Source organism: Haliaeetus leucocephalus, unplaced genomic scaffold, assembly GCF_000737465.1.
Source record: "Haliaeetus leucocephalus isolate CR32 unplaced genomic scaffold, Haliaeetus_leucocephalus-4.0 Scaffold871, whole genome shotgun sequence".
Taxonomy (NCBI): domain Eukaryota; kingdom Metazoa; phylum Chordata; class Aves; order Accipitriformes; family Accipitridae; genus Haliaeetus; species Haliaeetus leucocephalus.
The window spans coordinates 2,432,711-2,503,634 of record NW_010973307.1 but is presented as its reverse complement, the minus strand read 5'-3'; the positions used below and the strand labels follow the sequence as shown (position 1 = coordinate 2,503,634).

Here is a 70,924-nt window from a genome sequence, read left to right as displayed (position 1 = left end):
AGTGTGGTCTTGGTGTCTGCTTGCTCCTACGCTTGTAAAGAGCACCGGGGCCCATTCTCCATCCCTGAAAACAGCTGCCCTGATCTGGTCATGTCCACCCTATTGACCTCGTGTGGCCTTCAGAAAAGATGTGCTGCATCCACGCTTCCTCCTGGGAATTATCCCTAGGCTGTGCTGACTCCTGAGCTGGGTTGAGAGCTGCTTGGGTCAGCACTAGTTGGTCCAGGCCAAATTTGTACCGAAGACCATGATAGCAACACAAGATATAAAAGATGAGCTTCCAGCACCCATGCAGTGGCTCTGTGTATTTTCCTAGCATAGGTGTGACATTTTTGTCTTCCTCTCTGTGAAACTACTAGTTCATAACTACCAGAAATAAACATATGTGTAAGATAGGGCCCAAGGCTGGGGTAGGAGGATGACAGAAATGTGGACCAGCTTCTAATGAGGCAGGAGCCAACAGACGATGAAGATGTAAGAGCTGGATGAGGAGGGGCTCTGAGATGAGGTTCTGGCATCATGCATACAACAGAAAAAGGAATATTATTCATTAGATATTACATGGTCAGAACAAGGGGTTTCCACAACAGTTGGAAACAAAAGGAAGCACTTCATCTCACCGTGCAGAAATTACTTGGGGGAAGCAGGTTAGCACAAGACCTTATAGAGAGTTATGAGTTTAAAAAAAAAAAGAAAAGAAAACGGGGGAATTAAGCAAACACTTGGAGGTTAGATCCGCTAATGACTGTTAAACGCAGCGGTCAGTATACAATCTTCCGCTGAGGGAGTTCCTAAACCACCACCAGCCACAAGCTGCAAGGGCAGATCCAGAGGATGGATCTAGTCATGCTTCCTTCCTACAGCCCTGACGAAGCGTCTCTTCCCGATCCCCGCCAGAGACGGGCTATTGCACTAGCACTGCCCGTGTATCATGGTGTATTCATACCTGCTGTATTCATCTGAGTGTTGAGATATAATTAGAGAAGCAGGGGACGGAGCAAACTGCTAAAGAGTCCTGACCAGTGCAAGCTACCATATTTCCCCAGCCTGCTGGATGCCAGCAGGGATGCTGAGATGGACCCAGCTCCTTCTCTGAGGTTATGGGTGCTCTGACATTTGCCTTTTCCCTTCCCTGGGCTGTTCCTGCTCCCACCAGCCATAGAAAAAGCAATGATTGATTGTTGCCTTTTCACCTGGGGCTGAAGGCAGGTGGGAACAAGGAGTCACTTGTTTCCTCATTCTTTTTTTTTTCCCCTCTTGAAAAAGTGTGCTGTTTAACAGGGACAGGAAACCACTTACCAGTTCTTTCCTGAGCCACGTCAAAGCTTCGTCGATGCTCTCAAAGCCACCTATTCTTCCTGAGGTAAGAGTCACCTTGTCCTGGGCAGGGCTCCCATTGAGATGCATCTGCACCTTCCTCAAGGGGACAGTGTCCCCCAGGGACTTTTTGGCCTCGGTCGCCTCCTCCTCTCCCGACGGCTGGGGGCTCTTCCATGCCTGCTCCTCCAGCTTCGCCTTCCACTCCAAGTAGGACGGGCGCCTGGTCTCCAGTCTCAGCTTCTCTGTCAATGCCTTAAGGCTCCTTAGGTGGTCATCAGGAGGAGCAACACTTCCAGAGCCAGTATCTGTGCTGTCCGGAGCCTCTTCTATTTGGATTTTGGGTAAAGACATCCTCTCTGGGAGTCAAACAGCATAGGGCTGTGCTGCAAAGGGCCAGCGATGGAGGTAGGAAACCCTCAGGGCTGGACCAGCTCCTGCGGCGTGACAAACGCAGCCCCTCGGAGGACAACCACGGTGGTGGTGGCTTCTGCTCAAGCACTGTGCCAGCCCTGGACGAACACCTAGAAGAAAAGCAGAGGCTTGGTTTCCAGTTTGAGAAGGAAAAGGGTGCGAGGAGGGAGAGACTGCTCTTGCTGCAGTGGAGGGAGCGAGGGCTTTGGGAGAGGCACAGTGCCAAGGTACTCCTGGGGAGTGTTACCTCACCTCAGCTATCTGACGGCTTTTGGGGCAGGAACAGACAGGCTCTGGCTTTTAGGGAAGCTCTTGTTACCTACATCTCCAGTCTTAGCTCAAGGGGCCATAAAAGGGTTGCCAAAGAGGCCGGGATGTGTTCACAGACCCCTCTGGAGCTGTATCACATAACCCGAGGTCCTCTGGAGACAGCAATGGCTGTTGCTGGGTGTCGGGGTGTCTCTGCGTGCCATTTTTCTGATTTCCTGGCTGGCAAACCTACCTCTTTCCACTTGGGCAAAACAGGACCAGGTGAAGTAAGACAACCCAAACTTCTCCCAAGAGTTTGAGCCAAAAGGAGAGCTGGGAAAAGTGGCTTTTTCTTTTTTCTTTTTTCCAGTTTTACAGATTTGTGGTTAGGTCTAGGTTTGCCAAAGATGCCAATCTGCAGCCATAAGATTCAGCTCCCTCCTGTCCACCAGGCTGAGGGCAGGAGCATGGTCCCCAGCCAAGTGTGGGAGTAACTGGGATGCTGGCATGGTTTGGGTTCAGATGCTTGTGCTGAGGGAGACTCGGACTTGTGGTTTCCATCACTGGCCATGTCCAGTCTTCCCTCTGGGACTGGTCCCAATGGTCCCCTTGAAAACACGCTGGTGGAGGACTAGCACAGAGAAGCCAGGAGCTTCCTCCCAGCTTCTCCTCCTGCCACCGCATGGGGACTCAGAGAAGCCGTGCCAAAGCTGGTTTACCAAACCATGGGACCTGGAGGGACAGAGGACTCAAACAACTTCGCAAGAGTTAAGCTCAGGCAGCTTCTGCATTCATTTGCTGATGGGATCAGATAAGAGACTTTCTCAAGGTCATATGCTCATCTATGGCTGAGCTAGGAAGAGATTCAGAGCTCTCATCTACTCGTCCAACACAAAACAAAATATTTTTTGCCTGCCTGGTAACGTGCCCAGAAAGGCTGGCCAGGACATATGCAGCTTTCTATCTAGATGCACTAAACCACAGCAATAGGAGTTACTCAGCCATTCTTTTCCCTGCTATTTGCGCCCACAAAGATGTGTGTGACTCTGAAATCCAGACCATAATTATGCCTCTCCAACCTTTTCAGTAAGAAGATTCAATTTAAAATAAACACCAACAGAGAGCAAGATTTATCCCACAATTGTGTGCAGGCACATGAGCTGAACAAGGAGTTGATAATATACACACAGACAGTCTGGGGGTAGAGAATTAGTCATGTTGCGGTCTTGTTCCCGCTCCTATTTATGTTAATGAGAGTTTTACAGTGAGCCGGAGCAAACACAGATACTATAGCAGGTTGAAGCCAGCAGCTCTCATGCCTGCAGCAGCAACAATTTTCCTTATTCTCCTGAAAAATAACTCATATGGAGGGGAAAGCAGAGGGCTGCCCTGTCACAGACTCAGGTCCTGCACCAGCTCTTGCACGGGTGCTCTGCAGAGCTGAGGGCACGTCAATGAATTTCACATACCTCCAGCTCCAGCCTACCAAAATCAATAAAGGCAAGCACCTAATGACTTTAAAGACCTCAACTCTGAGCTTTTTTTCTGTCCATTGAGGTGGAGATTGCTAGGGGCGACCAAAACCAGCATCCCAATAGAGTCTGCTGCAGCTCCACACTGGGCTACTGGATTTGGTAAACCCTAGCAAAGATAATATTTTTATTGTAAGGCTGACTTTTCTGAATGCCACAGCTACAAAGCAGAGCCCCCGCAAACTCTTTTGTCTTGTGTCTTCAGCATGTGTAAAATCCTCAGGGTGGAAAAAGCCTTTGCTATTTGAGCCCTGGGTACGCTCAATTAGCATTTACAGCACTGGACCATGAAAACAGGACAGCAGTTTGGAGCATCCCCTTTGTCATGACCCCGCTGCAATCTCTGCCTCCCTGTCACTGCCTCCCAGCAGCTTTGGAGGGATTAGATTTTTCTGCCCTGAAAGCGGCACGGATCCAAACCCATCCTTCACCTCCTCCCAGGTGCAACACGAAACCTCTCATTCACTCTGTAGGGACACCCCCTAAATAGGCAGTCAGTTCCCCAGCCTGTCCAAACTCAAAAATGAGAGAAAGGAGCCACCTCTAATTTCCTATCAATATCTTGGACTTGGGTCAAAGATCTGCTGTAGAAAAAGAGATCTGAAATTGGTAAGCGTGTGAAAAATGTCTGTGTGTGAGGCTGTAATACAAACCTGTTTGCTGCCTGAGAGCTACCTAATTCCCAGGAATAAGCCTGGCCTCTGGCTCAAATCAACAGACATCTCCCAGTCTCCCTGCCCCAGGCTCAGTTTCCCCCTAGGCTGGCCCGTGCAAAAGAATTTAAGTGATTAACCCTTGATCTGTCTTCATTATCACACTTGCCAGGGTAAGGGCATTCATGCTGTGCCTAATTAGGGGTAGCAGGAGTTCAGCACCAAAATGGGGTGAGGGGCTGCTCCCACCTCTACTAAGACCCTTTGCTCAGGGGTTTCTCCCTTCCCTTGCATGAGTCCTATCGATCCTGAAGGTACAGGGCACATCATGTCACTGAGACAGCAAAAACCCCTTTAATTTCTTTCTTGGGTTAGGTTTCCATTGGAGAAGTCAGCTTAACTGACCTACCCTGCAAACTGTAATGCAAAGGGATTAGCAGAAGCACACGACCAGGATGGAGAAACAGCCGCACTGTCAAACTGGACTGGGTGTGAAGTCCTACCACGCCAAGACTCACGGAGATGGCATGCTCTGAGGCTTGGCTTTTGCATGGTTGCAGGTCAGCAATGCGAATCCTGCTCTCTCCCACACCAGACACACCTTGTGAAGCTCATGGGTTTTCCTATGCTCTAAGAAACCAGGTCCAGCGGCACAATCTGCCACCACAACTTCCCACTGCAGCCATTCCTCCAGCCCTGAAGCAGATGCAAAAGACCTGTCCCCACCACACACCCTTGGACATCCCTGCCCATGCATTAGAGCAGGGGATCAGGAGAACCACACGAAAATCCTCTGAAAAAACAGGTGTGATGGGGTAAGGAGGCAAGGCGAGCAGTACAGGGGTGTGAGAAAAGCTTCTCTTTATTGTTGCTGATGACAGATAACAATACAACTCAGATTCCGTTCATGGTTAAAAGGGAGATTGCACAAAATGATGCTAGGCACAGCCTTTTACCCTATGGGAGTTTTAGATGCCTTAGAAGTTTTATACGTCTCTACGTTCCCCATCAGCTCTCTGTGCCCTGGTCAGCTTTGAATATGAGGCTTTCATGAAGCAGCATTGGTTGGTGTGTGCTGGGCCAGGGCAGCACAGGTACAGCCTGTTAAATTCAGAGCTGTAAATAAGGGCACACGGTGTTTTCCTCATGCTGGGAAGCAAGAGGTCTAGGAGAACAAAGAAAAAAAAAAGAAGGGAAAAACACTCAGGATAGAAATGGGAAGGAAAAAGCAGAATAAATAAAACAATCAGCCAAGGCAGAGGTGTGGGGAGGAAATTATCCTTCTCCCTTCACTATTGCAGATAGACTTCAGCTTACTGTAATACCATTTTTTATTGCAGAGGAGCAGCAGTGATTGTAAGAGTTTATATTACTCTGTTCATCTAATCTCTGAGAATTAAAAAAAGCCTCAGTATGAGACAAAGCCCAGGCTGAGGGAAGCCCTTTTGCAGGATGAAGGAGTGCCCGGAGACCCCACGGATGACACTTCTGGCATGGTTTAAACAAGGCAGAGGTAACGATTTGGCTTGTCAATAACCTTCAAAAAGCTCTTCAGCCCTTTTTATGCCTCAGTTTCCCTCTCACTGAGTAGGCAGTTCATGCAACTGGCCTTCAGGAAAAAAAGCTCTGAGGATCTTCAGAGATTCACGTCTGGTATCTTCAGGTCTCTCCATCTCATCTGGGTCCCCATGCTCTGGCTATAATCAGTGCAGGGACACCCTCTATGTTCCACGGAGTTTTGGGATCCCCTGACTGTTTGCAAGGCATTTGCTCCAAGGGTTTGCATAGGTGTCACCCTGCGGACCATGCAAACACTCCTAGACCCTACAAAAGAAAACCCTGGAGTAAATTGCACCTGCTAACATCATCATCAAGCTCTGCAGGTCCCAGTGGGTCCTGAGCCTGACACGCAGGCTGAAGAAATACTGAAGTGGAGCGAGAGGTGGGGGAATGGTGCCCAGTGTGCACACCCTGTGCAGGGAGAGCTGTCTTTGCTTTCCTTCTCGGCACAGCAAAAAGAACTCCTTTTCCCATGCCAAAATGACCTCACTCAGGAGGGGAGCTGCTGTGCTGTGGGGGTTTTGGTGAGCTTGGGCTCTTCCTCACCCTGGGGTCCCCTGGCGCAGCCCCCCAAGCAGCACAGCTGCAGAATGCTGCTCCGCACCAGGTATGGTGACGGAGAGCAAATCGCTCCCCCAGCTGTCCCACTGGCTCAGAGGAGAGCAAATCTCCCTGGGTTATATTATGCAGCATTTGGCCACCCTATCCCTTTGTGTAGCACCTGAAAACTGCTCCTGTAGAAAACTGATCTGCTTCCCAAATGCCTTTCTCACCTGTCCCAAAGTGACCTTCAGCCTCCCTACTCCCAGAAAGAGAAGACTCCAGCAGCCTGAAGATCTGCCCGATCCTGAAGCCAGGACTCCCTCTGGGGCAGAGGTCCCTGCTGAAATTGGTGCTGCCAGGATCAGATGCTCTCTGCCCGCTCAGGACGGTTGGGGCAGGATGGAAGAGGGTCTGCCCATGCATGGCAGAGCCCTCAGTTAGTGCCCACTGGACATAGTGCCCATGGAGACCTCCTGCCCACACTCATGTGGGCTGTGAGCTTGTCCCTTCTTCCAGGGGCAAGGTGATGACACTGAAGTGACCAAGCTGAGCATCACGAGCATGGGAGCAGGTCCATATCTATCTTCAGGCCTCCTTGCAGGGCTGCCCATGTTGGCTGCATCCCTTCACACACACACAGACCTGACCTCTAGCCTAATACATGACAAAAGCCCACGGAGGAGACCAAGTTATTGTCCCCGGGGTTGATCCAGAATGTGATGCCCTTGCAGGTTTGGAAAGGTGGTCACAGAGCCGCCCCACGCAGTGGTCTGAGATATGGCTCAGCACCCGGCTTAATGGGATCCTGAGTGCACCTGGATATTCCCGTCCATTTAGTGCCACGAACAAACCCCCAGAAGACCTCCCAGACAGCTTGGATTCTCATGGCAGCAGCGGAGAAGCAGCCCCTCCTGCTGCTTCAGCCCTTTGGATGTGGACATGGCATTCACAGATACATGGGGGAAAGGGGAAGAAGTGAGGCTTTCCATTCACATATGACCTGGAGCAGGATGAGAATTCCCCCTGGCATGTCCTTCTGCCCAAATGACCTCCAGAAAGATCCCTAAACATTGCAATGAAGGGACGAGGGGAGAGCAGTGGGGGGCTGCAGAAAACCCACCAGCCTGACAAGAAGAACTGAGCAGAAGTACAGAGATAAGGGGGGACCAGTTAACACTCCCTGCCCTAAGGTACTTCCCCCTGGCTGATCTCCAGCATCTCTAGCAGAGTCAGAACCTGCTTCAATAAATACATTTGTACCTTCCTGCCTAGCTATATCTTATCCCTCCTGCATCCCCTGCACAAAATCAAGCAGGCTCCTTGCGAGGAAGCAGGACTGAGATTGCTGCCTGCTTCAGATGGACCCTAGCAGCTCCATTTTCAGACCAGCTCAACTCCTCTTGATCAGCACATTTCCAGCGGTTCTGTGGAAATCCTGCACGAAGATGGGCATTGCCAGATATTTGGCATTCCTGCAAACCAGTCTTCCGGTGAGTGGGAAGTACGTGCAAACTGGGAAGCTGGAGGGGGTCAGTGTTCTCAGCCCACAGCCAAAACCAGGTATGATTACTCTTAGAGGGAAAGCGATTAAGCAGCAGTAGCAAAGGCAAGGTTACATGCTCTTGGTGAATACACCCCCTCTGCCCTAGTGATCTCCTGGTAAGGTCTGTTGAGGTGAAGGGAGCCATGGATTATGGGCAAGGGTTGCTTCTCCATTCACTGCCCCAGGGTCCTAGCAGGTTTTGGGACCTAATCTTGGAGGTGGCATGCCTAACCTGTCCCCAGAGATGCCCCCAAAGGACCTGTGGCTTGGCAGAACCAGTTCCTTCCCTTATTTTCCCTGCTGCCACCCCAAGCACTGCTGCATTTCAGCAAGGAAAGAGCAGATGGAGCAGGCAGGGACCTCTGTGCCTGTGCAACCAGGGTAATGAGAAGGGCTGGGTCTCCTTGGGAATGGGCCAGGGCAGGCTGAGAAATGCTCACTTCCCAGGAGACTAGCACAGGGACTTATTTTTCCCTAAATGCAGCATGGAAGGCAGAAGGGTGTGTTTTCAGAAAAAAAACCCACCCTCATTCTGGCTTTGCTGGGCTTCATTCTGCCCAGCACTGAGCTCACCCTCTGCAGAGGCAAGCACAAGGGCCAGCTCCCGTTCGGGATGCCAAGGCTCCAAGTTAAAGTGATCGTGGGAGCGGGGTCAGCCCCCCAGGGATCCCCTAATCCTCTTTACATGCTCCCCGTCCCATCCAGTTACCCGCCTTGGCAGCTGCCCGAGCAATAATCATACAACCTCTGTACTCAGACCTGCCTTCTCTCAATGTTGAGCTGCACTTTGTTATTTAATATTAATTAAGGCGAGCTGGTTGTGAACAGACCCCCGCTCCCTTCCCCCAGAAAGGATAGGTTACTCTGAGGCTGCTTATTAATTTTTTTTTTTTTTCTGCAGTGTCTCTGCTACATTTTGCAAACACCTAATGGCTGCGGAGCTATTGCAAGCCCAGAGCTTGGGAGATGCCAGACCCCTCCCATTCTGTTTTATTTTTTTGTGTCGTACAGATCCCCCCATGAAGAGGTACTACTGCAATGGGAATTCAAAAGCAGAAGAGACCTGAGATGCAAATAACAGCGACAGCCCCAGCATGCTGAAATGATGGCTGGCAGAGAAAAAACCCACAGCAGCCAAAACCAGGCTTGTTCCCACTGAAAAGTGGGGAGTCCTTAGGATACAGGGGATGAGCAGACAAAGCCAAAGGAATCAGCTGGACACAGCTCCTCACTGGAAACCAGGCACCTGGTTTTCCCCCATTTTCCCCCCCCCCCCGCCTCCACTGAGGTCGCTGATGTAGAAAAGCTCCGAAGAACAGAGCAGGACCGAATAGTACAGGGAGCATCACAGGAAAACAGGGAGTGGTCTCCTTAGCCCTGCGTGGGTGCCCGTTGTGGGAAAGGTGTCAGTCTGCACGGACTGGAGAGGGTGCTGGCTGGACGATTCGGGTGGTGGGGGTGCAGGGGTGTGCATCGCACTGGGATACACTGGTTGGGGTTGCACAAATGTTTGTGCTGGGAGGGGTGTGGGCTGACGGTATTATTTTAGCAATTAGCTGTTCTAAAGAGCTCTGAAGAAGTTCTGGGTGATTTTATTTTTTTTTTCCCCCCCTCAGTGTTAACATGAGCTGCAAGGGCCAGAGCTGAGCAGGTGGAAACCTGCTCTGCTCAGCACACAGTGCCTGCTTCAAAAATCAAAGGTAGCTACGCCCTGCGAAGCCACCACGCTTTATCCCATTATGTCTGCACTGCACAAACCGACAAACCTTTCCAGGGCTCTTGCAAATCTCGGGGAGGGGGCAGAGGGAGCAACAGGTGATTGTCCCGAAACGTGGCCAGACTCTTCCCTGTTACACCTCATCCAGTGCAGAAAAATCCCCCTGAAGGTGGTGAGTACCCCCCCCCCCGCTCCCAGCTGAGAGCAAAATCCACAAACCTCATCGTAAAGGAGGACCCAAACCCTGCCCTGATTTCCAGCCTGTCCCGATCAACAAGGAGCCACCGTGCCGGCCATCTCCAGGGGATTTTGGCAAGGCAGAAGATTGTGGTTGGGGGGGGTTGAACACAATGCAAGCCCCCAGCCCTACCACGTCGTAGCAGGTACCCCAGACCCCAGTGCTGAACTTCATGGTGCATGGGGTCCCCGTTGCCCCCACCCTGATGCTTCCCAGGGACCTGGTCCTTGCTGCTACCCCTTTCCATGGGGCTAGAAAAGCCGGGGATCCCCTCTAGCACCAGGAATCTCTCAGATAGCTCCCGTCCTGGGTGCAGCAGGGTGTCCCCAGGGTGGCTGTTCTCCCTGCCAGCCCCAGCACGGCCAAGCCAATGCGAGCAACAAACTTACCGGGGACCAAGTCAGAGGGAAGATTGCACGGACATCTTGGCTCCCTCCTTCCACCTCGGGTCTCCAAGTTGGTATTTGCAGAGCAGTGTCACCAGTGCCTTCAGGAGACTGTCTCATCCTCTCTTGTCTCGCTTCAGAAATCTCTGTGTGTGAGTGGTTTTTTTTTTTTTTATTTAAGGGACTTTTTTTTTTTTTTTCCAGTGGTTGCGTCAGGCCTGTTGCCTGGAGACAGGCGAGCTATTCCAGTTTGAGCTTTTCAGTCCAGATTTCCTCTCTCTCTTTCATTCATACCACCAAGCCCTGAACCTACCTCCCACCAAGCAATAACCCTAGAGAGACCTGAAAGGGAGGAGCTGCACAGCCTGGGTCCTAAACAGCCTCCGACTCCAGCACCCAAACGAGGGAGGAGGGGGAGCGATGCCCTCGGTGTGGGTAACAGGGATGAAGGGGTGCTATTGAGGGCAGCGACCCAAAAGGCTTGCAGGAGATGCCCGGCGAGCTGGTGGACTCCCGAAGGAGCCTGTGGCTTTTCCCGACGCGAACCGGGCTGGTGTCCCTGCAGCTGTTCCCGTTGCATGCCATGGAGAGCTATGAGCCCTTCTCCAAGGAGCCTGGGGTCCTCTGGCACTCGGGAGAGCATTGGGATAATGTTTTCCAGATGTCACGGCTTGCCCAGGGGTCAGGGGAGTTTTGCAAGGCTGCATCAGCATCTCCGGGAAGCCCTGGGGTGGGTATCTCCGGGCACTGTGGCTAGTACTTTCTTGCTGGCACCATCCATCCCTGGACAGAAACCAGCTCAGAAACCAGCCTTTGCCTGTCTGTTGTACTGGGAAAGCGCCTGTTGCTCCCACGTCACCCCAGTGGGGCTGGAAACCATTTTAACTGCTTCCAAGGAGGGACTGATAGAGGCATGTGCCCCAGCTGCTGGCTGACTGGGGACAGGAGCAAAGGCAGGGGACAGAGAAGGTTTCGTGTTCCTTCACCAGGAGCTGAAGGTTAACCCCTCGAAGCCTGGGGACAGCTCTCAAAAGCATCCCACACCTCTGTCCCCACAGGCAGCTATTGCACATCTGGTGTCTCAGGACCACTGGCCGTGTTTGCGAACCTGGTGGTGCAAAGGGTTAAGTGTTGGCATCGACACCTAACCATCCAGGCCCCTTCCCACATTCAGCTTTTGTGAGAGAAACCCCCTCACAGCCTTCTTTTTTTTTTTTTTTCCCCTTCCCTTCTGCCTAAACTCTCCCTCCTCTCCCCCACGGGCATCAGGGAGAGATTTACAGCCCTTTCCTGAGTCCAGCATCACAACAACAGCCTTACAAACCTCATCACAGGGCTGGGATTTCCCACCACCTTTCCAATGCCAGACCGGGGGTGCCTCAGACTCCCCCAGTAATTTGGATGCTGTGTCTGTACAGCACCGAGCGCAGGGGGAGCGGGCGCCCTGCAAGATGCAGCAATGCAGACTGCGAAGAGTGGAGAACAGCATTTGCACATTTCTGATGCAAATGCAATTTTTTAATTTTTTTTTTTTTGCTTTGCCAGCACCCTTTTTTGTCAGATTTCAGATGTGCGTATGCAAACTCAGTCTGGTGATAAGCTCTCGCTGTGCTGAAGGCAGGCACCCCACGGCTTGCACCCACCCTTCCTGCGGCTGCTGCTGATGGAGAGGGACCAGGAAGATGGAAGAGCTGTTGCCTTCACGCTAAAACCATCTGACACAGACCTACAGCTGCATTTTAGCTCTTAGCAGCAAACGGGTCATTCAACATTTCCTGCAACATCTCATCAAAACAAAAAACTGGGTCTGTGCCGATGAACCAGACAGAATCAGGGAATGGGCATGGGCACAGGACCCTGGTGAAATACAATCCCTGGTCTGGTTTTGACGTGGGACAAAAAATCCCAGGATATGGCTCAGGAATACGCAAGACCAGGGCCCCTTCCCGACAGACAGCTTGGATGCAGCCACCCAGATTTGATAGCCAAAAGCGTTTAATTGCACGGACGTGGCCAGACAGGGTCAGTTGGCCTCAGGGCCAGAGACCAGGTCTAGCACGCGTTAGTTTACTAGCAGAAGTGTCGCTACCGAGGCTGGACATCTATCTCATCGCGGTAGCAGACCACACACTGTCACCAGCTCCCTCTTCTGTAAATGTTTATTTTTAATTTAGTTGTGTAGCGGATTTCAAATGAGCTGCCATAAGACATCAGTGAAAGGCTGGAACCAGGTCCCTCTGAACTCTCTTAATGGGTTTTGAATGTTTTTGGGCCCGAATCAAAAAATGTGTGGTGGGGAGCTGCTGAAGAGCAGTGATGCTCCCCGTGCCGAGGCTCTAACCCCAGCCACCTGCAGCAGGTACCTGAGATTAGATGTGATGAGTTAAAATAAACCTGTGCAACACTAACACTGCCCATACCTATGGCTTAGATTTTTTTCTTTTGCTCAGATGAAGCAATGCCTGCTGCACTCAGAGATGCAGAACCTGCCAGTTCCTGGAGTTACGTCCCACAGCATCCCTGGGCACAGCACCTTTTCCACAGGACACCTGAATCCTCGGCAACACTTGGATCCAAGACTGGGTCCCTGCAGAGATGTGGTTTTGCAAAGCCCAAGCTGCCTGCTGTAGCGGTAATACCCTCCAGACTTTCTTGGGAACCCAGATCTCCTGTACTGATATGAGGACCACAAATGCTACAAGGTAGATGTGCCCTATAGCCAGCTAAATCTCATCTGGACCTCCTGAGCTGCCTCTGTATCACCAGAAACAGGCAGAAATGACCATTCCTCTACCATAACAGCAGAGGTTTGACACAGCTCAGATTTGAACCAGCTGCTTCTTGCCCTGGCTCCTAGCTTTGGGGAATTTCTCCTTGTAGGCATCTTGCCAACAGAGCATGGAAGAGCTGGACCTCCCAGCAGCGGAATGTGGCCATTCTGTGGGACCATGTGCTGGGAACATCTTGCAGGAGCACTGATGGTTGCTTCTCAGCTGGTCACCCAAGAAATGCACTTCCCCCAAAGCAAAGTCCCTGGGGCTCAGCCTGCCCAGGCTGGGATGAGGCGAGGAGGCTGTGGTGCCCTCAACCATCACCACCCTATCCTAGCCAGGTGCACAGGGATTGTACCAGAAAAGTCCTCTGACATCGTCCGAGGGCCACTCCCAGGTGAACCAGTGAACCTGAAAATGTGGCAGAGGCACCTACAGAGGGCAGCAGGTCTCCAGCTAATCCTGTCCCCATGTCACCCCGAAGGGACCGATGCAAGCACAGAAGACCTGCAGAGGGTTGTGGTCACCTGGGTCCTCATCTCCGTGAGATGATCCCTCCATCACTGAAGGACCTGGGACTGGCCTTTTTCAGTTTTGCTCTGTTGTTTAGTTTGGGTCAGCTTGTTTAAGAGATGTCTTTTCCCAGCTGGGTTGGCACGAGGTTTCTGAGCAACGCAGAGGAAATAGCCCACTGCAAGGACCAGCCCTCTGAATCCATGTGTTTGGCCCTGTTCTGCTTCTGGATGATGCCGAGCATCCACCCCTCACCCTGCCAAAATGATGTGCATCCTGGGACTGAGGAACTGCCTTTCCCGTGGAAAGGGTTGGCCACCCCTGCCTTCAGGCAGAGCCTGGAGCGTAATGCAGATTAATTGTCAGTTACTGGGAAATGGCACAGGGAGGAATTGGGCTCCTGGGTACCTGGAATAACGTGGCAGAGAGTGCTGGGGCTGTTTCAGCATAAAACAGGTTCAATCAAGAGGGAAGTTGGGTTTTGGACCATATATCCCGCGTGGAAGTGGAGGTAGAGTGGTGATGTAGGGATGCAGGGGAAAGACAGTGGTATGTGAAGTGCTTCAAGAACAAGGCAAAGGGCTGTCAACATTTCACTGCTATTTGGAATAGTTCTTAACCTTGACTCTCCTCATTCAGATACCGTCCCTGTGAGCCATTAGGTTTCTTTCTCAATATTTTCAGAGGTTGGTATTTTGTTTTCCTTTGAATTTCCAAACCAATTGTATCGTTGGCCTGTCCAGCAACCCTCCCTCCGAATGACTTGTAAACTTTCTGGTGAATTGTGCCTGAGTTTGGTAAGGGAGGAGATGTTTCGAAGATGCAAAGAGGTGGCCGAGCAGAGGAGTGAGGAGACCATATCCACTAGAGGAAAAGCTTCACGGTGAGTACCATCAGGGTGTTAAACACCAAAGCATCAACAGGAAATCAGATTTCATAAGTTTCACCGTCATGGAACACTGTGATGGTTTTTGCATTGAGTGTTGCTTCGGGGTATCAGCAATATTTTCTCTATGGGTTTCTCCCAGGTGGGTCAACATCAAAGGCAAAACAAATGGACAATTGTGCCTGAAGTCTTACTGAAATCATGGTGGGAATTTTCAGCCCACCTGTTTTTCATAGGTAGAAAAAAATCAGTTTGGTAACTCCAGAACTAACTTTGCAAGCGTGTATATTGAGTTAACAAATTATTCCTCCCTCCAACTCCAAAGAAGTTCCCAAGCCCTGAAGAACTAGAAATAATTTCCAAAGAAAATCAAAACCTTTTCCAAAGGTTTGAAGTGGCTCATTTGTAATTACTTTCCTTTGATAAACCTTCTAATCCAACTCATTGCAGCAACCCATAGAAGCAAAAAGCATTTAAAATCTCAGGCCTGATATGTAGTTTTCCATCTCTCTACTTTGCTGGAAAAAGGACTTGAGTTCCACTTTCACCCAAAATATTAGTTGTAAATTATTTTCTAGAACTGCTAGTGAATTCCCCTTCCAGTCTTACCTGGTTACCCAGTAAGGCATCTTCACTGAAAAACACAAGAGCAGAGGGATCTCGTGTGGACACCAGGTCCTCAAACTTCAGTTAAAAATTTCTGTGATTGCCCTGCACTTATTTCCTTGGCTTCCTGAGCCAAGGAAGGGAAAGGTAAGGAAAGCCCACCTCAGATACCTGCTTTAAGTTGGGATGAATGAATGATGAAGAGACAAGCTGCAGCATCCCTGTCCTTGTTACCCCCTGCGGTGCCAGAGTCACTTTCTGCTCACTCGTATGGCAAGAGCTGGGTGAAATTTCCTGGATTTATAACTGATTGTCAGAAAACACAGTTTCACTTCAACACTTGGTGGTTTGACAAACTGAGTTGGGACAATAGCTTCAGGTCAGGGCAAAAAATGAGAGACCAATAATTTTTTTTGACTTTTTTTCAGCCCAGCAGTTTGATTTTTCATGTTCCTGGTCCAAACTGACCCCTTTTGGGGGCATTCAAATGAAAACAACAGATGAATTTTTGTTGCTTGTTAGATTCTTCTGCTTTGCTTTTTTTTCAGCCTAGTGAATGAACCATAAAATCAAACTTTTGCAACACTCCCGATGACCACTATTGCAGAGAGATCCATACTTTGGAGGTTGCTCCATCCTCCAGACAGCCATCAGCAGGAGGCTGTTATCTCAGCCAGCGATGCTACCTGCAGGACCAAGACCCAAGAGTCGACCTTCCCTTACATAAAGTTGCCACCCCTCATCTCAAAAAAGAGTTGCTAAGCAGCCCGTTGCTCAGCCAGCCTCAGGCAGGATCCCTGTTGTCCTGTTTGATGAAGCTCTGGCTGCTTGTCTTTCTGCTTGTCTCGACGTGGTGGAGGCTCTATCCAGAATCCAGCAGGATCAGTAGGTGACACACATCAGCTTCCTGGCCTTCGGGGGGGGTTGGTGGGTCTGCAACCCTGCTGATGAGGGTGGAAACGAGAACGACGGAGCTTCACAGCATTGCGTGGTTGGAAACAAAGCTGTCCCCAAAGACCCTGGAGGACAGCAGGCACTGAAGGACGCCAGCATAGCGAGATCTGAGCTGATCCCTGCCCACAACAGCTCCAGGTGGGCACATTTGGTTTTTTCGCCCCAGCAAAGCTTTTTGCAATACAGCAAGTAGCTAACTGCACAAAACAGAGGGAAGGCAGATCTTACCAGATCTTACATACAGGCGATAAAGAGATATTAGGATGTGCTGTCAGCTGTGTCCCGTACCTCTCTTCCCCCCTCCCCCGTGCCCTAAATGACATCATCTGTCTTGTACTCGCTGCCGAAAGGCGCCCAGCTCGCAGGAGGAGGAACATGACCACTCTCTTTAGATGAGATTTCAAGCAGAAACAGAACCTCAAATGGAAAGTGAGTAAGATTAAAGCACTGTAACCTAGATGATTACAAAAGGGGAAACTGTTCAGACTAGAACCTGATTGGAGATAAACTCTCCCAAAGGTTAAGCGCATGCAATAAATATCTCCACCCCAGCTATTGGCCCAGACTGCACTTAGCTGTGAATGGACCAATCTAGAAGACTCAAGAACCCATATTTCTCCTCCCATTTGCAGACCAGTTTTACACTCTATGGCTCCAGGACACGACTTCCAACTCACGCCAGCCTGAATGAGGGTGATGCGGGGCATCGTTTGTAGCGGGACGGTACTTTTTATAGCCCGCTGAGCCTTTGCGGGTAACGGTTCTTCTAAGGTAGACACAGTTCTAACATTAGCGCTAAATGAGCAGTGTGGTTATACTACCAGCCCTTAATTGCTATAAGTGTAACAAACCAGTTCGATTTGTCATTCAGCTGTTGTCGACAGGAAACCACTAACAGCAGTCAACTGACAACGCCAAGAAAAATTAGGGTTTCTCTTTCAACGTGTTCTAAGGATTAAAACTTATCAAGGCGAGCTGATGTTCTTAAGTACATATCCTGCAAGGGATTTTTTAACTCTGGTGGACAACTAGGATTGACTGGGATATGATTTAATCTGAACAAAGGAATCACCAGGTAAGTGCAAATGATTTTCCATCAATCTTGCTTCATTCCTGATGGCTGTTTATTGCCTGAAGCTCCACTGGATACATCCCCTTCTAAGGTTTGGCCCATCTCTAGTTATTGTCTATGGACCTGTGGTAATTAAGCCCTTAAAGATTTGGAGTGGGATGTTCAAGGGAAAGGGCCATACTGCTGCCGTGGATCGGGGCAGGGTGCATCTCTTTCTTTCCTTCTGGCAGTGTCTCAGTGCTGAAATCGGGGCACTCTCTGAGGTGGGACTGGTGGTATAAGTCAGGACGTGACCCAGTGGGTTCTCTCTTGGGCACAAATCAACCTCTTTCTCTTAAAAAAAAATAAAAGTGGATGAAAACCCTTTAAATAGCAAGGGGTGAATGAGTTTCTTTCAGCTGAATTCCTTGGAGAGGGTAGAGAGGGGAGAAAGTGAAATCAGGGACCCAATTCTGAATCTATGGGGAAGTGGAAGTTTGAAGGCTCAGGCTCCAACTCAGCAGCCTTTACTGATTTGAACCCGTGGATGCTGCGTACGGTGCAGAGAAGGGTTGAGGCTTTAATTCCCCTTCTGTCAAGAGGCGCACTTGGGGCTGAGGATCTTTGCTTTACTTTGCCCCACAGACAGGTAGGTTGGTCTCCTTGGAGGTAATATTTTGTTTTCACCAGCTCCTCCATTCAAGCTGCTAAAACCAGTGGCAGGATAACGGTGGTTGTGGACAAAGCTTCTGGCAAACTGGAGATCTCCAACGGAGTTATAGGAGGGTTGGACTTATTGCTTCTCCCCCTAGTCACTTCCCATCCCCACACATGCAGAGTCTATACTAAGTCCATAACTTTCATTCTTGGTTAAAATTTAGGCCAGGCTCAAATTTCCTCAGCGCTCTAACTTGGAGCATGGATATCTCAGAACCTATCTTATTTGCTGTGCCACTTCTGGGAGGGAAGAGCAGTTGCAACATCTTGTGTATTTGCATCTCAGACCTCCTCAGGTGTTTACTCGGGGCTTTGTGGCCAGTGATGCCTGGCAAGGCAACACTCTTCAAGGTGCTTCAGTTACCCCACTTGTGAAATGGGGACATTTCTTGCCTTTCTTGCCGGGCTGCTGTGGTATTTAATTGATTACAGATCTTTTAAGAGTGCAAAATCAGGGCAAGGTATGTACACTGTCAGCAGGGAGGATTCCTGCTGCACACAGAGCAAGCACACATGGTCCTTGCTTTGGTATGTGCTGGAGAAGAGAAGGTAGATGGAAATTAAGAAGAAAAAAGGACAGCTGCAGGGCAGCAAAGGCACCCTCATTAATATGCTCCATTAGTCATTCTGTCAAGGTTTAAGTAATTTTTATCAGAAGATTTGAAGGCTGCAGAGCTTGTGATTTCTTGCCCACATTTTTTTTTTCTCCCAGAGCTCCTGCAGCGTTATCATTATACTGATGCACAAAAATCTGTGGAAAAAAATCTTCTGGCCCATTCTTGGTTTGTTCTGCCAAAATAGGGCTACTGCTGCACCTTGAGGGTTATGAAGTCCAAGGCTGAATTTTCTGATAGAGGACGAAAGACCCAAGACATACTTAAGTGAAAATTTTGCAAAGGTGCTACTGATTTTTCTTTATCTGCTTTTCTAGTGACTTTCCATGTTCTGCTTAATCAGCATGGGGTGTTCTGGCATGCATTTACACCCTGGGCTCTCAGCTGAGATGCTGTGCTCCCCAGCCTCTGTTAAATAAGCCCACAATGTCCCAGGCTGAGCATCCCACTTCTGCACAATTTGGGCTGTGTGTCCATTTGAGACAAAGATATCGGTATCAGCTCTTTTATTTCTGCTTTGTGACATTCCTCTTGACTGACCTTTCAGCCTTTAATTCTCAGTGGCACCTTTATGGGCACATTAGAATCTAAAAAGGTCTTGAGGCCCTATTTAGGTGCAGACAAGGCTTTTTTTCATCTCGGTCAGGTGCGGAAACAGGTCACCATGGATTTCACAGGGGTCACGGCACTGTGTTGAGCAGAGTAGGAACACTTGGGCACACTATTACTTCATCATTATTTGTCTTCCTTCCTTCCCCTCATTCTTTCCATTCTCTCTATGTTAAAAAGGGAGTTTCCTCGCTGCTCTTCCACGGTTGAAGAGACCCTGGAGGCAACCAAGCGTTGACTCCATGTGGGTGAGCTCCCCTGTAGTCAATCGTTTCCCGCAGGCCCATAGGGTTCAATCATGGGCAAGAATTTAGCAAGATACCTGGGGCTAAATCCTGCTGGAGCCCTTGGGAGCCCCCGAGTTTCCATTCACAGCTTCATTTTATGTGGTGCAAGTCAACTTTCTCGTTAGGTCAGCACCACATTGCAAGATTAGAAGTAGCTGAGGGGCTTAAAAAAAGATGCAATTCCCCCTTGGCAGAGGTCTTGGCAACAGATTACAGCCTCAGGGTCCTGCTGCTCGTTGTGGAAGAAGTGGCTGCACCACTGGACATCACTGTGAAACACAAAAGAAAGTACATCCCTGTACAAAACAGGATATACAGGGTCATGGTTATTGCTTAAAAATAAATGCTAAGGCGCAACATATGCAATACAAACGTAAACCAGACCTCCAGTATTTCATGCTGGACAAGCCACGTGCTTCTGACAGGTCAGCCCGTTTTCCATATCAGGGTTAAATCCATGTGAATTCATTTCACTGGCCAGCCAAAAATATCCCCCCCCAAAACAAAACTCAAAACACAGCAGCTCCTTGTGTTGAAATAAAAAATAGGTTTCTAATTATAATTTTTTCCAAGAAAATGTTGCAACTGAGCTGGAGAACAATGTTTCTGTGGTTTCACGGAGCAATTTTGCCTTTGTTAATGTTGGTCAGTTTTAATTCGGAAAACATTGTGGGCTTGCCTATTCAAACTTCCAAACCCAATTATAAATTCCCGAAGGAGAGGGACACAGTTGAGCAAAAGGTGTGGAAAGTGGTGATCAATGAGGAATTTTTGCAAGAAGGAACGTTGCTTCATTTGCTGGAGCCACTGTGAAGAAGGAGGGAATAAACTTCTTGTCCACCATGGGCAGGACAGGCAGGTGTAGGTCTTTCAGTGAAGGAAATCGGTACTGATCGTTAGGAAGTCATTTTAAGGCTATGGGAATTGGAGGGCTGGGATAGACTGATGGGGAGCAGTGGGAATTTCCAGCATTGATAGCTTTGAAACACAAGTTAGGTAGTCTCTCAAATTCAGTGTAGGTCCACCAGATTAATAACCTTCTAGGGGCCAGTCCTACATTTCTGCCATCCTGCAAAATATATGTGACTTCTGAAATGAAATGTGCTTTTCAAAATCTCTCTCCCGCATTTCCCCCTCTTTGTTTATTTACATATTTACGAAATTATTCTCCAAATTTGACCAAATCTCACTGATCATTTCTGCTCCTCTGGAAACTGCGAAATGTGTTACTGATCAAAAAGTAGCGTGCAGGACCCCTCGGGTCCTGTGTGTCAGGCATGTAGGAGACAGAGCAGAAATAGAAAACACATGGTTTACAAATGAATCCTTTGCTACCTAATGAGGGGAGAAGAGTGAAAAATTATTCAGTTGTCCGGGAAGTCTGGTCTGCCTTACTCATGGTTGAATATGCAATACTTTTGGTGGGTGAAGGTTGCTTGAAAATACTTTGTGCCATCTGCTTAAGGGTCCTTATGGCCATGAGGCAAAAGAGATGATTGGACCCATGCCCACGTCCCCGGGGTCCCAATTTACTACATTATGGTGTGTCCTTGTACACAGAAGTTCACAGCCTCCCCTTTTCTCAGATCTCTATGCTTCCCTGGGTTACGGTGGCTGGTGGTGAAGGACCGCCAGGTCACACAAGGTGTCCTCATAAGCAGGTACCCGTCTTCTCCATGAAACCCTGGGGTGGGAAAGAAAAACCTTGCCAAAATGCCACGGGCAGAGGAGCTGTGGGATTTCTTTCAGTCCAGCCGCTTGCCTGCCCAACACCTGAGCCATGATGGTAGCCACGTTTATGTGAATAGCTGCTGATGGTGAATGGCTTGGAACCATGAAAATTTGGGGCAGAACATCTCAAAATATGTGTATGGGAGGACGATGCTTGAGAAGTGGGCTTTGAATAGAGGTTAAATTTGATCTATAGAAAAATCAAGGCGTCACCTGCAATACGTGATGGAAGGAGGGAGAACTAAGGTCATACTAAGCAAATGAAGAAATTGATATAAAATCTTTAACTTGACTTTTATCTCAAGCGTTTTCCCTGGCTGTCTCTTATGTATTTGGGCTTCACCATTTTAAAAGCACAGGAAGAAGACCGCAGCTGCTCGAGACATTAATATAGCAAACTTGCAAGGAGAATTATTCTTTTTCCAGTGAAAGATGCCAATATGCATAGTGGTTTTGTGACAGAACCTTTTCAGGGGTGGCGATTTCCGATGGAATGCTTTTTTTTCCTGGAAATTTGGTGGAGAAGTGGGAAAAAACATTCTGTATAAAAGTCACTGGGTGGGCTGCCAATGAATAACAACTGTGCACAGAAGGGAATCGTGAATGTGGGACTCTGTACAAGACAGGTCTTAGCCAGGAGGGAAAAAAATCCTATTGGTTTAAATGCAGTCCTGCATGGACATCAACCTGTCCTGCTGATGCTAGTGAGAGTATGGACACTGGCAAAGCAAGAAACTTGAGGAAATAAGATTTCTTCTGGCTCTGATGCAATAGAATTAGGCCAGATCAAAGATGATGTAACCTGAGAGTGGATCAGCCCCATCCCTTCTGTGCCATAAATAATGACTTCTGCAATAGACCTGGCTGCAAGGTTTGGCCTTGTTTTGCCACATTTCTATCTCCTTCAAGCACGATAGGGAAGTTCAAGTGTTCTTTCAATTCTGAAAGTCAAGCTCATCTTCTAATTTTGAATAAGGGATTAAAAAATGGTGGGTTGTTTTTTTTTTTTTTCTTTACTAGCGTCAAAAGGGAAATAACATTGAGGCAGGATCTTGGCTGCTGCAAGCAGCCAAGAATAGGCATGGTGTGAGCAGTGTAGAGGAAGCCTGGCAGGGAGGACTGGTGTGGGTAGGAAAGAAGAATCAGCACCATCATGTCCAGTGTAGGAAGGCTCTTGGGACCAAGGACCACACGCTCCTCCAGCAAGGTTTTGTGAGGGCTGATCCTGCCTCGGGGCAGAGGGCTCTGCTAGATGCTTCTCCAGTGACTGTTTTTTTGCAAGCGGTTGTACTGATTCCGGACAGTGGAAATTCACATTTCCATGAGGTCGCCAGAAAGGTATCTGTTTTAAAATGTTTGCATTTCATCTCATTAGTTCTTTTATTTATATGTGAGAAGAAGAAAAAGAAAAAAGTCACTTTCTCCCTCCAAAAAGGCTTTTCCTAACTGGGGCCAGACAAAACCTCTTTGTGGTCTCTACTAGCAGAATATCCCTTAGTTACCATCAGCCAAAGCCACTGCTGCATTTTCATCCCAGTCCCTTGAGATAGCCCTTGCAACGCCCACGGGATTCAACAATAAATAACAATAGTGAAACAAGAGGGAACCCATCACCACCCTGCACTCAGGGTGGTCTGGTACCTGGGGCTACACAAGGTGTCTACGTCTGAGTGCCATCCCAAACACAGTGACGTGTTTAGGATAGTAAATCAGGGGAAAAGGGACAGCCTGTCTCCTGGAAAGCAGAGACCCAAAAAGCAGGCGGTGCAACCTGAGCAATCAGGCTAGGCTTTCCTAAACACAGTCCAGGAGCTAGCACGGGATGGAGACTACAAGGAGTTTGGATGCAGCCACCTAATTCTGAAGGGTGGGAGAACGAGCCCCGATATCGCCTATTTTACTAGTCGAAATGCTGCCCCAGAGAGCTCAGAAAGTCGAAGCGCTCAAAATGGAGGCTGGTGGGTTGGTTATAATGCGTCAGCGTCTTCCAGAAGCAACAGCACATTGCATTAAATAAGCTTTTAATCTGCTAGAGGAATGGAAACAGGGAGGTTCAGATGGTAAATTAGGTTACTCGATCTTAACAGGGAAGAGAAAAACATGGCCAGACCATGAAAACAACATCTGGAGGGAATAAGCTACCCAGCTTTCGCAGCAGCAGTATAAGGAAGCAGTCCTGGGGACCAGCTGGAAGAGGAGAGGAGCCTTCGTCCCTCTTGGTGTTTTCATATCAAAGCCTTCAGATCACCTCTGCAGCAGACACCTTAATAGGAACACTTTTGGTTCAATGTGAACTGGATAAAACACAGTGGGAGTGGGCGCCGCTGCAGAAGGAGGCTACGCAGCGGGCCACTAGTGTAGGTGTCTGGCTGTGGGATCATTCTGGTGGGCTGTGGGTCATCTGGAGGCAGGCTGCCACATTTTCTGGTCCCTCGCTGCATCCTGTGGAGTGGTGGGTCCTAGAGGTCTTTCTCACAGGCAAGCCTAAGAGCCCACGGGCATTTACCCTATGGGCTGGACCTCTGGTCTCCATGCATGTCTTATAGAGAACTATAAAAAGTAGCGGAGACAAGCCAGCCTTGGGATTGCACGCTCATGTAGAGGCCTGCGAAAATACTGGAGAACATCTGGGGACTGACCCAGACAGACCCTACTCATCTGGGTGAGATTACAGCCTGTGCTTTCGGGTTGCGGAAGCGAAGGCAGATGGAGCCCATCTGGAGTGACCCAGAAGCTGCATATGAGAGACTTTCTCTCTTTTTAGTGCCCTTTTTCACATGCTTTCTCAGTGGTCTCCCTCCAGCTGCTTTCAAAGGACATCCCTGGGCTGTTGCTTCATGATTTCTGAGTAAGCAAATTGCAGAAAGGCACTCTCTGCCTGGGCTTCTTGACTCTGGGTCTCACCTCATGGCCATGAGATGCCCAGCCTGGAGGAAACAGAGGAGGCACAAGGACGAAGGGATGTGCCCCAGGTGACATGCAGGGGCACAGCCAGGATACCTTAGGTACCAGAACACCTCCCTGGGATGCAATAGGCAGACCATGCCATATCTAATCCTTTTTATTTTCACTTCTTGCTTCTGAGGTGCTTGAACCATGGCCGTCACTGGAAGGGTCTTTGCAGCAGCTCAGCTGCAGCTGCTGGGTTTCCCCACTGTCAGCATCGGGAGCTTGTCTCAAATCAGAAGCAGGTTTCTATCTGGAGCTGCTGCGCTATCGCCCTATTTCCCAGGATGACTTGGCAGCCACTAGCTTATTTCTAAGCCTTTGCTGGACCTGATGGTAGCTCCTCCTTCCTACCTCAGCAGTGGATGACAAGCAGCTTTCTAAAAAAGCAACTTCCCTTTTCATAGGAATAGGAAGTGAAGCTCGCTTAGCAAAAAGAGTTTCTTTGCTCTCTCCATCAAAGGATGAGCCCCTGCCCTAAAGCTCAAAGTACTCCAGCTAACCCTGAAGCTGTCGTCTCCTTCCCCAGCCCCAACCCGACCGCCTCCATCTCTCTCCCCTGCCCTTAGCCAAAGGAGAATTGGGCAGGCAAAATGCAAGCTGGCAAGGGAGAAGTTTGACGAATCTGCAAGGGCTTCCTCATTTCTGTATCTCCTTGGTATGCAAACGGCAGGTCTGACTCTGCAGCACACCTGGCTGAGGGGTGATGGGGTGGGTGTCTGTCCTGGCTGTCTTCAGAGTCACCCTGCGCTGACCCTCTAGGGTAAGAGGCATGGCGTGACCCCCGAGCACTCGCAGACCCCTGCTTATGGCCCAGACAGCCTTGCAGCCCTCCATGAGGTTTTCTTCCTGTGTCAGGAGCACAAAGCAGTTGCAGAGCCAAGGCTGATTTCCATGCCATGCATCCCATGGGGGTTTACTGGGAAGGGCACTTCCTAACCCCCCGAGCACTGCTGGGGCATCAGGCACGTGCATCCTGGAGCAGCTGCTCCCATCTCACACAGCATCATGTCCTCAACCAGCCTCATCTTGTCCTTGGGTCTCATGGCTGGTAAAGGTCCTCTGCCTTGACCTCAGCTTAGATCTGCTCTGCGAAGCCTTTCCTCCTGTAAACAACATCACCAGCATGTGGGTGACCTTTAGGCTGTGCATCACGCTCCGCGGATGTCGGCTTGTGTTTGTCCTTCCCAGTGAGAGCAGCCGAAGTGCAAACTATGTGAGGTCACTCCAACCTCCAGTTGGCTGAGACCAAGAGTCCCTTCCCTCCCGCTGCCCCATATAACACAATGATGATGTCATGCAGTTACCCACAGAGTTTTACACAGTGGTGCTTGGGGGCCTCATCTCTGCAACAGCTTAAGAAAATACATCAAAAACACCCCAGAGAAGCCAGCTCTTTATGTACCTTACGGGAAGCCTCAGGAGTCTGTAGAAACAAAACTTGTGTATTATACAAAATTTATCTCCTAAGACAGAGGCGTTTCAGTCTCCCTATAGAACATGCTGAGGAAGAATGAGAAAGTCACTTCCTCAGAGTCACCCACAAGTCCCTGTCCAGGTCTTCACTCATTACACCATGCTGCTACAGTTGAGTAAGTTCATAGAGGGTTGGGGCTCACTGGAACACGATGCATTTCTTCTGAAAAAAGGTCTTTTTTAATCACAGAAAGGAACTATCATTGCAAAGCCAGTTTGTTCAGCTGTTTGCTAAAATTTGGTGGTTTGCATAGTGGAAACACAATCCATTCACAGTCATTGTAGCTGTTTTTAATGACAGCTGGTAATAGCCTGTGGGTTTTGCTGGGTTTTGTGTCTAGATTCTCTTTGGGTTTCTTGCCTTCCTCGCTGCTATTTTCATTGGCCAGGTTGTCTGGGAAGTGTAACTCCCACCCCCTCCCGGATGATCATTTTTATATTCAAAATAGAGCAAGGAATCCTTGGGGGGGAGAAAAGAGTCAGTTCTGACACAAAGACCTGATTAAAAAAAGAAAGCCCATTAAAAGCATTTGCAAAATCAGGCTGCTCCTGCAATCTGGGGGTGTAACATTCAAAGCGGTCGGTCTCATGGACGTGGTGGGAGCCAGAGGTCTCTAACAGAGAAATTCTGCAAGGGCCCTCAGCCCCATGGAGCATCTGTCATGGGTCGGACCAGTGGTTCGTCCGTCCTCGGATCGTGTCTCCAGGAGCAGCTGCGTAGGAAGCAGGCAAGTAGGGAACATCCCAGCCCCATCCACATTCCCCTGAGGGTGGGGAGGAGCCCAGCAGGTTTTTCTCTATCCTCTTCTTCTCTCCCATCCCTCCTCCACGTGATGCCCCCCTTGCCCTGTTTCCCTTCCCCAAGATCTGTGGGGTAGAGAGATGACGGGGTCACTACCCAACGGCTGCTAAGATCCAGCCCCGAGGGATGGTTTGCAGGGATGCTGTTCCCTTGGTTTACTGCAAAAGGAGAGGAGGACAAATGAGTGCCAGGCGTGCGCACCCTGGTATTCCCGTCCTTCCCTGTCCCCCCAGGGTCTGGCAGGGAAGAGAGGGTATATGTGTGGGGAGGCTGGCCGGAGCTGGACACAGCTGTGACGAGCAGGGGAAGTGCTCTGGCATCCAGTAGTTATTTCTGATATGCGGCTGGAGGTGTTCAGGTGGGGAATTGGACATATCCATCTTTCCCCACAGCCCTTTGCCTCATCTGAGGATGGTGGGAGGGAGCATCGTTCCCTCTGAGACTCGACCCAAGGAGGAGGTCTCTGACAGCATCGAGTGCCTGAGCGCCAGCCTGCCACCAGCTTCATTGCTCCCCTTGGGACATGGCTAATGGGTCCTACAAAATGCTGTCCTCTTGCTAGGAAAAGGCAGCCTCTGGGATGCAGGGCCTCCAGGAAGAGCCTTTTCCAGGGCAGAAATATGGGCGGCCACACGTAGAGGTGTGGAGGAACACCCCATCCATCTCCTTACATTCCCAGGGCTGTGAGGACCAGAATGTCCCCACATCCCTACAGATCACCGTGATGTGCCCTCAAAGTGCTGTGAAGCAGAGCATCAGGGGTTCTGGCCAAGCAAGCGTGGCCTGTGCGCAATTCCATAAGACTTGGATGTCAGATAGGGGTGGCCTGCAGAGAGGATTTCTCCTTGCTGTGCTCCAACTTACCTGTAGCCCACAAGTCTGGCCCATACCCGCGTTGGGCAGCAGATAGATTTGAGTTGAAATTTGGGTTGAAATTCCAGCCACGGCAGAAATTGCCATTGAGCGATGCAGTTTTGTGATAAAAACCTCTCGCACCTGAAGAACTCCAGAGATGCTCCAGGTACCCGAGGAGATGTGCCTGCTTCTCCTGGCCCCATCCTCCTCCTTCCCCCCACCGGTGCCTCCCACCTCCCTGTGCTGCAGGACCTCAGGTCCTGCAGAACCATCCCCAGCAGACGTCCCACCTGGCTGCTGCAAGGCCTGGGGTGAGCTCATGAGGAAAGCATGTTTAAGGGAGGTGGGATAAGCAGTCTGCCCTCCTGGTTTTCCCCCCCTCTGGGACCTCAAATCTTGGCTTTGCTTCCTGGCCCGCAGCCTTTTGCAGCTCAGCCGAGCATCTGCCAGGTTCCAGCAGGGCGCAATGCTCAATGTAAGCAGCCATTTTTCCTCCAGACAGATGTTTTGATTAGCAAATGACCATTCTGGCAACAGGTGGCAGTTTTCTACTTCTGGAGAGAGCAAGAAGCTTTTATTATCTCCCCCCCCGTCAAAAAACTTTTTACATCTGCTTAAACTCAGGGTGCTGGAAATCTGTGTGTTCCCACTCCCCAGCCTCACACAGAGCCTTCTCCCATGGGGTGTCCCAGCTCTCCAGAAAGGCCTGAAACAGCCAGATTTTCTGCTTGGTTCTTTTTCTGGGGCCACATTCACCTGGAAAGCATGGCCTAAGCAAGCCGGTAGATTCAGGGCAGACTTAAGTTGCAATAGAAATGGCAAGCTGGCTAGGATTGCAGCAAGAGACCCCAAAATAAGCCAACGGGCTCCAATCTCATTTCTGCAATGTGTTCCCCTCACCGAGGGGTAAATTGCAGGGGCACAGAGCTCCTGGATTTTTCCTCTGGCTGCCCTGGGCTGGCAAGGGACAGACATTCCCAAGACCAGTTTGGCCACACTGGCTGTGCTTGAGACTGGAACCTGCAGTAGGACACCACCAACATTAGCACCTCACCAGCGTTAGCTGGAGAGCCTGGCTGCTCCTGGGGGTTGCCCTTCATGCTCCCTCAAAAACCTTTTACACGGGTCAAAGTGTTTGAAAGAGGCCTCAGTGCAAGCACAAGTACAACTTGGTGTATTTATCCAACAAAGACGAGGACTGGATGGGATCTGAACATTGCCAGTAGGGTATTCCCAGTTCTCCAGCAAGGATGCAACACACAAGCCAGACAACTGCTTCACTCCCCAGCAAAAACCACGATGCTTCTCGCTCCAGGCTCTCCAGCTCTTCATGGGGACTTTCTGCACTGCTGTAATTCCTCCTTACACAGCCTGATCCTGCTGAGCAGCAGTTTTTGGCTAAGAAAATCCCCCTGATGTTAGCTGGAGACCCAGCACTGTGTGTATTGTCACAGGAGGTCTCGCTGCCTTCCCACTTTCAGGGAGGGGTCTTCAGCAAGACTTTGGCTACTATGTCCTAGAGGACAGTGGCCATAGCCTGCACCTTCTGCCTCTGAGAAAGACCTTCTACATGGTCGGTGCTCTTTATAGCACAGCATACTTTTTTGTACCTCTCTTCTAACCACCTCTTAGCAACAAAGCCACTAATAATTAAAAAAAAAGAAGTTAAAAAGAACTTGACCAAAACCCAGCAAAAGTAGAAAACAGTCACAGTAGTAAACACTTCGGTAGCAAATCTTCATTCAAGTAGCTGATCTCACCAAGATCTTCAGTAATTCTCTACTTTTGTGTCTTGCAAAGCAATCTAAGGGTGTCAGGTCGGGAAATGCAATGAAGAGCTATTTTATTGAGGGAAAGGAAAGCTTCTGGAGAATTTAATGCATCTGGGATGTGCCTAGAACTGGTGGTAATTTATTTTTTTTTCTACTGAACTTTTTTTGTCCTCACTGATGCAAAAATGCAAATCTGGAATAATTAAATTATTGTATCCAAAGTGAGTTGATTTCATCAATTCTTTATGGTAGGGGAGGACTTGCAAAGAGAAATTCATCATTTAAAACCCTTCATAATTGGATATATCTGCATTTTCAAAGTATTGTTTTCAGCGGTTTTAATGCAATTTCCTTTTAAAATGTGTTTTCTTAAAAAAGACATTCTGATGTTTTAAAATGAAGGGAAATATCTAGTCTTAGTGAACTATGAAAAATACTTTGTTGGACCCGCCTTAGAATCTGAATGGAAAGGGGGTTAATTTTGTGATTTCACTGGGCTTGGGGGCTTTTTGGAGCTGCCCTCACAGTGAAACACTGTTGGCTTACTTAGGTCTTAACCTATTTTTCCATGGCACAGTTTCACGGGGGTGAGGTAAATGATGAGCCGAGACTTCTGCTTTTCTGCTAGATTCTGTCTTGGTTTTTTTCCCCGCATCCGCCCATGCAATCCCAAGGCTGTTTGTCTGTGTCATCCACATCCCTGTTGCAGAAGACATCGCTGCACTCACATCAGAAACAACTTTCGAGCTCTCTTGCTCTGGTAGCGGAAACCAGGCAACCACAGTAGATGGTGTGCCCATGGTGCAGGGCTGCTTACTGTAGAGATGAGATGGGCAATAAGCCCATGCTTGCAGTGCCTCCATCCTACCTTCTGATCTGCTGCAACAAAAGGAGTAAGTGCATCCAGCAGGTCCAATTCGACACTGTCCTGTTTGCTTTAGCTCACCGTGAGCGCTCAAAACAGGCCAAAGAGCGGTGCAAGGCAGGTCTCCAAACCCTGTGGTTAGCGAAGGCTTGTGTCCATCTCTACTGGACCTTGGTCCCTCTGGAGCTCCAGGTCCAGCTTGATGGGTTGCGCCTGTAGGGTATGTTCTCCAATCCTCTTTGAAGATGGGGGAACGATAGGACATTTAGTCACATCCTTTCCTCTCCACCATAAAGGCGTCATCCAAATGTCAGCAAAAATATTGCTAAAGCAGGGCCTTGTGGTGGGATCTTCAGAAGACCTCCCCTTGGCCCATTGGTGCTGGAACATCTGTACCTTCATCCAGCTCTCGCTAGCCAAAATATCGCCCAAGTGCCCCTCTGAAGGTTACTAAAATTACCTTCTGTTGTCCTACAACATGGGGCATGCAGCATGTTTCAGACGTCCTATGCAAGCATCCAGTCTGCCTGTGACCTGCATGTCTGTCCCACACAAGTTCAGAGCTGGATGTTACACAGAGCTCGCCATCCTCGTGTCTCCTGACTTCTTCAGCAAAGGCTTGCTTGACTCTCACAGGAGGACTTCCGAGTCAAATGTTTTTACTCAAAACTTATCAGCAGCTAAGCTGGGCTATTTTTTGCTAAAACTTTTCAAGCGTATGGAAAAATTTTGCATTGTCGTAAAATTTTTTTGTTCAGTTTTGATTTCTGGTTGCTTTGAAAAGAACTTGTTTTATAAATCTTCTTTTTCTGAACTTGAGTAAAGTTGAGAAAACAAGTGTCCCCGCTCTCAGTTATTAAAAATAAACAAACATTTTTCGATGTGAAAAACTGGAAATTCACAAAAGGAAATTTTCATGCTTTTCTGAGTTACTGTTTTCTCCCCAGTGCTCTTCTAGTGGGAAAAAACCAAAACAACAACAAAAAAGGACTGGGAGAACTATCCGTTACTTTTCTCAAAATATTTTTGTAAAGCTAATTTTAAAAAAACATTAATCAGAACCAGAAACACTGGGGAACAATGTACATTCAACTCAGCCACCTTTTTTTTGAAGAAAAAAAAAATTACTTTTTAAAAAATGAAAACTCCACCAGCTGTGGACTGTGAGCTCACCAGCAGCTCTCCGCATCTGACAACATTTTTCTGCGGTGCTATTTTGGGATTTTGTATAGCACCTGCTGGCATGAAGGATGGTCACGTTGGCTGCCAAAGGTTGCAGAGGCGACCTGGAGAGTGCCAAGGGTGGATTTCATAGGAACTGTGAATATCTAGAGCAATGATAGCATCTTGCGTGCGTGGGTGGCAACAAGTGACCTTTGTGGGAGACTTTTCACTGGTTCCATTTCCCACCCATGCTGGGACATGCTGTTCACTTCTCTGTGCCGCTTTGCACGGATGTGTCTGACACATGCGTGCGGGGAGAAAGCTCAATTTGTGCAAACATGCAGAGAAGTGTTTCCAGTCTCAGCGTGGCGCAGAAGGGGTTGCAATGCCCCCAGGGACACAGGAGCATTGTGGGGAGATGCACAGGTTAAAGCATGGTCGCTGCTCCCCATAAACCCTGTCAGAGGAGTTGGGATGGCCACAAGCCCCTGATGGGACTTGCTGAGGTGGATGTTCCTCCATGCCCTTTCCCACTCTGCCCCACCAGTGCCATCACTGAGAGCAACTTGAAACCTCAAAATGTGCATCCATCATCCTGGAGATGGCCTGTCAATCCTCTTGTAAGATCACCCTGGTGACATGACTGGTGGTTGAAGCATATTGCTGACTCATGCTATATTTCACGTCCCCTAACTCTGTAGAAAAGACAGCAATTGCTACGTCTGTATCTCTCATTCAGGGGGAGACCCTATCAAAGACCCTGAGATGCTCCAGTGATGTAGTAACAAGGACCATAGATAGATGTCCAATGCATAGGTAGATTCTGTGGTTTTCATGGTTGGTAATGAGTGGTACCTAAAACTTGTCATCATCCAGTCTTGACTGAAAACGATACCTTCCAGTTCTCTGGGCAAAAAGGGAACTCCAGCTACTCTCACTTACTGTCCTGGCAAATAACACCATTCAGAATCAGAAATTCTGGCACACAGTTATCTAATTTGCAAGTTGAAGAGCCGGTAAAGCTCACTTAGTAAATCATGTGCCATTGCATGACAACCGGATCTTCTAAGTGAAGCAAACCCTGGTTATAACCTGAGGGGAGGCTGCCAAATTAAAATTAACTTGCTGCAGGAAATGCTGTAGCTGATTCAGTGGGCAAAACTTCCCCTCCAACTGTGTTGTCAGTGCACAGAGCAGTGCTGAGACCTGGGTACAGATGGATGGGCCATCTGTAAACTCAGGTCAAAGAAAAGCTCAGAGAAGTTTGGATGCTGAAAACCTTTTGACGGGGGGGAAATGTGTATTGGTGATCCTCAAATATTCCACTAATTCCTGCCATTTTGCTCACTTTATCAATGAAAATAAAAATGAGGCAGAAGGGAGAAGATATTTTAAAAAGATATAACACCTTAAAGTATTGGGATGGCTCTGTTAGAAACCTCATTTCAGAGTCCCAGTTTTTTGAAATATTAGGTACGTGCTAGAAAGCAAAAGAAGTTGGTTTTGCTAGAATTTTTTTTTCTCGCAAGTATGGTTTTCTGGAAGCTTTTTTGAACACATATGTTGGAGTCTGACTATCATGACACAGTGCCAGACTGACATTTGGGGGGACTGACTAACCACATTGGTCTCTGGACCTCCAGTCCCGATCCTCCACGTTCATTGCAGATCTTGAGGTAGTTTGGCAAGAATAGGAGCCAACGTGTCTTTGCTCAGCTGCAAGTATTTGGGCTTTGGGTTTGTCCTGGTTAAACCATGACGGGGTTGTTTCATGTTTGGACATGTAGCCCACACCTTTCAATGCCTTTTTTTCAATGCAAAGGGGCTGGGGCAGACTTTGGTGCTGGACAGTGTAGATACTTTATATATTTGTGGCAGCAGCACTTCGTAATGCTGCCTTCAACTGCTCCCTACTTTTTCAGGGGGCTGAGCAGGCTGAGTTTGCTATGGTCTGGCTATCTTGGCTACCCAGACCCAGTATTATGCTAGAATCATTGACCAGAGCTGAAATTATGTTTCTGAGCTTCAAGTTAAACAAGCTCTCCAGCACAAGTGTGGAAACTCTAGTGTCGACCAGAGGAAAGTCCATGGAAAGGGTTTGACTCACTTGCTTCTAGTGATCCTTGAGGTGTCCAGGAGGTCTGAGACACACACATGGGGTTGGGAAACATAATCCACGATGTATGGGAGACCCACACCTTGTAAGAACCCAGGGCACATCGAAAGCTACTAGGGCATTGCACATGGACAACTGAGTCAAGCCTTAGCCCTACACTTTACAGGCAGGATGGATGCAAGCTACACCATATTTGACTCCCTAAGCTTCTTGCAGTCCTCCAAAGCATTGCATGAAGTCCCATGCCTTCATGGACAAGCTGAGCGTGTGTCTGTCCTGCTTAAGCACGAGGAACGGTGGGACTGGTACCATGCAGATAGCTACCACATCTGTGTACTGCTTTTGCTGCGTGGGAGGGATGTGACCTACAGAAAGCACTGAGTGGTATGACTACGTCTCGTTCTTGGTCCGGGGACTATGTGACCCTCTTGAAGCCCTGGTACACCTGAACAGCTCAGCACAGGGATATTCCCCAGGATCTCCGGCACCTCCTCTTTGACCCTCCAGCAGTGCATGCATGTGGCATCACCTGGCTCTGGAGCAAGTCTGCTTAATGCCAGCTGGGGATCTCTGCATTGGAGAGACTCCAAAAGCAGTCATTTGTGCCAATTTCTTTCTGGTGACTTATAGTGTCTGTCTGAGCCTTGCCTGCAAAGTGTGAAACACCAGAGTTGTGTGGGAACAGAAACTACACAGTTCACAAGGTCCAGGGTAGTAGGAGGACTGTAGATGGGATGATTTGAGACTCTTCTCTCCATTGTCCCATTGCCCTGTATTCTCATCTTCTCCAACTTGTCCTTCATGAATAAGAAGATTGTTTTATCCCTCTATGCCTGCCCCTTTCCCCAGGAGCAGCCTCATTAAAAAGTAATTTCTGGTCTTCCTTCTAGGATGGGGTTGCTCGGGAGCAAAAATCAGCTGACATCCAATGAGAAACACACTTCTGGAAGCAACCCAAAACCCAAGAGTAAAACTCCTCCCGCCCCACCCAAGGTAAGCCTGCAGGTTTGCGTCCTGTCGGGATCCTCCACAGCTCAGTTAGTGTCTGGAGTGATGCAGGCAATACTTGTGTGTGCCAGCAGGAACTTGAGTACTTCTATTTCCTAAAATTTGGTCACCAATTGGGAAATGTTGTTCAAAGGGCAGAAAACAAATGTTTATGCCTGGCTTCCCCCCATGAGCTTCTTAATACGGGGTGAACTGTTCAATCAACGCTTCCTTGCTCTGTGTTTTTTGTCTGTCAAAAAGGATGCCGTTTTCTCTCTGGGGATACGTTATGGCTGTGAATTGTCAGAATGGGCTAGGGATAGCGGTGCTCTGAAAGGCTATGTTGCGTTGAGCCTGGCACAATTATTTGCGTGGGCTGGACTGGCGAGCAGGGCAGGAGACAGGGAGAGAAGGTGCAGAGGCCACTGCCCTCTGTGCCCTGCATGGCTTGGACACAAGTCCTCCAAGCTGATCCCCGTATCTTTTAGACAGGCTGCTGCCCTCAGCAGTCTGCAACCCAAGCTGATGTTGCTGACTTGCAAACATCAAAAAGATGGGTCAGATTCAGACTAAGATTCAAAGCTGCAAACCGCAATGGAAACTTTGCCATCAGGGAGGACAACGGGTTCACTAAAGAGGGTCTACGGCTAATCTGTGTTGGGGTGGGCTGAGAATCAGGAATGCTGAGCATCTGCTGCTCCCTTTGAATTTATATGGCCTCTGCTTGCATGGACGTGGATCAATAAGACACTGGGTCAGGATTTAGGACACCTCAAATGGCAAACGCCTTGCTTAAACTTTGGAAATCACTTTATCTATCTATCTGTTGCTGTAGAGAGGACATGATGACGGGTGGAGACATTTTTCACTCCTTTAGTTTCATTTCTGAGTTCTCCCACGGTTATGAAGTCTGGTTTTCATGATAGCAGATGTCAGGTTGACCAAGAAGATGTTCTTTTCCTAAATTTCCTTCTTTCCAGCTCCCTAGTTAGATGGGGTTAAACCACAACAGAAGTCCGCATTTCTTTCACTTAAATTAGAAAGAGCAGTGGGTGAGCAGCTCTCCCACCCCACAGTGCTGCTAAGTAGGAGTCAAAGGGTGGCACAGACAGAAAACACGAGATGTTTTTAATTCAGCGTCTGTAGTTCACTCCTTTTGAGCGTGTATAAAAATAACTGGCAGTGGTCAAACATCCACCAGAGTCACTAGGTACTGTACCTTGGACTGATCACAGGACTGGTGTCTGAAGTTGGGTAGAGGCCAACAGAGCCCACCGGGCCATTTCTGCAATATTAAACTCTCAGCCCACAGAACAAGGTGGTTGCATCCCAGGCGCTCATTAGGAGTAGTCTGTGGCCAATTGGCCACCCTCAGGGTCTGCGCCAAACCAAACTAGGGACCATGTCAATGTTTTAAAAGTGTGCCTAGATGTGTTGCAGTACCTTGCTGCTGTTTAATTTGCTAATATAGTTACTGCCTCCGTTTTTTTAAAGTATCCCTGAGCAAAGGGTATTCCATGAACATTGGAATTATTATGGCAAAGAGTATCCTCAGTTTTCTGCTTCAAATAATATTGCAGTTGTAATTTCTCAGTGAGACCATTCATGTCTCATCCCCCATTGATCTGAAATCTGGCATCAGAGAACAAGAGTTAGATAGACCAGGGTTTAAATGTGGGTAGCAGATTTATGCTTTTATTCAGAGGGGAGCCAAGGATTATTCAAGCTGACAGTTAAGACAGCTATGAACACATCACGGCAAAATGTGCTAAAGCCATCGCGACACATATGGAGCCAGATGCAGGGGCTGTTGACTGACTACAGTGGGCTCTGGATCAGACTCCCACTCATCTATGAAGCCGAGGGCAGGTCTTTCTGCAAACGTAGCAAAATAATAAATGTCTTATTTTTTCTTTCTATTTCTATCAAAGGGCAGACAATTTATCAACACCTCTCATCTAAACCAAGCCTCTGTACAAGGTAAGATTCTGAGCTCATTTGCTGTTTTGTCTTCCCATGGGGTTTTGCAAGGTGGTCGTCACCCAACAGCAGGTCTTGAGAACAAGCCGTCACGTCACAGGCGTGTGGTTTCTGTGTCTTTAGCATTGCCAGGCAGGGAGTTTATCAGTGTGTTCTGGAAGATTCGGTTTACATCACTAACTGTTTGTAGCTGCCAGTTTCCCTTGCTCATCAAAGAAATTAAGAGGGAAAAGCAGTCCTTCTTCATTGGCTGAGCAAAGTGAGATCTCAGACATCAACTGCATGAGATTTCTCTGTCTGCTGCCCTGTCTGCAGCGTGACAACTTGTGTATTCTCTATCCAGTTAGCTGAAAATTTCAGAGGAAATAGCAGGCATTCGAGAGCCCAGAGAGATTACAAAGAGAATGAGAAGAAAGAAAAAAGTATAAAATAAGGATACGCAGAGCCCCTGTTTGGAGATTGTTGGCTTCATCCACCTCTGCAACTACCTGCAGGTCACAGACGGTGTTTGGTAGGTGATTGCGTTTTAGCAGGAAGCCCTCTGCTACCTCTGCCCAGCCTCCGACAGCAACTTGTATATATTTTTGTCAAAGAAGTTTTGCAGATTAAGAACAGAGAGAGAGACCATTAGAAGGGGGCAAAAAATAGAGGCAGCTTGGAAGAAAGCAGTTAGCAACACACAAAAGTTCCTCACGTGGGTGCAAGTGTAGAATTAGGGAAGACAGGGCATGAGGAACGAAAAAAGTGGAATGACAAATAAATAGGATGCGTTGAATGGCAGACCTAGCTCTTGCAGTCTTATGGGTGATGATGGAGGGTTTCTGCCATGCGGCAAACAGAGAGAATCCTGCGACATCAAAATGTTCTTCAAAACTGACATTTGTTATGAGACCCAATTTGTGGGAGGTGTAGCTCTTCAACTATGTGAATCGGGCTGTATTTCTGTGGAAACACCATTTTTCCAGAAACCATGCTTTATTTTGCAAAATTGCTTTCGTGGCACATTTCCAAGCGGCCATGCTCTCCTACCTCCACAACTGAGCAAACATTGCCAGTTTTTCATGGGGTTTTTATCAACCTTCTCACTCTGGTGAGAAGCACAACAGAAGTTAACTTCAGGGAGGCGGCTTTTACTTCTGCTTCATGCCAGAAGGCAGAAGTGGAAAGATGCTAAAAAATTCATTAAGTACCATGTTAGCCATTTTCAGCTTTCAAAACTATTTTGGTTTTTTAGGTTCATTTCCAGTTTTGGAGGAATATTCACACTCACAGTCTGGGGAACTTCTTATTTTCTCTACCAGTGCCTGAGTTTCCAGAAATGATGCTATGTCTGACTCTGTCCTGTGTGGTAAAACAGACTGATAGGAACCATACAAGATATTTGAGATATCTGAGATATTCTCATGAAAGAAGGCAATTCAAGTGATTTGATAAAGAAAGCACAAAATCCAGGCAATTTGATCATATAAAAAAATCAAAGTGCTGAATTACATCCTGTGGGAGCACTTCAAATTCAGTCAGGCAAAATTATTGACTATGGAAGTGTGGCATGTAATATAAAATCAAGACTTCTTTTCCTTTTTTTTTTTTTGCATTTTTTTGCATTCCTTGCATTTTTATTATTTTTTTTCTGATGTCAGTGTTGTGCAACTTGTTTCACGGTTTCAAGCTTTCACATCCCTGTCTCAGAAATTATTTATTTATTTATTGTTAACAAAAAACTAATTCCTCCTGTCATTATTTCTCTTAATGGAAGTAACACTAAGGAGGGCAAGGAGTGCATAACTGGATTCAACTGCAGTGTTGGCAGCATCGCCAATCCACTTTTCATTTGGGGTGGGTTCTTCCATCGTGTGAGTCTCTCATTCATTTTAACATGGCTCCCTAAGCACTCAAGATGTCTTTAAGGTCAGTTCTAGATCTCTCTGGAGTCAAAATTTACCTTTAATTCTGCGCCTGTAAAGGCCCCAGCACAGCAAAGTCCTGGTCCATGATGGTGGTCCCCAAACACAACAGTTCCATTACTATAGCTGCTGCTATTCGCTTGCATTGGATAGATAAGACATAGCAGAAAGGTAGAATAACCCCCGCCCTTGCCCTGCCAGCTGCTTACAGCTGGATTTAAGTACTACTGATAGAGAGAGCTGGTCATTTTGGGTGCTTGTCTTCAGGCATTATAATAACCTACATCTGCACCAAGAATTGGTCTCGCTGAAAGGTCGGTTCTTCTGATTGAGGAACTGCAACTGCTTCCACCTCTTCTTTTGCTTTTGGTTAACCATAATATGAATAGGACTGATTTTCAGGGGGTGGGACCTTAGTGTGCTCTGGAAATTGAGGTCTTCTGAGGCATCTCAAGATTAGCATCAAAGCTCTTAGTCGTTTTTACTGCTTTTCCTTTAATATGTATTTGAGTTTGAAAGGATGCTGTCAGAAATGTGATTTTGAGCTTAATTGGGAAAAGAAGGGTTTGTTTCTACTGAAAAGGCTAACTTTTCAATGAGAGATTAAAACTTCTCGTCAAAAATGGGCATTGCCAATCAAAAGCAAGAGGGGGAAGGAAGGTGAGAGGTAATTGCCCAGAATGTTCAGATTTCCTAATAAAAATGTTATGAGTTTACGTCTGATATGATTTTATGAGGAAAGCAGAAATTATCTGCAAAAGCATTCACCATGTCAAAACACGTGGCAGAAAGGTATTTGACAGAAAGCACTCTTGCAGTGCAAGCCCAGATGTCCCAGGAGACATCTCCCATGTTGTCATCCCACCTGGGCTTGCTGACCACCTGCGAGATGGTCATCTGCATCTACAGATGCATCCTGCATCTCCACCAGCAGGATCTAACGGTGTTCCTCTTGGCGACAGCAGCAGTGAGGCCAGTGTGCCACCAGCAGCTGTGTCTTTTGAAGACATCCTTTTCTAGCACATATTTACCTTCGTGAACCAGCCCGTGCTGCGCTGAAATGGAAAGCTGGACCCATTTTCAGCAGCAGTAACTCATAGCTCAGTGCACCCAGCCAGCCAACACGTGTTGTGAGTTGTCATTTACCCCACGACCATCCTAACATGGCTCTAAACCAATTGATGGTCCTCTGGGGGACCCTGGCACCGTCTTGGCCTGGCTCCATAGCCATGAGATGGTTGCAAAGACCTTCCATTCATGATGGAGCAGTGGTGGGAAGACTGGTTGAATCATTTCTATTAAGCCATCAAACTGGCACTCAGCCTATGCAAACCTAGCTGGTATCTAACTTTCCTGACAGCAACTCTGAGCCAAGATGTATTTGGCTCACAATCAAAGTCTCCGGGCTGCTAGCATTATCTGTAAAGCAGTCACTCCTAGCAGCCCCGACGGCTTCTCTGCTGTAGAGTCACTCATGACCTAACTTGATCAAATAGGCCAAGAAAGTATTATCGACGCTGTTTCTCAGTGGGTTGACAGACTCAGAGACAGGAAGAGTCACTTTCATCATGAGACAGCAAGTCTGGCTGGCTTGAGCAGAGAGAGCTTTTCTTCTGGCTCACTTAAGTGTGCAGTGTTTCTCAACACGTATTTTGAGAAGGGGATAAGAGGCGTTCGTAATATTTTTTCAGCATATAAAACCTTTTTGTCCTTGCTATATGTGCTCCTTTTCTTTCTCCCTCTCTCCTTTTTCTTTTCGGTTTTGTTTATTTGTACTTATGTCAGTTGCCTCAAGATCAAAACTACATTTTTCATTTTATTTTCTGGAATACACAGCCACTCTGTGCTTGAAGATGTTTACACATTAGCTTCTATTTTTTAAAGCAAAAGTGTGACCACTGCATTATTTTATTTTCAAGGGGAGCAGGACTGTGCATGTGGTTGAGCACATTCATTGAGGGCACCTTGCAGAAGGCATGTGCCCAGAAACCTTTCATGTCAGATAATCTGGGTGATAACAACTTTCTCGAGGAGACAACAAGAGTTTGGGTGCATTGCTAATGCCAAACACTTTGAGATCCCTCAAGGGAAAGCCCCCAACCGTGCAAACTATTTTAAGACTTCAAAGCATTCTCCCTTGTGACTGATCATCCTTTTCCCCATATGTAGGAGAGAGTGAGGCTCTGCTGAAACCTCTCATGGATGTCTAAGTTCCTCCTCACAAGCCTGAAGGGAACTGCTCAGGGCTTCAGTTTACAAAGCTACATTTCTTCCCACGCTGACCCCTTCTGCTCCCTCCTCTCCAATAAATCGCCAGCAGAGCAGCAGCCAGGCCTTGCACAGACACAAACCCCAAGTTGCCCCAGAGACGTGTTATCTTGTGATGACAAAGGGCCAGTCTGGCTCTCTTGCTGGTGGCATTATTTGAAAAGGTCACACAGAGACTGCGGCTTGACAGTCTGTTTTGAAAAATGCTAATAATAGACCATCCATCGCTCTCGGTGCATTAATTAGGATGTGTACAAGCTAAAACCTTTCTGCAGCAAATGTTCTACTTTCTTTTTCTTCTTTTTCTTTTTCTTTTTCTTTTTCTTTTTCTTTTTCTTTTTCTTTTTCTTTTTTCTTCCTCATTATTGTGTTTTAGTTTGATTTTTGTGTTTGTGTGCATGTGCTGATCCTCTTTATAAAGTTTGATCTGCCCCAAAATAGCTGTTCATTTCTGCTTCAGTAGTTGCGAGCCTGCAGAGCACGCGTGAACGGTTGCACAACCTCTCCGAGAGCAGCACCGGTACAACCCAGGCACGCAGAGGTAGCGATTCAGCTCCAGCCCACAGAGATCTGCCCCGGGGTGGGTTAGCAGCCTCGCAGCACATGTACCAGGCAGCAGCTTTGCCACGCACAGCACGGCTCGCATGCACCGGAGAGTGAAAGTTCATTTTGCCGTGCCAAAATTTAGGCTCGACCAACACGGCTGGAGTAAAAGCAACGTGGTAGGGTAGGGAATGGGGATGCAGACTTGCTCCACAGCCTCTGTCCAGGTGGATTACAAGCAAAATGGGAGACACAGAGCACCGGTTTTGCGGTCTGGAGCATCTAGGATGTGTCAGGGCCAGGGAGAGGGAAGGGGATCCTGGAGCATTCACCACCCCTGTGGGAACTGCAGCTGAGCGGAGCAGCGAGGCACTATAGAGGTGCTGGGTTGAAAGCAGCAGCGTGCCTTAAACGTGGTGGCGTGTCTGCAAGGAATAGTGTGTAAAAGGGATGACAAGATACAAGCTGAGTCGAGAGCATCTGGAGGGAGAGCTAAATCCTAGCAACAGGCTCAAATAACGGAAACTGAGACAACTTTATACCTTTTTCAATCAAGAAAGCCTCATCTTTTTGAGTCAAATCCCACCCTGGGAAATGTTGCTACAGCAGTTTTCATTTATCGCCATGTAAAACTCAGGCCAAACACTGGCAGGTTATTTATGACCTTTTTTATTCCACACAAACCCTTTTTTCTTGTTGACACACTGCGTTTTGTAGATAGGGGGGCCTGGAGTGTTTTAAAAACACATACACAGGAAACACTTTGGTGAATCAGTGTTAGTCCCTGAGCAGAGGTCATGGTTGGCAGGAAAACCGGGTTGGTGGAAAATTTGGGTTTTGAGGGATGAGGGGGTGACAGCAGGGGCGGGGGTGAAATGCCCCGCCATACACCCGGGTGTGCATCACTCCCCCAGCAGGGAACCAGCTGGATTCAATGGTGCTGCTTCTTCTTTCAGATAACTTGGTTGTGATTGCACTGTACGATTTTCCTGCCGCAAGTGACCGCGATCTGCAGCTGGTCAAGGGGGAGAAACTCCAAGTTCTCTCCAAGTAAGTGACCTGCAGCCAGAAGGAGGGTCAAAGATGAGCATGGTGAGGCTGGGAAAGGGGGGACCTTGGGGTCAGACACCAATTTGCAGCTCACCAGAGCTGAGCCTGTGTCTTAGCTTTGCTCCAGAGCGTGACTATGGGTACCCCTCTTCTCTCTGCAAGGTGAGGAAGATGACACTTCCATGGGTTACAGGTACTTCGGGGTTGAGTAGTGTCCCTCCCTGGCTACTACTGGGACCTTCTTCACTGCCGGTGTGTGTGGGCGCAGGAATAGCATAAATAACAACAATAACCTAGCTCCTGTTTCATATTTTGTGCTGATCATGCTTTTGCAAAGGATGTGGGTTGGGTGTAGTCAGAGGAAAGGACAGAATCGAGCCAGAGAGGTGCGTGGTTTCATTTCACCTTCTTCTCAAACTCACGAGAGAAAAGTCCGTAACAGGGCAGAGGTGGGCTTGGGTCCCCATGTCATTTGGCTTTATAAGTCTGCTCCACCCTTGACCTCTCTATGAGGTGGCCTCCAGAGGTGACATTTCTCACCCAGGTGCCATGGGCTGGGACCCATGGCGCAGGGGAGGCTGCTGGGTGGGGATGGCTTTTGGTCATGCCTGGGTGGCTGAGTCAGTGGTGGGAGAGCAAAGCAGTGTCTGGCAGACAAAGGAAGGACCGGAAAGGAGGAGGTCCAGTGTCCCTATGCAAAGGGCAAAATGAACCCACGGTGACCCCGATTTCTGTCCTCTCACTTGGGGCGCGGAGCAGAGGTTTCGGTCTGTGGTCACTGCGCTTCCTCTGCATTCATGGAAAGAGATTGTCACCTCCAGAAGTCCCTGAAAGACCAGCAGCCTTCAGCCTGGTGGTGGTACTAGGAAATTGAGAGGGACCTATAGAGTTGATTAAGGAGTGCTGATCTATTTGCAGTGCTCAAAAAAACCCAGAAACCATGCCGTACCTGCAGCTTTAGTTTGTCATGAAACCTCCTCTGCGCACTCACGCTTTCTCTTCTGCTTGCTTTGCAGTGAGGGTGACTGGTGGCTGGCAAAATCCCTCAGCAGCGGGAGGAAAGGCTACATCCCCAGTAACTTCGTTGCACAAGTAGACAGTTTGGAAGAAGAAAAGTAAGTGTGTAGGCTTATGAATGGTGAACACTGATGCAGTGCCCTGTCTCTCGACGAGCTACGGGGACAGCTTTACCTGCCAGCAGGAAGATGTCACTGCTGGGCTGGATGGCAAGAGGTCTTTCATCATCCCCAGCAACGCCGCCCAAAAGTTCAGAAGTTTTAAGCACCGTGTGGGTGCGGAGCAGGGAGGATGAGGTTGCTACAGGGAAAGTGGGCAAAGACTCCCGTCCCATTGATTGCACCCACCATGGAAGACAAGGATTTTGGGGGAAAGAACATAAAGGTTATGGTAAATCAGCAGTGCCAGGGACCGTCCTCTGGGCTCTCTGGCCCAGTCCACCCACACGCATAGTGTTAAACCTTCCCAGCCTCCAAGACAGTGTCCATATGCAAACTGGGGCTGGGGATCACTTGGGAAGGGTGCACTGATCCAGGTCTCGGATGTGCCAGAGACCACGCCAACGATTTAACAGGGCAGACAACTGAGTGCCAGTGCCCAGACCCACAGCCTGGTGCTGTTTATTTCATTAGCCCAGCTGCAGTCTTTGTGTTTGGCTCCCTGCAAAGAAGATGGTAAGAAAGACTGGAGCCAAAAGGGTTTATTATGCCTATAATACAAGCAGCAGAAGAAATTGTTTCCATGACTTATTCTCCTCTATGGCATTCAGCTATAAATGATCAGCCCCGCTTGCAACCTCCTCTTGGAGGGACACAACCATCATTGAATCCAGCAAATATTTAACAGCGCGCAGAAATGTGGTTGAGACATAAACGCTCTTTGTATCCGAAAGGTACATTTAAACGGCTATGGGCACCCTACACTCGGCCTCCAGCCCACGTATCTGCTTTATACACAGCCTGCCTGGGTACTGCTCAGGGCTCACTCGCTTGCCAGGTGAGCCGTGGGTCCCTGTGTGCCTCACAGGCTGTGCTCTGGCTGAGCTTGTACTTCTCTCGTGTACGGAGTACTGCACAAACCATCTACTCTCCGCTCTGGCTGAATTGCTAAGCTGTGAAACAAGCCCAAAGTGACTGAAATCTGGTGTTAATCTACTGAAAACAGTCTATTACTGCCACTTTCCAGCAGATAAAAAACTATTTGCTGATAAAAATAACCCTCAGTTTCAGAGTGTAATGGTAAAAAAGAAAATGAACTAACTGGAAAGAATTTTATTTTTTTTAGAGCTTTTCCTTTTCAAGCAACGATTTTGCCTTTTCTGTCTCCCAGGTGGTATTTTAAAACTCTGAGCAGAAAAGATGCTGAACGGCTGCTGTTGTCTTCTGGTAACAAAGTCGGCTCTTTCCTTGTCCGAGAGAGTGAAACCAGCAAAGGTGAGATACACAGAACAAGGGGAACTCCTCGTTATTGCCACGGCTTGGAAAAACCTTCAGACCTGGCTGGGCAAAATAGCGCTTGCTAGGCTCAGCAGGGCTGTAGAAGTGAGCTGGGAATTTGGAGGGCAAAGATTTGATCATGGTGCTACTTGTATGTGTAGTTCAGGCTGTGGTAAGGGTGATTCTTGTCACTATAGTTCGTGGCAGAGATGCAGGAACACAGATAAGGAGAAAAGACTTTCCAAAACAACATGTAGGGGTTTTCTTTTCCTTTTCTCCCTGAGGAAATGTTACTTTGTTGACAAATGGAGACACTTCTACTCACTCTTGAAGAAGCATTTCTCCTGCTCACAGCAGAAACTCGCAGAATTTTGGAAAAAATCTTTTGGTGGAACATTTTCCCAGAGGAAACATGTTTTTCCTGATAGTCTGCAGCAGGGGGAATTGATGCAAACCAGGACTTTTGGAAGGAGACTGATGAGCAGGAAAGGTTGACTTCATCCACTTTCCTTCCCTATGAACATGTCTGGCTTTTGAAGACATGACCCAATGAGGATGGAAAGGGCAGAGCATTGTGGTTACTTCTCTCAGGCAGTGGATATAGTTATTAACTATAATACTTAACCATGTAATTGCAACTTCTTTGTTTTGTGCTGTTAATTTGACAGTCTAGAAGTTAGCTTAGGTTGTCCCATGGGATGTCATGTTGTTTCTTTACTACTTTTCTCTCTTTGCATCCTCTGGATCAGCAGGTGTGTTTACAGCATGGAGGAAATGATGCTCTATGGTGGTCCCATGGTTCTGCTCTGAATCAGCTCCTTACAGTAGTTCAGGAAAGTACTTTAGTCTTGCTGTGCTTTGGTTTCTTTCCCGTGAAATGGATGTAAAAGTCTTTCCTTGCCACATGGGAAAAGGTGGTTTGTGTCTTCCTAGTAGATCACTAGAGACTTGGAACATCCATCCATGGGACCTTCTTTTCCTTGCTTTGCTTCCCAAATGCTTCTACAAGGCCCTGACCAAACAGTAAGAGTGCGAACAGATAGACTGATCCTCCATTTTACAATTCTTGCCTACTGTAGCTTCTTCTCCCTTTCTTGTCTCTGTTTACCCCCATTCACATGGGAGGTCTCCAAGGCAGCATCTGTCCCTTCCTCCATGGCTACATCATTACCAGTAAATTAAATAGTGCCAGAGCCTGGATGTGACAGCTGGGTCATCCACACAGTCTCTGCACAGGTTTTACCCTGGCATCAACCAGGCACCATTCCCAATAGTTAATTTGAGTGCAGTCACCTGGTTTCGGAAGCTGAGAGAGTTTCATGGTGTGGATGTGACCCCAGGACGAGGAAGCAGGTTCTGGCATGGTGTAGTTTACGCACAGATGTAGTCTGAGCCCTGGCTGAGTTGCAGACCTGACCATTTCAGCCACCTCCACCAGCAGGATTTGACAAATAGAGTAAAACTGGAGCACTGGACTTGAACTGGTGTGATATCTAGTCTGCTAAGTGGGGCAACAAGATGCTCATCTTCCTGTAGCACTCTCCCTCAGCCATCAGGCAGGGGTGCTGTGTCAGCTTTATAGCACCCTACTTTGACTTTCCCCCCTGCCCCATGCCTGGGCTCACCTCCACATGCCCCTGCTGAGCTGATGCCAAGTAGGAGGGCTGCTTTCCATGAGGTTTTGCAGTTTTCAGAATTTTTAGGGAACATTCAGGTCAGGAAACATTGAAGAGACTTGTTTCTAAGCATTTCGCTTTGCAAGTCTCTTGTTCTGCTTGTATATTTTTTTCCCTGCTACCTTTGTGGCACTTTTGAGATGATCAGGCTTGGACTAGTCACTACATGCTGCTCTTCCATTTATCCCCTTCCCACTCTCCCCTTTTTTTGCTGAGATATTTCGGTAGCTGGCATGATTGTGCATTGCACCCAGGAAGAGTCAGGAGCAACACACGTGCTGTGCAGACACTCGTGCATTGTATCTGAAGGACTGGGAAGGACTGAGGTCCTCTGTCCACACATGATCCTAGTCTTTGTGGCATCTCCAGGTGGCACACATGGATGGGATCAGACCTTTCCCTACAGTTGTCCCTTACTTCTGCTAGCCATGAGCTGCAAACACAGGGTGAAACAATTCCCGGCAATTCTCTGGAGGGTGAGTGGGTCTAGGTCACACAGGGCTTGGACAGAGGTGGTGGAGTCCTGAGATTCAAGGAGAAATAACCAGGCTAGACGAAATCTTTAATGCCCTGTCTCTGCTGTTTAGAAGCAAACTTAGCTGGAGGTGTGTGATATTCTGCATTAGCAGATGTGGCGTGTTCCACTCCATGAAAGTCCCATTTAGTCCCAAATGGTGAGAGATCAGCTTCTGTACTGAAATGTGAGTCTCACCTGTGCCTTTTCTGATATTTAGTTTTCTGTCTTAAAATATGGCTGCTATTCCTTCAAGCACCTCATCGTCTGAATGATCCTAAGCAATCAGCTTCTACCTGAATATCCTTACACTATCTGAATGGCCATGGTGACATCTTTTGATCTGTCTTAACCAAGCTTCCTCCTCTCTAAAGAGAAAGGGAAAAGAGAAATCCCCGCATCTCCAAATGTGCTGTGGAGCTGAATTTGCTAATTTAAAGGACCCTGTGACCCATCATGAGATGTCCAGAGCAACGTCATGGAATTAATCCTGCCCTTCAAACCCCACAGGTTCTTCCTGTTTTCCTCCTCCATGACATATGTTTTCATTCACTTTGTACATCATCAGCAACATTTGACCTTTAGGGCCAAGCACTGAGTCAAGCTAAGGATAGTAGCCCCCGTAGCTGCATGCACCGGAGGGTGGTTATCTCATTTTGGGTTGTCTCAGCCACAGTAGGACACATTCTACACCCTGCCTAAGAGCAGCACCGATTCGCAGCTCATCCTAAGCAGAGTCTCATTTCACTCATGGTTAAAGACACAGAAACTCTGCAAACATGGGGGCTTCGCTTTCAGCCAACATTGTGGAAAGGCCGTGAAAAGCAGATTCAACATCCCAGGAAGATGGGTCCTTGTCAAGATGGTGTGGGAAGCAGTCCAGCAGTACAATCATCGGCGGAGAGCTAGCCTTGGTGAAGCTGCTGGAAATAAACAAATCCTCCCTGAAGTAATAATCATTCTGAAACCTGCAGGAACTCAGTCACACAGCTGTGCCGAGTCACGAACTCCTGGCTCGCAGCAAGACTGCTGCGGCTGTGCTCCCGGCAGGAGGGACCTTGCAGAGCCCAGCCGCCTTATCCAGCTGAGTTCCCGGGTTTCCCGTCGGGAAGGAGTTAAGAGCCTGATGAGACCTGTAGGAACAGGAGATGCCACATGTGATGGGACTCAGCCTGAGATGCAGGCATCAAAATGTAGATATTGTACGTGGCAGTTGCCTGAGCTCCCACTGCAGCCAACGGGGCTTGATTCGGTTGCCAAAACCTGGATGTCCTAAACTCCCCTCCAGGTGCTCCACCAGAAGGTATGGTTTTGCACCATACCTGCCAAGCCCATGTAGATGTCCCAGAGCATCTCAAGCGGTACCAGACACCCATGTTTAGGTGACTGAAACAGTCCCAAGTATGATGTGAAGTTGAATCCCACCCTTCATGTCTTCTGTTGCTCTTTCCCATACAAAACTTGCCACCCTTCGAACAGAAAGGACCTGAGAGCCCTTGTAGGATGGTTTGGGGATCCCAGACCCAGAACAGGAGGGTCTGACACCCCGAGCTGCCCAGGGCAAGATTTGGTTGTGCTCACATTGCTCTGAACTGGTGTTGAGTGCAGGTGTGGACCTCCGTGTGTCAGCCCAGCTCTGTGCTGGGATGTGATGCAGGACTGTAGGACAGGTGAATGTCCCTTGTGGCTGAGGAGCAAGAACTCCTTTCAGCCATCCTGGCTATCATTGGGGGAGATTAGGAGTCCTGCCATCTGTCTGGCTCCACTTAACATTTTTCATTTGCTGCTGTCACTGAGAGAAGAGAGAATTGAAGCTTTTCAGCCCTAGTGCTTTGCCTTTACACTGCAGCTCCCAAGGGAACAGTAACCAGCCACAGCAGATGACAGGGAAAGCTCTACAACACTCACTCCGGCACACTAAAATCTGACTTGGGGTGAAATACCATCATTAGCTCTAATGGCAGGATAAGTATTAAGACGGGTCGTAGGCAGCTGATAGATTGGTCTGGAGGTTGCCCAGAGCCCCTGCCACCACTGCATGCTGAGCATCACTGGTTTGAAAGATGCAGGGGGGTTTAAAGGGTCAGCGGGGTCTGGAGAGGAGGTCCTGCAGGAGAGCAGGCATTTTGGGTGCAACCACACTAACAAACAGGTCAGGTCTCCTCTTCTCTGCTGGCTCTCAGCCCCCAGGAACCCACTTGCACACATGGTAGTCATTAATTCCTGCGCTCCCTTCTGCAACACTGTCTGTCGTCAGTACAGCTGGGTTCACACCATGTTTGGCTCTTTCCTTTAGCAGGCCTTGCGCTGTTAAAAATCCCACACGTACCCTAAGCCACGTTCCCGGCGTGCAAAGCACCCTCTTGGACTTGTGCCATATGAGCCCAACTCTGATGGGCTGCAGCCTGGCTTGCACATTATTTCCATCACTTTGAAATTAAAACAACATCATCATCCTCAACAACAACAACAACAATATTATTATTATTATTATTATTATTATTATCATCATTATCATTGTCATTATTATCATTATTATTCACAACTTAGGGCCACATAGGTACCACAGAGGGGCCAGAGGAGGTCTGGGGCCAAGTGCTAGGGAGTGTAAATGTGGCTGATCAACTCTAGCAGGACTTGTGCTGAGCACCGTGGACACAAGCCCTAGCAACACCTCTCTGCATCCACCACAAACCAAAGATCACTCCCTAGGAGAGACACCCTTAGCTGTGTGGTGGCCTTTGGTCACTGAGACATGGACGGCAAAAATGAGCCATTCCTTTCCCTTCCCTCAAGTTTTTTGTTGCCCCATTCAAGATGCTTCAGGGCTGTTTCTCAGATGTTCAGCTGCAGGATTGCAAGAGCCAAAAGGGCTTCTCAGTCTGTCTTCTGCCTGACACTCACGGTGAAGGAAAGGGTATCAGAAGAGCATTCTCTGTTGAGAAGGAGCCCACCATGTTCACACTGTGTGCTTCCAATCCTGAGGTTTGCTAGCTCTGCATTTAAACCAGCAGGTCTTCCGTGAATATTATGCCACTGTATCTCATAGTCTAGTCTCTGCAGAAAGGGAGTCCCCCTGAAACTACTGCTAGCACTCAGAAAAATGTTAGACTCTCCCAAATTCTGCTTGTAGAGACTTATAATCACTGCAACAGAGCAAATATCCACAGAGGTGGTTTTCTTCTGTTACTTCTTAAAAACACAAATGGTTTCCAGCCACAGTGTAGGGAACTGCTGGTGCTGCGATGGAGAAACACCAGCCGGTGAGCGTTATGTTAGTAAACTTTCCCCTCGCGTGCAGAATTAGGGTTTCAGAGTCACTGCAGAAGGCCCCACTTCTGCTTATGATCCTACATGACAGATACATACTTTTTAACACATTTAGCCTTGCCTTTTCAAACATTAAAAAAGGCAGCCTATCAACCCGGGTGACGTATTAGACTTTTAACAGCCCAGCAGGCTTGTAACAACTTACTCCGGAAATATGATCCAGACAAAGGGAGAAAAAACATTTCTAAGCTGTATTGAAATTTACACTGACATGGGCTGGAAGTTGCTGCTCTGTAGCAACATCTAGTGATGGGTTTGTGCTCCAAAAAACAACTCTATGGTTTAGATTATAAACTCCTTATAAGGAGAGAATAGCAGGTTGGAGTGGTAGATCATTGAGTAGCACCCTCGAGGTCAAAAGGCACGTGAATCTAGATGTGAATCTCTAGATATGGTTTAGCCACAGTCACAAGTTTGTGGCTGAACAAGGCAATTCTCCTGAATCCCCCTTCTATCCCTCCTTCCGTACCTCCCAGCTGAACCACTGACCTTGGCACAAGGGTTATAGGGAATAACAGGGACACGGGGACCTTGGATAATGCTGAGAAGGGACAGGTATCTCTTGACCTTATCTATCCCACTAACTGAAATTCTGGTTGTGCTGGCAGGGTGGTTCAGCTCCCTTTCAGTCCTGTGTTTCTACAGACTGGTGAGACTGCAGTCACTTGTTTCATCCAGATGAGGGGATGGGGTAGACAGAGCTCAGATGGGAGTTATGGAGCTGTAGCAAGACCATCGTGAACTAAGGAGAGTATGAGTGCTCTGGCTGGAGATGTGTTATTGATTGCCATATTGCTTCCTTGGGGCTGTTGGTCATGGCACAGGCAAGTCTTACTCAACAAAGCCTCGACAGGCCCAGTTAAGCTCTGATGAACCTTTATCCTCTCCACTTGCCTTGGAGAGGGGGAAGTTTGTAGTTTTGCAGCCTGGTGGGACTTGCCCTGAGAAGGCATCAGCAAGGGCTGGGAGAGATGTCTGCAGCTGTAGGCAGCCAAGGAAAGAGGAGGTAGCTGGTCCCTGAGTAGGGTGCTGCTTGTCCTCACGGTTCCTTCTTCTGCTCATTCTCCAGGTGCCTATTCCTTGTCTGTGAGAGACAGCGACTCTGCTCATGGGGACATCATCAAACACTACAGGATCCGCTCCTTAGACGGCGGGGGGTATTACATCTCCCCCAGGATGACTTTCTCCAGCCTGCCAGAGCTAATCCATCATTACAGCCGTAAGTTGTTTGCCTTCCCTAATGGGTTTGTCTCCTAGCAGAAGGTGGGCATGTGGACAGAGGGAGGACAGGCTTACTAGCCACTACCACCACTCCATCCACTCTCATGAGCCAGGTGTGCTCCTACAAACAGAACTTGGGCATCCATGTCTTGTTTTTCATCCTGGGGCATTGAGAGGGTGAGCTCTGCCCACAGCCCTATAACCAGGGAGTGTCTCCCATCAGGAAAGGAAAGAGATGAATGCTGAAGGGATATGCCAGAGGGATGCTTGGGAAGCAGGCTTTGGACTAGCTGGGCAGGAGAATTTTCTCCTCTATGGCTCCCTTTGAGCTTTTTTCTTTCATTGAGTCCATTCTGGGTGCCTTGATCTCTGTGGCTGAAACATTTGTGTGGTTGTGGAGGTTTCCCATGGGTTGACTTTTTCCTGGCATGTGTAGATGGAGGAGGAGGTTAGCTCTGCCATCCCATTGAACTGTCCTGTGCTTCATCCTCGTACAGAGAAAGGAGATGGCCTGTGCCAGCGACTCACAGCTCCCTGCATATCCCTGGTTCCCCAGAGACCCTGGGCACAGGACGAATGGGAGATCCCACGGGAGTCTCTGAAGCTTGTGAAGAAACTTGGCAGTGGGCAGTTTGGGGAAGTGTGGATGGGTAAGTATAATTCCCACCATTCCAGGAAAGAAATACATAAACAGAGGAGACAGAAAGCCCTCTTTCCCTAAGACAAGACTAGTCTGGGCAAGGGGATCCTAAAGTATGAATACATATTTATGAGTACACACACAGCAGTAGATGTCATATTCCTGGGAAAGAGCAGACAAGTTGTGTTTGCACAGATCAGTGGTTGAGCATGGGTTTCACAGGCTAGATACACGTGATAGGTGTCGAAGTAACTATATACTCACCTTCTGAGACATGCTCTCATTCTTCCCGGGAATCCTGGGCATGGCCGTAGGATGCTAAGTTACACACAGCAGGGTGCCTGGGTGACACTATCCCACTTTTTCTGCTTCCCTGCTCCACTTTATAACCCAGATCTGAATCCCTCATGCCTTCCTGCCCACTGCTAATCGGTGGGAGAGGAAGTGGGGTGAGCTCAGCTTCCTTCGCTGTCCTCTTTGTGGTTGGTTGTTGCCTTGGCAATTGAGATTGTGGACAGGACCAGACTGAGTCGACATCCTGACTGCAGAGTCCTGGCTTTTTGATGGCATTTGGATTATTTGAGAACCCAGCTGGTGAGAGGCCCCAGGGGTTTCACCTAGAAACAGACTTGCAGGGCTTGAAGGACTCTGTGAGGATGGGCTCATTGCATGGGTGTCCGCCATCTAGAGCAGGGATGATCCCTAATGAAGACACATGGATTGACAGTTGTGCCATGTCTCTCCCTTCTCCTCTCATACCTGCTAGTTGCTCAGAGCCCACTGGCACTGAGATATACCACGCATTTCTTTCTGAGAGATTGAAAGCTCTTGCTGTGGTTTTCTGCTCCCTGATCCACAGGCTCTTCTGCTCCTTATTGCATGGCCTGATAGAGCCCGTAGAGGCCAAAATTCCTCAATGCATCATAATCTCTCCACAGGCTACTACAAGAACAACATCAAGGTGGCTGTGAAGACCATGAAGGAGGGCAGCATGGATCCTGATGCCTTCTTGGCAGAAGCAAACTTGATGAAGAGGCTCCAGCATAACAAACTGGTCCGGCTATATGCAGTAGTCACAAAGCAGCCAATCTATATTGTGACAGAGTATATGGCCAATGGTAAAGAACCTCATGGAGCTTTTTTGTTTGGTTTCTGCAAAATCAGGTCAATGAGCTGGCTGGTACTCCCATGCATAATGGGGGTGGAGAGGAGAGCATTGTACCAAATCTGAAAGCAGAAGGACTAAGTGATGCAGAAGTTTGTTTCTAGTACTGGAAGGGACTTTATGGGTGATGAAATCCTGCCTCTTGTTGCCTCATATTTCAAAAGCTACTTCACAAGATGGGGATGCTCCATTTGAAGAGTATTTAAAATTCTCATCTCCACTGTTCCTGCTGGAAGTTTGTTTCAGATTTTTACTCCCCTCAAGGTGAAATTGTCCTTTCTTTTGCCCCTCTTGTCTATAAGGCTTTGGGTGATGAATGCCCAGCAGTTTGCAAAAGGTCTGTGCAAAATAGAAAGCAGAAATGGGCTGTGTTTGGGAACTTACCTAATGGAAGATGCTCCAGCAGACAGCCATTGGGGTTCCTCGGATTTTCTCTAGGATGCAGGAAAATTTGTTGCATATATACCAAGGAGCACCAGGGCAAGCAAATGTATAGACTTATTCAGAAGAGTTACAGCAGCCTCTCCTCTTTTGCAGGGTGTTTGCTGGATTACTTGAAGACAGAAGAAGGAAGCCAACTGAATCTCCCCAAACTCATTGATATGTCAGCTCAGGTTAGTGAACAGCCTCTGGGAAACAGACTCAAGACCATGATTTGTTATTGCCTCAGTGAAATTCTTGCGAGTCTGAAGTCTGTCACAGAGTCGCTTTCATGGAGAAAAACAGCACCTCCTGGTGTGCTCTCTTAGGGTTTCTCTCTCAGCCCTCTCGTGTTGATGTGCATGTCAGCTCAGCAATGCTCTGCTGTCCTTGGGACCGCCTCTGGGGAACTTGGTGCAGTGCTGGAGAAATGGAGTTTGTTTTTTGGGTTTGGGGTTTGTTTTGTTTTGTTCTGTTTTGTTTTGTTTTGTTTTTCTGGCTTGCTGAGCAGGAAATAAGTTTGTTTCTCTTTTTTTCAAAAGGAAGAAAAAGCTTAACAAAGAGACTTGCAATGTAGAGACAGGCTGGCTTTCAGCAGTTCTTCCCTTCTGATAATTAGGCATAAAGGATGTTCTAACCCTCAAATCTGTGAATATTGCCTCTTATGAGAACAAACTTTTATCTTTGTAGGGTTGTTTCCCTCTAAGCATCCCCAGTCAATAACTGTTAATAGTTGCAGCTGCACTATGACATTTTAGTCCAGAAGTGCATCTAAACTCAAACAGGTCAAAGTTAGGGAAACTGCAACCAGAGTGGCAGCATCTTGGCAACAAGTTGTACCTGAAGGATGACATTGGCAAAGTCACTCCAGCTCAGTCCTAGCCAGCTGTTGACAGAGTTTGGCTTGCCCAGAGTGGAATTAGGCCAATTTTAGAAATATTGGGGAAAAAACCATGAAGCATCAATGTCATGGCTGAATACAACTGTTTTGATGTGCAGGTCTGGGATTTACCTGTAAGATCACTCAGCCTTTCTGGGTCAAAGTGAGCCTGAGCAAACAACGTGTAAAGGCTGGCCACTTGGTTCCAGCTATCATACAGAGTTATTTTATAATGTATTAAAAACTGGAGAATCTTAATATTTGTTATATGATAACAAAAGACTTTCCTTCCTGCTTTAACCAGGATGAAAATATTTAAATACTTTAAAGCAGTGTCCCCATCTGTCATTTCTATTTTCCTCTGCACCCCTGTGAAGGGTGCAGAGCAACATGTTTCAGTGCCTTCCCTCTTCACTGCTGATAAATCTTCATACCTGCAGCTTTATCTTTGCTGTCTGTGGGAGGTTATGGGGCCAACTGCAGCCTCCCTGTTTAGTAACTTTCCCTTAATTTCTTCTTACTTCCTTCCCTCCTTCTCTCTTTACCTCCTCACTTCCCTCCCTTTCTTTTGATTCTTTCATTCCTTCTCTTGAAAGTTATAGCCTCTTGTTTGTTTTAAATTCCTGATGATAAGCAGAATGGTCCAAATTCATCTGAGCCCTTGGGTTTGGTGAGAGCATTACTGCAGAAACTGGCTTGATGCATGTCTATGCGAGAGGAAAGTGCCGTAGCCAGAGCAATCTGCACTCAGCTATAGTCTCGGAGGTGACCCAGAGCAAAGCTGTTGGCCAACATGATACACAGCTTTGAGGCAGGGACAGCAGAAGCTATGAATACTCATGCATTTATTTAACACAACATTATAACTTGCATTGAGCACGTGGAATAACGAAGCATTCCCAGGCAGGTGTGTGGAAGTATCTAGGGAGAAGTCAGCAATCTTGTCTGTCCCAGGCATGAGGGTGATACAGTTCTGACAAGACACTGGCTGCAGGAACCCCTGGGAGAAACCCATCCCAGGGCTACCTCGTGCACCCAAATCTCCTCTCCGAGTTCAGGGTTGAAGCCTTGAATGTGATCGCGTGGCATGGCCTGAGCTGGCCAGAAACCTGTCCACTACAATGGTCAAATAGTGCTCACAGTGGGCATCATCACTAGGGTTGAGCAATTGCCCTTAGACCTCACCTCTCCATGGACACCTGGACGCACTCCCCCACCCTGCACATCCCTCTCCCATCCCTCCACGCTCTTTGCAGCATTCTGCACCGGGCACAGCTTCCAGGACCAGGATAGCTGCACACACACCAACCCCCCTCACCCCAAAAATGTAATTATGCAGAGAATCCACCGACAGCACCTGGGGTTGGAAGGATTTTGCCCATCCCTCAAGGCATGGGCGTCAGTCAGAAGGACAGCTTTCCTCCTTCCCCCTCCCACCCCGGCACCACCTCCCCAGGGCAGGGATTCAAACACTCACTGGGTAGCTCCGGGAGGAGGAGGAGGAGGAAAATTGCTGTCTCTTGAGCTATTTTGCAATCTGTTCATCTGCGGTGTCAGGATGACATCACGACCCAACAGGCACCCAACCCTCTGGAGTGCAATTTGGGATCCAATAGCATCCGTCGGAGTTAAAATTAGAAATCTCAGGTCTGATGCGCTTGATCCTGTGGTCATTCTCGAGGGTACATACTCGAAAGCACGCTGGGCTGGAACGGGCCCATCGCCGGGTACTATCTCATTAACATCAGGACAGGAAATTACATCAGTTCTTCCATTTTCCACTGCAGCAAACAGCACTTGCGCTGAAGGGGTGTTGACACAGGTTAGAAATGCAGCACTGGAAAGTATGTGTTAGTATCCTGTTTAAAACCACATGTAAGTTGAGATGCTGATGCGAATCTGTATGGAGTGGAAAATTGCTCTGCCCTCACCCACAGGCGCATAAAAGCTTTAATAGGTACTAACCATTATTAGCAGGGGTTGCATGCATCCATTCACCCTCCTGATAAATGCCTAATCTGAGACTTGACTGATAGAGCAACTTCGCAATCTCTTTTTCCTGTATCTCCCAGCAATAAAAGATTGCGGCCGTCATTTACAGAGGCTTGTCACACACCGGGGCTGCTCCCTGCTCCAAGGAGCTAAACGTTGCAAGATGACCTTGGGAGCAAGAACCTCCCAAAGTAAAGTTTGGCCATGGTTGAAGAAGGCAGCGCTCGCCCAGGGTGAGGGATTTATCCAGGGCCATACTCCCTATCCCAGTCATATTTCTATGGATATCTGGGTCTTTCACTCTAATGCACCCCGTAAGTATCAGAGGGGAGAAGTGTATTGTGTCCTGGGTCCTAGTCTGCATCCAGCACAGGGAAAGAAAACATCAGTCTCAGGTTTTTTGTGGAGGGATCTCCAGGGGTCTCCCCATCCCAAAGCAGATCAGTGAGGGAGAACAGAGGAGGTTGCTGAAAAACATCTAGTTGTCCTCCTAGATCTGGACTTTGCTACTGTGACTGAGGGACGGATGAGTTCTTTGAGGGTTTTTTCTTTTTTTAATTCACATATTTAATCTGGAGTGTTTGTGATTAAAATCCCAACTGGAGAGGATGGTCTTGTGGCAGAAACTGGGAATCCAGTGATGTGGTTTCAGGTTTGCTTCAACTTTCTGCATCTCGCTGCAGACACAACTCATGACTGTAACTTCTGAGCAAAACAGAGAGTGATGTTTCTGTTCTGCTTGACTTGTCCGCTTAAAGCTTTTGGTGGCCGAGTGTATGCTGGTAGAGCTGAACATATGCAGAAATACATGGGCAATATCTATTTATGTATGTATGTATGTATCTGTCTGTTGATCTGTCTGTCTGTCCGTCCATCCGTCCATGGAGCATGTATGGATGTCCATGCACATGGAGGCATGTGAGCAACCTAAACGCATGCTGTGCTTTTGTAAAGGTGGGTAAGATGCAGCCAAGATAATTTGCTGTCATGGGGAGGTGACTGATGAAGACGGACTCTTCCTCCTCTCCTAGGTGGCAGAGGGAATGGCGTACATCGAGCGCATGAACTCCATCCACCGTGACTTGAGAGCTGCCAACATTCTCGTCTCGGAGACGCTCTGCTGCAAAATTGCTGATTTTGGCCTGGCCAGGATCATCGAGAACGAATACTTGGCACAAGAAGGTGGGTGTCGTTCCCAGCATTGCCTCACCAACACATTTGCCTTATCTCTAATCCTCCCGCCGTGCAGACGTGCCAAGATAGGGGATGTCCGAGGGCTTGGGCTGGGACCAGGCGCAGGGCACCGCTGCTGATGGCACGAGGCCAGAGTCCCCACCGCTGCCATTGTCAGCACCCAGGCAGCAGGCAGAGCAAGCAAGAAAACCAAATATCGCGTCCTAGGAGAGGCAGCAGCTCTTGGGGACAGCAGAGAGCAAGTGAGGTTTGCGGAGGGAAATGGGAAAAAAGTCTTTTGGCACTGTTTGGGAGAGTCCTGCTAAGTCTCGGGTTGTGTTGCTGGAGAAATTTGACCCCTACTAATGAAACCTGCTGCCTGTGCCTACGTGTTCACACTGAGTCAGTCCAAAGGGAAGGAAATAGCAGTGTAACTCAGTCATCGCACTGCACAGGGGAGCAGGAGCCACAAATCTGGACCTAAAGGCAGTTTCCAGATGTCCCAGGCAAACTGAACCCAGACGAGATCAAGGTAATCTTTCCATAAAGAGGGACAACTTACAAAACATGGGAGAGGGTTTGCAGCTTGGCAGGTGTTTCTCACGAGAACAGAGTACCTTGAGCATCTAAACCAAACCAACCAACCAACCAAGGCATACAAAACCAAATATTTCCCATGTTAATGTTCAATCTCCTTATGATTCCACTTGCAAAGCCAAGCCCCTTGCTGGGACTGAGTATCTGAACTGGGGGTGGACGGGAGAGCATGGACATGAGCGGTGACAACTGGTTTGGCTGGTACAGAGTTCTGTCTACAGCCATTTGATGTCAGAGTTAAGTCAAATTTCTCTGGCAGCAGCTTTTTCTCTGTGCTTTCTCTGTACTGACCTCTGACTCTGAGGTCAGTTATGAGATCTTGTCATTCAGATTGCAGAGAGACTTTAAAGAGCATCAGGGAAACAAGCAGAAATGATTGAAATAAAACAATTAAGTCCTGCATAAGTAGCACTTACCAGAAAACTTTCAAATTTTGGAAATCTGTCCCCTTCTGGAGTTGGCACGAAGCTAAAATCCCCTATAAGAAATACTCTGTGGAAAGGAAGTTGAATAGATTTTTTTTTTTTTCTGATAAGATAGGAAACTTTTCTTTCAGTTTGCTGTCCCAGAGTACTTTATGATACAAATTATACCCATTCCAACATGCAAAACTATTTCAAAGCACTAAAAGCTTGCAAATGTAATTTGTGAAGTGTCATGAAGGGGTACTGTGAGATTGCTGCAATTTTTTAAGGCAGTTTTTATCCTAAAGAGAAGTTTTGGTGAAAAATCAGTATAATTCTGTTAACATACCCAAAGGAGATACATTTCTAGTGGAAAACAGTTCCTATCAGCATTTTTCCAGCTAGCTTTAATCTGAAATAACAACTGCCCGTCTATCTACTTTGAACAATTTTCACTTCATAGATTGCATTTCCGAGCCTCGTCAGTCTACTTGTCAGAGTGTGATGTGCAAGAACAAAGGCACTTATTTCACACACTGCATTTGGGCTTTCAGTCCTGAAAGGATATATGCAAATAAAAATGTGGTTTCCTCTGCAGTCTTTAACATCATTCAGTTCCTACTTGTCAAGGAGTTTGGGGTGGATTTTTTGGCCTTAGCTAAATTGAAATTCCAATCTTATGGTCATTGCTATCTGCAGTGTGCAAAACAAGAACTTGGTGGAAAAAAATTAAATGGGACTTCTTTTGCTTTTAGTATACATATGCAGCTTTAAGAACTGGAGAATTTATATTTGCTGTATCATTTATGCACTTTTGCTAAAAAAAGCCCCCTTCCAGTGCGTGATTTTTACAGAATAAAATCCTGCTGTTGTCCTCTAACAAAGCTACTCGAGGCATTGGCTTTGAATAGCACAGACACATAGTTTGGGCTACAGAAACCCACAGCAGGTTGCTACCTGAAGAGCGATGGGTCTCTGACGAGAGCTGCTTGATGCCCAAGGGCTGCGGCAGGGACTGCTCCCTCCCGGCATCCCGCCCTTGGCATGCACGGCACTGGTCGCCATCCGTGCTACCAATCCTGGCTCCGTTCCTGAGATCCCAGTGCTTAACACACAAGAGATGCAAAGGTGTTATAAGACTGCAGATTCCTCTAACTTCATTGGTAAAATAGTTTACCTAGAGTTTTTTAATATGCATATTAGCAGCATTAAGTTTTTTCATTATTCATTTTTTTTAATATATTTTTTCACTTCGTTTTTCATTCATTCTCTGTCTATCGGTATCTGTGGATGTTTATAAGCGTATACACGTGAAAAAGTCTTTTAAGATGAAATAGCCTGGATTGCATTGGAAATAGGACCAGGAAAGGCAAAGAGATTCCAGGTAGAAACGACCTTTTAATAAAAGCAGGAGATAGGCAGCAATTACCCTCCTCTGGCCTTACCTCCATAACTCCACAGTTCATTCAGTAAGTCCCATTGCAGCCCCCTGATGCAGTCAACAGCCGCAGGACCCAGGGCTCTGTTTTGGGGAACTGCTTGCCCATGTCTGTGGGAGCAGAGGGAGATGCTGTACCTCCACGTGCTATTTACCTTTGTTTTCTCCGGGCAGGTGCCAAATTCCCGATCAAATGGACGGCGCCGGAGGCCATTAACTTTGGAGTTTTCACCATCAAATCTGACGTGTGGTCTTTCGGGATCCTCCTGACAGAAATCATAACCTACGGCAGGATCCCTTATCCAGGTACAGCTCACTGCGAATACGGGATGACCGTGCATCGACTTCATCTAGTGCTGCTTTATTCTTGGAGGCATATGTCCAAGTGCGCACATGTGTGCCCACACAACCCTGTATCTTCACGCTGGGTTTCCTTTCCTAGGCTCCCACGAGCCTCAGTTCTACCTGTGCTAGGCAAAACCTATAGAGGGAAGTCAGGGAGGGGACAGAGGGATGGAGCAGGGAGCGCTACCCTGAAGAAGGGCTGGTTCCCAGATATGGCCCAGCATCACAGTCCCTCATGCCCCTCCAGCTCTGCCTGGGTGCGAGCTACTGGGAGCGCTGAGTTTCACCCCCCAGGGTGCTGAATAACTCCTGTTGGGCTGTGTTTCCCTCCAGGGATGACCAACCCCGAGGTGATTCGCAACCTGGAGCGGGGCTACCGCATGCCCTGTCCGGACATGTGCCCCGGCGAACTCTACAATATCATCCTGAAATGTTGGCGAAACAAGCCCGAGGAGCGTCCGACCTTCGAGTACCTGCAGTCAGTCCTTGAGGACTTTTACACCGCCACGGAGAAGCAGTACGAGCCGGAGCCTCAGCAGTAAGCCACCGTCCCACCAGCACCTGGGGATAGATCTGGAGGAAAGCCACCACCCGGCGATGGCCTTTCCCTTTCTCCTGTGTGCCACCACGATGCATTTGGAGAGGGGGAACAAGGAGGGACATGAGGGAGGTGGATCCTGCCAGCTCTGGGGTTATCGTGGAGACTAAAGCGGTGGCTGAGAGCTGGCACAGCTCCTTCCTCATCCGCCTGGGAGGTCTGTACCCACTTCGCAGACATTGCCTCTGCCATGAAGGACAGCAAACTCCTTCGTGACCCACCTGGACACATAAAAGTCCCTCAGCCCTGCAACTGCGGCCCTGGGAAGAAGGGGCCATGGCCGGGGTGGTGGTACGGGGGGGTGCACAATCTCTCCCCTCCTTCGGATGCCACTGCCAGCAATACTACAACCCCCTTCATGCCACGGGCAGGGGTGGCAACGTGTCCTATCTGCACCTCCTTGAGCCACACCAGGTCCCCAAGCTCTGGTGGTGCCACCCCTCTGCCCCGAGTCAATAATAAAGAACTGGATATGACCATTTCCCATTTCTTTATTCGGGCGTCAAGGGCGAGAACGGGCCCCTGTGCTTCCCATGCCCATCCCTAACCCACGGAGGAGAAGGAAAGAGGCCATGGGGGTCCCCGGGCAGGGCGGGGTGATGCTGGGGTGGTACCCCGGGGAGGGAAGGGGGGATGCCCGGGGTGGACCCCACCGACGGCCGGGACAGGCGGTCCTGGAGCCTGGAAAGATGTTCGTGGTGTGGCCACGAGATGTCCCCCCTTCCCCGCAAATCTGGTGGCTCCTGCCGCCCAGCTGGTGTGGGGGGGAATTAAAAATATATATATTAAAATACCTCAAAAAAAAAAAACCAAACCCTCCCTGCTTTGCTGAGTTCTTCACTGCACAAGCTCCTGAAGCAGCATGGGTGCATCATGCAAGCCACACACAGCAGGTCCCACTCCGTGCCAGGAGCACCAGGAAGGTTCTGATGCCCTTTCCCTGCTCTCTGGTGCATCTCTGACCCACAGCTCCGGTGGGAATGTCCACGTTAGGCTGCAGGGTGGTCTCCGATCAGCAGTTGCGCTGGATTGGGGATTGGAGGACGAAGAAAGAAGGCATGGATGGGGCACTCCAAAGGGGTTTTAGGACCCCAGGAATGAGCACCAGGCTGGGACCCTGGAGGACTCACCTTCAGGTTATGATGCTGAGCAGCATCTCTGTGAGGTGCTTGGTCTGCTGTTTTCTACCCAATGAACCAGATTTTGAGTCCTTCTGCAGGGGGTTCTTCTCATAGTGTAACAAGGATGCTACGAGAAACAAACAGCAGAGATGACCCCTGTGTGCCAGAAAAAATACCTGACCAACCCGTGACACAGAATTACCTGTGCATGCTACTGCTGCAAGAGAGCCTAGAAGGAAAAAAGAGTGTGAAAATTCATAACAAATCTGTAGGGACAACTGGGCTTTCAGCACCTACATTCAGTCCAAGGCCTTGATCTTCAGTGCCATAATGTCCAGGTCCATCACCTGTGATGAGACAAAATCCCCCACCATGATGCCAGCATCACTTCCCAGGTGTTCCTGATGGGACAACATTGCTTGTCAACATGAACAGCACTTTGCCTGGCTTCAACTGCTGTTTATGCCTCCTTTGCAGATTGACAACTGGGAGAAAGAGCACACAGGGATTGGTTTAGCATTCACAGGAGGCCAAAGTCTCTGGAGATGGCTGGTTTGCACAGCTTGGAAATGTCATTCCCTGCATCCTGAGGAGCAAAGGAGACTTTAATAGCAGTAAACAAGTGTCCCAGACACAGGAGGAATGGAACTGGATGAGATGATCCAACCTCAGAAATCTTAGATCTAGTGGAAACACCCTAGGGTGTCCAGGATGTTTGCACAGGGCTGGTGAACAGGCATCTATGGGAGACCTGCACCCCTCTATGAGTGCAGCTCGAGCTGGATGGGAAACCTCAGGGTGTGCAAAAGGATTAGACACTTGTGTCCAGGAGGTGGGATTTCACGCCTGCAAAGTGTCCAAACCCAAAGGTGAATCAACCTCTGGTATCTCAGAGCTCTTTTCTTATTCCACCCGTAACATACCTGATCTGCAACTGCTTTCTACAGCAGACCCATGGGCAGCTTCGCTCCTTGTGGAAGAAGATGAAATCTCCACCCAAGCATTTCTGTGAGCCATCAGAAGTCATCCTCCAGTTCAGCATGAACAGCTGGGGAGCAGGGCTTGTGGGCACGGTTACACAGACCTCTTCATCAAATCATCAGCAAACCTCATCCACCCATCGCCATCTTCATAACCTGGTTCCTGGGCCCCATGAACCCAGTGCTGGTAGGTCCTAGTGCTAATTTAAGATGAATCAGGCTTGGTCCACTTGTTTCTGGGTTCCAAGGGACAAGTTATATGTGCTATAACTATCCAAAGGCCATTTTAAACAAGAAGTAATTTATTCAATAATCATGCTGGAGTTGAAGAAACAGTCTTTCCCCCTACTTGAATTCCAGCTTGGTCTTTTACATATACCAGGAAGTTCATACAGGACTAGCAGATTTCTATTGAGATGACGTTCTGCAAATAAATAAAGATGAAAGATATTTGACTCCTCAGCTGCAAATATTTTATTGAACTGAAAACTGTGGATCATTTCTGCTGGAACAAACCAGGAAGAAGAGTTACAGGGTGTCTGCTAAGCACTTGTGCATTGCATTATCACCCAGGGCCAAAGATCAGGTATTGTAGCTCGATTTAGAAAGGAAATGGATATTTTTATACCAATAGCAACACATGGCTGAGCCCAGGGTGAACATAACAAAGAGACTGTAAGCTGTGCTTCCTCTGCACTGGACACCATAGCCTTTTTTGCTCATGCTACACAAACATTTGTCGAATTTTGTTCCCTGTCATGCCTGTGATAAACGGGTGGGGTAAACACTCACCTGGCTCCACAGTCACTTGTGCTTCCACCATGAAGCCACTGCAGAAGCCACCAGCAACTCTTCCTTTGCTTAGGGGAGCAGGGCTGGGGGCTATGCCACAAACTCAGGTCTCTCCAGGGGCTGGAGGAAGACTATGAGCTCCATGAGCAGCCATGGTTTTATGCAACAGCCACCAAAACCACAGGGAAATGGACCCCACAGCTCCACCACAGCAGAGGTCATTCAGCTGGAGAGAAAAAGACCTGGACTCCAGTCTGCACCCTGGACATGTACATCAGGGACTTCAGCCAAAAACCCAGGTGAGAAGTGGGATGCGCTCTCCTGCGACCTCTAGCCCAGGAGGCAACTGTACTCCAGGGGACCAGGATGTCTCCAATGGTCCCAGCAAGCTCTGCAAGAGGCCTTCATCCCCATACCTACCTGGCAGCATAAGAGGTGTCTCTTCACCATGGGTGAGCTCCAGCCAGAGGCTCACAGGTGAGTCTCAAAGCAAGAGAAAGGTGGTAAAAGTGATCCAGGCTCTCAAATTCAGTTTGCGATTCTTGAGTGATCTGCAGCAGGGACCCTATCATTCGCACAAATGGCTCAGTTACGAGGATCCTGTGAGGCTACCCAAGAAGAGCATGTTGTTTATTTTGTGCAGGCATCGGGCTGTGCAAGGTGTTTTACAAGAGGCAATTCCTGCCATAGACAGAGGATGAACTCTCTGAGTGGCCCAGGCAAGGATTAAAAGGGATACCTAATCATATGTATCTTGCATAACAAGCAAGATAGTCCTTTCATTTCTTCCCCAGGTGCCAGGTGGTCTTTCCAAAGACCACTGGAATAGTCTTTCCAATTCTCATACACAAAGACCCAGACCTCCTTTATCGGTCTTTGCTACTGCTTTCCCATGCAGCCTTGGTCTTGTCACTTTATCCCCATCCTCTGCCTGAAATTTCATCTGTGCAGATAACGTCTGGTCCTCTGTTGGTGTTGAGTTCATCTGCATTAACACCGTGTTTGCAAGTGGTTTGAGGCTCTGGAGGGAAGGTTTCTGTGGTATTTCTCAGTCCTCCACCTTGCAGCTGTAGAAATATCCCCGTTGCTGCAGTGCAAAACCTTCTCCAGGCAATAGCTGTGCACTGTGACATCTTAGCAAAGCAGAAAGTGCATGTGGGAAGTCGGAGCCAGGGCCAGGGGGTGAGACAGGCATGGAAAAATCAGCAGATGCTCAGAGGAGAGAGGTGGGAGTGAGAGGGAGAGCAAAGGAAAACCAGTGAGAGGGCAGGGCTGCAGGGAGCAGCAGCACTGGGGAAATCAGGAGGCTTCTGTGATGTCTAGTATGGTGTGAGCTCCAGCTGAGGCTTTTCCCATAACCTAGGCTTTCATAGCAATGTGCATTTTCTAGTGTCTAATAAAAGGTTAAGCATAGCATACACTATAGGCTTTCCTGAATGTCTTTAGGAAGCTGAGTTAAACTCAGAGCAGGACAAGAAGATTAGCTGAGATGGAAGAGAAGAGCAGGGAGAAGGAGGGAGCACATGGCCCTACCCTTGGGATAAAGACCTAGGGCTCCTCAGGTAAGGCTCCTTTACCCTCTTCTTTCTCCCCACGCTATATTAACACCCTGATCTGCCTGACTCTGGCTCACACTGCAACCCTGTGTGTGCAGGACTCAGCCAAGGCAGGGATACAGAAGAAAAGTCCATTACATTTCCAGATCTCTGGCTAATGGGGGAGCTGGTACCCTTTTTGGGAAGGAGGTTGCCCAGCAGGGAGAGGTCTGCATCTACTTTAACAAGCTGCAGCTGGTCCCTGGAGCTGTGAGGTGGGCTTGGTCAGCTAGTGTAAAGCAAAAGCAAAGCAGCAAAGTATCAAAATCATGTTCTGGGAAATGAGCTTTTTTCAAAGCCATCCCATTCTAGGCTTTTATTTGGTCCTGAGCAGAACAGCATTGGCAGGCACAGCCTCACCAACAGTGCACGCTGGCATGTGCCAGGAGCTCAGGACCTCTCCCAGGGTGATAAAGTGAGGATCCAAGTGTCCCCACTGGCTCCATGCAGGACAGGGAGCCTGGAGCTTGCCATGCTGCCACCGAAAAGTGAGGCAGGGCCCCCAGGGAAGGGAGGTGGTGAGGACCCCTCACCTGGCTCTGTTTTACCTCCACCTACACACAGCAGAGCAAATATCCCCTGGCAAATACTGCAGAGCAAACAAGGGCATCAATGTCCTGCCAGCCTGAACCCTGGTCTCCAAGCTGCTCCACCAAAGGGAACAATGACCACTTTTTGTGCCAGGAGGGCCCCCTCCCTGGCCAGGCAGCTAGCTAGCCTAGTGCTTACAGCCAAGGGAGGCTTCATCTGGCTTGCTTCTCCAAGAAGAAGTCTTGGTTCCGCTCATCCCCAAGGGCTGGTGAAGCTCCAGGTTGGGTCTGAAAAGTGTGGGCGGCCATCCCTGACCGAAGAAGAGGTTCGGCCATGTGTCACAGCCAGGCTTTATGGGTGGCAGAGAGCAGAGATGCATTACTGATGTGGAGCAGAGACAGAGTGCCCAGCAAATCTGCCAAGGAAAGGCCTCTCCATCCCCACCGGCCGCTCAGTGCAACATCCCATCTCTGCCAGCAGCCAGAAAAACCCTCCATGAATAATGAGGCCCAAGGGGGGCATTTTTCTTTATGCACTCAGGGCCCATGGCTGCTCCAGAGAGGTTTGTGGGATGTGTCAAAGACACTCCCTTCAGTCCTTCTGGGTTGCAGGCAGGAGGGCTGGAGGTGTTTCTGGATGGTTGCCCATTCCTCAGTGATTTGTGTCGGGTGTCACCACACCATCCCTGGCTCGGAAAGTCTCTAAAATGCTGATTTCCTTGTTCTGCTCTCCCAGGGCTCTTCCCCTGTTCTGCCCATGGCATCTGCAATTGCCCACCACTGGAGACGGGCTGTGACCTGCCATGGGTGCTCCTTTTCTAGGCTGCTTCAGGACCGCCTTTCTCCAGAGTTTCCTTCCCTGCCAATCTGTTCAAGGTCACTCCCGGTTAAAATTAGCAGCTTATTCAGCATCGGAGAGAAGGGACAGCCAACTTCTCTGGGCCTCTCACGATCCTGGGAGCTGGTGTCAGGGGACCCAGCTCTGACTCCCCTTGGAGGTGAGGGAGCTGTGCTTGCCATCCTCGCTGTCATAAGCAAAGGACTTGCAGGCAGATCACCCTCTCTGCCTTAAACCTGAGCTCCAGATCTGGGCCAGTAAAGCAGGAGGAAAAAGCATCTCCCTGGAGCCTCCAGTTCCCACCACCATCCTCTGAATGCCAGATGTCACCCTTATTGTACCCAAGCCAGACGTTTTACTGGCCATAATTGTCTCTGTGATAGCAAGAGAGTTCCCCCAGCCTTTCAAATCTATATTTAACTCGTCCTCACCTGATCCCTCTTCCTGACCTTCTTATCTTTCTTTCCTTTTTTTCCAGGGCAGGCTGAAGCCACAGGGTGGAGATAGCAGAAAGGCAGCTGTGGCAGGGTGATGGGAGTTTTGCTGTGGTCAGTCCCCTGTCCTGGGTTGGGGATGCTTGGTGGTGCGATGTCTGGTTCACCAGGAAAGGGCACAGATGGTAAAGGGAATCAGGACCTCAGTCCCAGCTTGGTGCATAGCCCGGGAAAGCATCCCCTGCCCCATGCAGCAGTAACACTCACGTAGCTTCTCCCTTTGTAACATATGCACCAAAATTTGGTCCCAAGGAGAAAGAGCATCCTTATTCCCCTGATATACCAGTCAGGGCATCTCCTCTAGGCTGAACCCAACCATGAACTCAAACACTGGTGCATGAGCCACTGGGAGCCAATGTGGGCAACAGAGTGATGGCAGAAAAAAGGGAAATCCCATGCATCTCACTAGGAGGAGCAAATGAACGTGACAGTGTTACCTTTGCACTGGGCAGCTGCGAATGAAATTCCCTGTGATGGCACTGCTTGAGAGAGGATGTTCTTCAAAAATAAAGGTGTTTCCAATATTAGAAAGAAGCCAAGAGAAACTGCTGTAACACCCAAGCCTTTCCTTATCACTAAATGCCACCTGAAATATCTGGACAAACCCAGGTTTTTCACAGAGAAAACATGCTCACTTGAATTGAACCTGTCAGGCAGACTCTTGGGATCGACAAACAACCACAGAAGAGGGGTAGGAGAGATTCACACCACAGAAGCTAGGGGTTTGGTGGGGTTCCTGGGGCAAAACCTGGATATTTGGAATGCTAAATGCCCAGCCTAGTGGTTAGTGCCTTAAAGAACAGCTTTTGGGGTGAAACTCCTGTGCTACAAATCTCCCACACAAAGGGGAAGAGCTGGAAAGGATGAGGTTAAGAGAAGCTGCCCTGGACTAGCAAAGCATCATCATCTGGGTCTAGAGAGCAGGGCCTTGAGGATATGGTTCCTCTGAACCCTTGTCCCTCTGGCAGCACTTCTGAACCCCATATCACCTGGCTTCTGGCCACCCAGTGAGGGAGGAAATTCTTTCTTGCTGTAGCCCTGATTTCTTGGCCAGGAGGGTGAAGATCGCAGAGGGATTATGTTCCTGTGAGCTTCAAGGAAATGGGCAGCTGAGGAGAAGAGAGAGCCCATGGATGTCCTTTCTGAGGGAAAGTCTGTAGCATGAGCACAGTCCTTATTACAGGAGCTGAAAAAGATGTTATGAACACCTCAGATGCAGAAAAAGCTTCAGATTGGAGGATGCATCTTATTAGACAACAAATAATCCAACTGCAGGGACCCCCCACATTGAGAATACAGCTCATTCACCCACATTTCCCAAAACACGTCATTTGGATGGAAAACTTATTGGGTCTCAGGTGAACTGTCAAAACATTTCTAAAATCTCAGAAATACTGAGACGGGGAAAAAAAAACGTCTCCAGATCTTCTTTCTGTACCTTGAACCACCATGTGTCCCTGTGGCGTGCCTACAACAAGATGTCCTATGAAGCTTTGGAGAGCAACAGTTTTATTTCAGTCTCTGGTCCTGCCTTGCAGCTTTCATTCTGGCTTTTCTTTCCCAAAGATGCCACTCTTTTGAGGAAATTCTTCATAGTGAGGTGCAAAATGGTGGTCCCTGGAAGAAAGTCACGCTGCTGAGTCCTTTTGGCAGCCAAGCCTGGACAATGTGAGCCTCAGGACAGGGTACCTTGCTTAGCTCTCGTGTTGATACTCAACTCAGGTATTAACAATATGCCTTTCTTTTGGCCTCATGAGGGCCTGAAACATTATTTCTTCTGGGTTTAGACATTGTGGTGGTCACCACTTCTCCATCAAGGGTCAGCAGGCAGTACAGGAAGGTGGGGTGCAATTACCAGCTCGTAGTGAAGTCTTTGAAGGATGAAAACAATAACTGTGATAAGGAGGGTCACACTCTGAGGAGAGTTCAGTGCACGCAGGTGTGGGGCTGTTCCTGTGGTCCCACTTGACCTGCAATAGGAGCTATAACCATATTGGTGTCTGGGAATGAGGACACCTAGTTTGGACCTACCAATTTCTGCTAGCATTTGATGCTCACATACCTGCATCCCTCTGTGCGTGACATTAACAGGGACTGCATTCAGTTTTCTGAGTTTTCCTGGAATTTGAATGCCTGCCGGGGAGCTCTGAGCAAATAGCAGAGGAACAACTCCAGAGCAGGAATTTCAGTGTATTTCCAAGTGGAGAGCAGCATGTAGGAGCCCAGCCCAGGGCTGAGCTCACGTGTTTTCTTTGGGAAGAAACCCTTGCAAGAAAGATGTGGCCTGGCCTCCAGGTTCCCCTCTGCTAAGGACTAGCAATGTGATGTGAGCAACCACAGACATTTTTCCCAGTGAGCCCTACATATACGGCGTGCTTCTCTCCTGTGCCCCCCAAGCTAGGGGTCCCAACCAGGCCCCCATCTCACCCATAGGGATATATTAGGAAGGGTAAAGACTGGAGCTATATGGGACAGTGCCCATTGCTAAGAGGATATCCCCCTTGCAAAGCAGAAAGGCAGAACACAGAGAACCTCCAAGCCATAGGGATAAGCCTTCACTGGGGCATGTGCTCTTGTAAGCAGAGGGATGTTCAGCTGCTCTGAATAGGTAATGTGAGAGCCTTTGCTTCATGTTTTCTTATCTGGATCAAATCTTCAGAACACCTGGCCCGTCCCATCCAGGAAGTCAGAAATTAATATCACAAGCAGCCCTGAAATTGGACCCTGACCTACAGCAAGAGTGTGCTCTGACTTTCCTTCTCTACCAGCACCTTGCCTTTGCCATCTTCAAATAAGGACCTCGAGAGACTTCCTTCTGCAGGACAAACACTGCTAGGGCTGTTCTGGCTGCTGTTGACTCTCCAGTACCTTAAACTTTTGAGCCCACTCATCATGGCTGTGATGGTAAACAAAAAAAGTACCTGGCCTGTCCTCTGATCCTGAGGCCAGCTGGCCTGGTCTGGCCACATCCACACTACTAAACTCTCTCAGCCTCCAGAACAGGGTGGACACATCCAAAATATGTTTTGGGAAGGGTACCTGGTGTGTGCTGTCTCCAGTCTGATGCCTAGGGATTGTTTGGGTCTATGCTAGTTGAGCTGGGCCAAGCTGATGCTGGGAGCATGTTAACAATTTAGCAGTGCAGATGATCAAATTCCTGGCTGTGTTGAGTTTACTAGTACAGATATATCCACTAAGCACATTTTTGCCTGAAATCACCAGCACTGGTTTTCATCTGGTGGACAGAGCCACCTCACTCCATGGGCCAACACCACAGAGGAGGTTAATCAGCCCAACTGGATAGACTGGGAAAAAGCACCTCTGCCATCTATGGACTGGCAGTTATTTATCCCGGGTGTTTAGATGCTCATATAGGTTCCCAGTCCTGGATCTATATGTGCCAGGAGCCCCCTGTGTAGACTGTATCTCTAGATCTCCTCTCCTTGAGCTGTGCAAGATCTCCCCACAGCTCACATCGCACTGTAGGTGGTCCTCCAGCCCCACCGCATGGTCGCTTCCCTCTGATAACTCCGAGGTCTTAAAGGTCAACCCAAGGGCAGCGGGTGGACATGTATCAACCAGCTTCGACATGCTGCACTCCAGGAGTAGCTGTGTTTAGACCCAGAGACCCTCTGATCTTCAATAAGCTGGCAGCAGCTTGTAAACAGTGGGCTTGACATGATAGCATCCTCAGTGAGCAATTTACACCCTTCCCCCCGATTCCCCTACACTCTTCTCACTCCCACAGCATTGGGAGCCTGAGGGAGAGGCATGCTCGGAGCCAAAATTGCTAAGAGAGGCTCAGCTTGTGTCTGGGTGTCAGCTACAGTGGGCTGGGAGCATTAACGTGTGTGTGTGTGCTCTACATGCACAGCTTTGTGTGCGTGACACTTACAGGTGCTTCTAAACCATTGTCTTGGTTTCTTTCTTATGTATTTGGTCTAAAAAGAGTGGGACAGTGGAAGACTAAAGCCTTCAGCATGTACCTATAATATCCTAGCCCCAAGGTGTGACCTGCAAATCTAAAGATATTTGTTGGAATAAAAGCAACACCCACAGGGTGATGGTCTGAACATGCCTTCTGTTTCCCAGCCTCAGCTCCTTGTACA

General features: G+C 48.5%; 2 protein-coding genes across 2 annotated transcripts in view; one reads left to right on the top strand and one right to left on the bottom strand.

The window, feature by feature from the left end:
* The window catches only part of FAM167A (family with sequence similarity 167, member A), a 10,356-nt gene extending 8,685 nt beyond the window's left edge, over nt 1-1,671 (bottom strand). Inside the window, exon 1 of the mRNA XM_010583130.1 lies at nt 1,300-1,671. Coding sequence (XP_010581432.1) covers nt 1,300-1,671 — 372 coding nt within the window. The remainder of the gene's footprint in view (nt 1-1,299) is intronic.
* A 32,107-nt stretch (nt 1,672-33,778) lies between these two features.
* Nucleotides 33,779-60,502, top strand: BLK (BLK proto-oncogene, Src family tyrosine kinase). The gene is made up of 12 exons (XM_010583129.1): nt 33,779-33,880; nt 35,806-35,854; nt 41,526-41,619; nt 42,636-42,734; nt 43,966-44,069; nt 50,662-50,811; nt 51,311-51,463; nt 52,392-52,571; nt 53,156-53,232; nt 56,942-57,092; nt 59,697-59,828; nt 60,201-60,502. The coding sequence occupies exons 1-12, from the start codon at nt 33,779-33,781 to the stop codon at nt 60,407-60,409; spliced, it is 1,500 nt and encodes a 499-aa protein (XP_010581431.1). The 3' UTR covers nt 60,410-60,502.
* Nucleotides 60,503-70,924: the final 10,422 nt, after the last annotated feature.

What these genes read in the sequence shown, in the direction of transcription:
- BLK (XM_010583129.1), top strand. Translation starts at nt 33,779, where the DNA reads ATGGGGTTGCTCGGGAGCAAAAATCAGCTGACATCCAATGAGAAACAC. An exon ending in AGAGAGTGAAACCAGCAAAG is followed by an intron (nt 44,070 to 50,661) that starts GTGAGATACACA and finishes CTCATTCTCCAG; the next exon opens with GTGCCTATTCCTTGTCTGTG. An exon ending in CGGCAGGATCCCTTATCCAG is followed by an intron (nt 59,829 to 60,200) that starts GTACAGCTCACT and finishes GTTTCCCTCCAG; the next exon opens with GGATGACCAACCCCGAGGTG.